General features: G+C 39.6%; 2 long non-coding RNA genes across 2 annotated transcripts; one reads left to right on the top strand and one right to left on the bottom strand.

The window, feature by feature from the left end:
- Positions 1 to 41,331: 41,331 nt before the first annotated feature.
- On the bottom strand, positions 41,332 to 44,875 carry LOC119699901. The gene is made up of 4 exons (XR_005256582.1): positions 44,810 to 44,875; positions 43,992 to 44,105; positions 42,284 to 42,334; positions 41,332 to 41,548 (listed from the first exon to the last, which is right to left on the bottom strand). It is a non-coding gene; the product is annotated as an uncharacterized LOC119699901 (long non-coding RNA).
- A 21,548-nt stretch (positions 44,876 to 66,423) lies between these two features.
- Positions 66,424 to 67,158, top strand: LOC119699902. The gene is made up of 3 exons (XR_005256583.1): positions 66,424 to 66,546; positions 66,629 to 66,694; positions 67,034 to 67,158. It is a non-coding gene; the product is annotated as an uncharacterized LOC119699902 (long non-coding RNA).
- The last annotated feature ends 4,931 nt before the right edge of the window (positions 67,159 to 72,089 follow it).

Here is a 72,089-nt window from a genome sequence, read left to right as displayed (position 1 = left end):
TCACCCACAATTTGTTCTTCACCCGGTACCACTTTATTTCTTTATCTTCTTTAGGGACTAACCTGAACTAGAAAGAACTCCTGCTCTGTGCTGTTCTTGCTATTTTCCTTCCCATACTCATTACCTCTGATCTCACTGTATTTCCTTGCTCTGGCTATGGAGTGTTGTTCTACCCTGGTGAATTAAATTTACTCCTAATTTCCCACATGTTCAGCATCACCAGCTGATAGAATCTACTGGGGCTGCATCCTTTGCGGGTGTGCTTCATTTTCCACAATACGCGTCAGGGCTCTGTTGCCTTCCCTTCCACACAAGCAAAATGGCTGAATCCTGCTGAACAAATAAAATTTGGTTGCACGGAGACTGCAACAGAAAAATTTCCATATACTATAAGAAATGACCCACCAAAGCTGGTGGGAAATGTGGAGCTGTCTAGAAATGTTAAAATGAGCATCTTAGGAGAGTAAATGGGTGAGTCTGGTTGCAGAGATACCAGACTCAGTAGGCAGCTGGAGAAGGGTGACAAAAAGGACAGCTGGATTAGCAGGTCATTGGGATCCTATCACATGTGTGTAGCTTTTTAAGTCACCCAAAGTGGGAAACAAAGTAGAGTGAGTAAATCCTGATGACTCACAGAGGTGGAAAGGGATAGACATTAATCACTGTCATCCCCTGAAGCGTGCAAAGAGGCACATCTAAAACCAGCACCAGGCTGCCAGCTGAGGAAGCAGAGGAGACATGAGCACATGACAGGTCCTCTGTGTGTCACTGCAGAGAAGCCACGACAGGAGACCAGGATATGAACACCTGGATGGATTCATGTGTGCTGGGCAGACCACTCATGTGCAGCAAGCCTTGACATTCCTGAGTGGGGGTGGGAGTATGACTGTGTCTGAAATTTGGTTTAATATTACCTTCTACTACAAGTCTTTCATGACTTGCTGTCTTGTTGCTGCAGCAGCTCAGGCTTCTTTCCTACAAGTGGGTCGACTCTGCTATCTTAGGGATGGCTGGGAGTTGAGCTTCCACTGGGACAGAGGAAAAAACAGGACAAGAGTGGTAGTCCTCTAGTATGCACTAAGACAGAGACGGTGTGTGTCTCCATATCATAGACTTGGGGGCTGAAAATAATATTTGTTGAACCACCAGCTTCAGCTTTTATAAAGAAACTGCAGCCTAGACCTAAGCCATGACATCCAAGACTCTGATGTTACCCACCCTATGCTGTCCTGCTCCTGGAAGTAGAAAAATGCTCTCTCAATGAATACTACAAACTCCATCTAGGGCATGCTGCCACACTTATAATTTTCTGGATAAAGCAGAAAGGAGAGACTACTATTCTGCATAAAGGGGGTAGAATGCTCACTGACAGATGTGTCTAACGCTGGAACACAAAGTACTTGGCATAAAATTGGAAATGCATGAAAACATTGACTGTTGCATTCCCCATTCTCATTTGAGATATTATCCATATAATCTCCTCCTCCTAAGAGTCAGATTTCAGCTGATTAGCCTTGTTTTCTAGCTAGACAAAACATTTGATGGCTATGTGATTCAGAAGCAGATTGCTTCTAAAAATAATAACATGCTCCTAAAAGTAGTTGGTGAGCTGCATAGCCTGGTTTTCAGATTCTTGACACCAAGGTATCAAAGTTGCTTCTTTCCTACAGGATTTAAAGGTGAAGATAGATTAGACCTGTTCTTCCAAAAGTGTCAGCATAATGAGCAAGGAGCCCTTAATAAGAGCACAGTGTCTAATAGCTCATAAAAACCAGTGAGCTGTTCAATTTTAGGTCGAGGATATAGAGAATTGTTTATGTTCTGCTCTGAAACCACAGACTGGAGACCCCTTTTGAGGCAGATGCTCTGACATGGGAAGATTGGCAATTTAGCTGGAGCTGCAATTCTGGAGTGGAATATTAATTTAGCTGTAGGTGGTTTGTAGGAATGCTTGTATTTTATGTCCAAGACCACTGCAATACTAAATTGCAAATTTTTTCTTGAAGAGCGTGTGTCATTGGCATTTCACAAATCTGTAAACTTACACTAAATGGGTCTCTTACAAAACGCCTGTTAAAAATTAACTCACTTTTATGGCACCTTTAGAGGTTAGTTAAAATCCCATTTAGAGACATTAGTGTGGGACAAAACTGTCATGACATGTCCAAGGTCACTTAATTGTTGAAACAGAATAGCAAGTACCAACAGGGAATGAGATGGTCTGGTTGTCTTCTGTATTCATCTCAGGCTCCCTTCCCTGCCACTGTCCCATAGCGATTGTACCGTGAGTTCAAATCTGCAAACACTTTTACCTAATTAGCAGCCTCTCAGTCAATGGCCTCATTCAGGGGTCTCAATTACCGTTGGCTTTTACCAGGTCCCCTTCCCATTTGGATTCAATAGAATATTTATGTAAGAGAGAGCCAGTGATGGGGGACTAGCAGGACTTGTGTGGGCTGAGCAGGGTTCATGTGCCTTTGTAATGGAATATTTTAAAGCATTTTCTTCTCACACAGATCTTCTCTTTCTTTTCTTTAAGTTGGTAGTCTCAGTTAATAATTCTGCTTCATTTAAAGTTATGCCAAATTAGTGATATTTTATAGGGTGTTTGCTTTGTAAATGGAGAGCTGGTAAATCAGTTTGCTAATTTCTGTTGTCACCCCAGTGTTTAATTTTGTTTTTGTCAGATGATTATCTGTTATGTACACAACACTGTAGTTTCATACTTGTCATTTGACTCTCTCAGTTACAAGACCCTTGTTGCACTCCTGTCTCAAGGCTTCTTTTACAGACCTCTGACTGCAGCAAGCTTACAATTGTTGTTTTAGAAGCCTAAAAGATATGAAATTGCAAAAGGGGAAGAAAATTTTAAATATAACTGTGCATTAAGTATTGTTACTGAGTCATTGTTTTGGTTTTATGCAGTATATATTTCTGGCTAGTGTAAAATGCACTAAGAACCAAATTTTAAAACCATCTGTACCTCCTGTTTCTAAGACATTATTTATGTTTTTGGCTTTGTACCCTGAGCTAAATACAGAATGTGTAAAGACTGTTAATTAACCCTTTGAGACGTGAGTTTCCCATCCATGTGTGCCACAGGAATATGTTTTTAATTAGGTAGTAAAACTCCCAGGATTTATACTCGTTCAAAATTTGCTCCGTTATGAAACTAAAGGGAGTACATGTTAAATAAATTAAGAGGGGAAAAAAAATCTACTCTGTGTTTAAGGAAAGCTAGATTTGTCTTGCATTCCCACCAAACCCAGGAAATGCATATTTACATTAATCCAAGATATTTTAATAAATATGATCACAGTTAGATACAATTTTTCTCACCTGAAGTGGAAACCTGTTAGTATTTATTTTGTCTTTTCTCTAACATTTTTTATAGGATCTGTTCATGTCTTGGGTATTTCCCAGCATGCCCAGTCCTCTCCCATTATGGTGGAGGTCGTAGTCAATTAAAGGAGGAGTTCTGCATAAGGTTGAGCTCAGCCCAAGCCCAGAAAAATATTTGAGCATGTAGCTAACATAAAGTGTGTGAAATCAAGTTCATTAGTTGCATAACTGAAGTTATATATATCTTGTAGCCCGAAGAAACACTCTGCTATTTAATGATAAAATCAGGCAATGCTCTTGTCATGTGCCATTGCTTGCCATAACCCAAAACCAGCTGAACACTTCATGGGGAGATAATCTTACCTGTAGTATTATTTCAATCCTAAGTTAAACTCTATAGAGAGATTGTAATATTGATACATGTAATAAAACATGCTATAAGGGAAAGGCACAGTGCTTGTGTTCTTACACTGCTGTGTTTGCTACTCAGTCATTTCAATTTTAAATCAGAAATGCCTAATCCAAGCAAAATTCTTAAGGGTCTGAAAAATATGTTTTAAATAAAAGCTTGTTTAAGTTACACAAGCACAAGAGAGGGAAAGCAGTTCAAACTGGGAAGCCTGTTTGTTTTTCTTTGTACATGTTAAAATCAAAAGCAAAATGTTTATCTTTTTTTTTCCTTTCTTTTTCTATTGAAGGATTTTAACAAAACTCTTCACACTCATATATAGTGTCTTATAGTGCCAGGTTTCAAGCTAAATGACTTCTTTTGGACAAGTGGTAAAACAACAGAAATAGTAGTTCAAGGTAAATGTCTCCAGACAAAAGAGGTTCAGCAAATACACTGAATTCAGTGAATTGGCTGGACCATTATCTTGTTTCTAGTGCTGGTATTTGCACCTATGCTAGCTGAGTATGAACTGATGGCATCCATATATTTGTTTAACCTTGTATTTCACCCAAAAGCCCCCAGGTTCAGTAGCACTGGCTAACCAAGCTCCTAGGCTAGGCCAGGAATATCTCTGGAGGGTTATTTCTCCATGAGATTTAAGATAAAGTTTCAGATACACTTATTTATAAGTGGGGATGAGGTAGCATGGCTTTCAAATGGCACCTCATCTTTTGCCACAAACAGCTACTCTGAAAGCAAAGTGGTGGGGCTAAGGGTCCAGGGAGAGGGACAGGGCACACCGTGATCATCTCTCAGTTGAGGAGCTGCTGTAAACTAACTGTAGGTGAAACACCAGCTTTGGAGGGCAAAATTGCTATACCGCTGCTTGAACACAGAAGTGCAACTGGGACAAATTAAAATCTTTAATCACAATTTTGACTATGTGCAGGAAGCACATATTTTATGTTTTTGTATAAAAAAACCCTATTGTTTCTATTTTATATTAAATAAGATCCCCACATGTTTGATAGCAAAAGTGTGTATGGTTCAATTCATGCCCACTTGAGACGTTCAGATCCCCCAGTCTGTTGTTTTTCCTGTGCGTGATCTGAGATATTTAAATGCACAGAAATTGCAATGCACTCTAGCACTGAAAGACATGTGGCTCTGCAGTGAGATTATGAATAAATACGTGAGGAGGAAAACAGGTTGGAAACAGCAAAAATGCCTGTCTTATAACAAGATAATTTCCTGTTTTGATAGCTCCATCAACCTTCCACTGTACTTCGGGGTGCTCTAATGGGAGAGTAAATCTGGTGACTCACTGTTGTTGTTTACCCTTTTGGCCACTCTTTGGCCTGATAGTCAGTCTTCAGTCCCATTAGCCTCATCTGATTTTTCTCTGATCTGTGGATAAACTGATTCAGTTTGTTGACACAGAAGAATAGTATATTCTTCTGGGCGTGGGTTTTGTTTGGTTGGGTTTTTTCCTTGGTTTGTGTTCTGCTAATTTAATGTTTTATGTCCTATCTCAGAGGACTGGATGAATATACAGTCCTTAGGGATCCTAAGTAACATGCTAACAGAGGTAAAATTTTTATAGGTCTTAATATACCTTTAAATCAGTATTTCTCCGATGTTTCATACTTCAACATCTTCTGTGTTGCAGATATTTCAATTCTGCACTTAAATATCAAAACTTTCAGCTAATGAGATCTTTTAGGAGGAACATGACTTTTAGTTGAGTAGTAATTAAGCTTTTGAAACACCTGCATTGCCCCCTCCTCTTCTAATGTCCTACCTCATCAACTGGTAATAGTTTATAAATGTGTAAATGGCTATTCAATCTGCAAAGCTGGGTGAAAATCAGGCTCCTTATCATGGTTTGCTGGGAAGAAGTCATTACAGATTTTAGAAGATGTCCTGCAGGTTGTTGTTCCTTCAAGTGGTTCTTCTCTTCCTCATGTTTCTACTAAGGCAGCAGTGATGCTGGAGCTGATGGGGAAAATGATGAGGAGGTAGGATGTACCCTATAGACTTGTATGATGGTTTATGTATTGTTAAAATAGCCAGGAATTCCTCTAAAGTGTACAGACGGGCATTATAAGCCAGGATCCTTCACACTGTAGCTACGTGTTACACTTTTTTATTAATTAAAAGTCTAAAGTGGTAAAATGGGAAAAGGAGCACAGTACAACTAGATGCTAAACATTAATTGCTCTCCCATCCCTTTGCTGTCTCTGGCATCGAAAAATTCAAGGTGGCTGCACAGCTCATGTCTCACTGTTGGTGACTTTCAGACCCTGGCAGAAAATAAGGAAAGGAAATACTGCATTTTTTTCCTTTTCCTAATTTTTTTGCTGAGAAAACAGGTATCAGCACAATCAATGCATGATTTGATTTTTTGCTGTGTCTTTTTTGGGGCACAACTGGGTCAGAATATTTTGGTTAATTTTAGAGCATAAGTGGACTGCAATGATATACTGCTATGGTTGGTTTGTCTCTGTGGGAAATATAGTGTCCTGACCTAGCCAGCTGCTTCTTCTGTCTTACCAAGTTACCTCTGTTGTACATTTCACGTGTATCGTGTTCAGAGACCTTTACTACTAATGTAAACTCTTTCCTGGTATTCGTTATTTTAATCTTCCAATTTGATAGGATCAAAGTATTCTATTATAATTCAAATGTTATTTGTAAAAATACAAGGACAAACTGATCCTATACTATGTAACAGTAAAAAATTATCTACAGAAGCTAGGTAGAAAAAAAATCTTGTGTGTAAGTGTTGTCTTTGAAAGTTGTTGATTAATCAGAAGTTTTTAGTTTAGCAGAGAAGAGTCATCTTGGATAATTAGGACTTGAGAGGTTGGGTAAACATTGGATCAGAAATTCAGTGGAATCCCTGTCCTTGGAAGCCAGATTAGTGAAACTTTGCTGGTACTTGCTGGTCTGATGTAACTCTTTAGCTGGTTCTGCTTTGACTGAGGGCTTGAAGCAGTTGAACAGAAATTTGTCCCAGTCTCAGTTTTGCCTTTTTGTGTTTTCTGAGAAGAGCTCTACATCTGCAGTCTGTGCTTTTAAGTCACAGGCTAATCTTTCTAGCTCAGAGGAGTATGGTTTATAAGCTTTGATACCCAGGTAGTGATGACTTTTGGATGACAGGTTAAATGACCTCAGCAGGTGACAGCATACTGACATTTCTGTGCTCAAGTATGGAGCTGGTGTATTTTGGAGGCCAACAGTTGAATGCCATGAACATGGAGAGCTGTATGTAAATCTGAATCTCTTTCATTCATGCGAGTGGTCACTTCCCCAGCCCAGTGAATTCTGTGAAAATCAGCACTCCACATGTTGCTCTCACTGCTTTCTAGTGAGATGTAGTGATCACTACTGCTTGCAGTTATTTGTAGGAGAGGTCTTCTCACTCTGAGAATTCTTTAGCTCAAAGCATTTTGTGAAAGGTATATGATTATATAACGTTTCAGTAATTCCATGAAACTTGCAGCAGATATGATTGCAAAATACTTCTTGTGGAGAAAGAACAGCTGATTATGTTGCATTTCTCATAGCATCTGAATTAGTAGAGTGTTTGGAATATTATTTGCAGAGTAAATGAATTATTATAAAGAACATGTAAATCACTACAGCTTTCACGTTTTTTATCTCTGTGTCTATACAGCAACAGAAAGATAACTCCAAAATAGTTTCCTCATCATGTGAAACTAGAATGCAAGTGCAGTGCTCACAAGCTTTTGAGCTATTTGATGTACAGAGGTGTCTAAGAACCAAGAGTGGGCTACATTTCCTATAGATCTCCAAGATAAACTATATGTGCTGTGTAGTGTTCAGTTACTACAGTAGTGCATGGAAAGTCTGTACCAGGAGACTCAACAGGTCCTGCTCGTAGCCTCAAGCACTCTTTTGCAGCTGCCCTATGCTGTTTTAATTGTTAGCATGTTTCTTGGTGTGACTGTGATCCATGCCAACTGGCAGCCTCCTAGGAAGTCCTTGGGCAATCTCCAAGGAGCAGCAAAGGTAGAGAGCAAAATCCCCCAGACAGTGAGGCATGGAACACATTTAGAATAGGGAAAGTTTAGCTATATGGAAGGTGAACTGTGTCCTGCCACTTGCTCCTTGTGCCTTGAGGCTCCTCAAGACAAAACACTTACAATTTTGTACTGTGCTTAATTCTGGACAGTTCTGAAGCATAAACTTTCCTCTCAGTTTTCCTCATCTTCTTTGAGGCAAGCTCTGTAGCAGGGATATCTGCCAGCACAGCTCTGTCAGTCTGCATACAAATAGGCAGGATCCTGGTCAGCACAGCAGTCCCAGCTGAACTGTCCCATGGAGACACAGTAGCCCTGTCAAATTGTTCTTTAATGCTATAGCTGATTTGGTTTATCAAACCCTTGAACACCTTTATGAGCCTTCCTGCACCTCCTAGCCTTCCTGCACTGGTGAGCCAAAGATTAAAGTGATACAACTGGCCTACAAGGAAAGTTGCAGGTGAGCTGTTACCCCCCATCTGTCCCTGGCAGATTCTACAAGCAAGCATTCGTTACCCCTGCAAGCTCTCATGTAGGTTATTGCATACTTCTTTCTTCCATACAAGCAACAGCATGTTGTATATTGACTCAGTTGCTGGAGTGGAACTCTGTTTCAACTTTTTTCCAATCCAAATGTGTAGACATTACTAACTGAAAATACAGTTTTCAGTCTAAAGGAAAAGCAGCTGTAGTTACACTTTTTTTTTTTTTAACTTCTTCAATGTCACGCCAAAAAGATCTACAAAGATGTTTGAGGGAGAGGAGCTGTAAAGTTTCCCATTTAATCATTAATAAGAACCATTATTTTGGTGGCTGGTATGCTGCTGAAAACTGGCAGTGCAAATTTATTTCTGCACTCTGTGGAACTAAACTCATATCTGGATTAAGAAGCCTGAAATTCCACTGACTATTATAGGACTGGAGCCCATGTGTAGAAGTAATTTTTTCTAATCATAGGAGAAATGCCCAAATCTTAACATGAATGCAGGGATATCTTATGCAGACTGAAAGTCAGTGTCTCCTCTGTTGAAGTTGATTCATCAAAGCACACTTCTTTGCCAGAGGCCATAACAAATCTTCCTCATTACCTATGACATAAAGGATTTAGCAGGATGGTTAGTGCTGATCAGATTATTGCACCATCAGACTCTGTGCACCTACTCCATGGAGTCAGACAGTAGCTGGTGGATTTTTGCTCATAAAAATGGGTGCTCAGGCTGGGATTTAAAGTTGAAAAATTAGTGGCCCTGCTGCACCAATGCCCAGGGAATAGAAAGCGTGGAAATATGTATGTGATTTCATGACCAAGGAAGTCAAGAATTCATGGTTTCTATAGGTCTGTGGGTATGGAAGAAGGTGCTAAATATGATTCATAATTTATTTATCCTTCTGTACTCCTGAAGTCTCATAATTACTTACAGTTAATTACTATATTCTCATAGGTGACTTTTACCCCTGACACAACCTTCAGACCAGACAGGTGTCTGAAACGAAGGAATTTTTGCATCCTCACATGAACTGCTTAAGTGCATCATACCTCGCAGTAGAAGTATTGCATTTGTAGCTCATCAGCATTCAATGGGGTTAGGGGAGAAACTGGGTCTCAGGGAAGAGCAGCTTCTATCATTGTCTGCAGCTGACAGCAGAAGTAAAAACGCTTCCCTGTGAGTGAGTGCATGTCCTGTTTCAAGCAGCAATCTTGCAGTGAAAGAAATTTTTTTCCTGACGTGTTATCCTACCCTCAAGTAATGCCCTGTGTTCTCTAGTCCCCAGAGAGAGATCAAACGAGGGGAAACTAGACTAACTCTTCACAAATGAAGGTTTTCCTGCCTTAGGAAAATATTCTGCTGCCCCCCTGGACAGTTTTTGGACACCATCTAGAACATGACTGAAATGAAAATGCAAGACAGTTTCTATTGCAACAAGGGTAACAGGTTTTCCTTCCCCCTTGGATGTATGTGCCCTGCCTTCCTGCCTGAGACTGGGTCTAAAGAGGCTCAGAAACCTCATGAGAGACATCAGGAAGGGATTCACCTAGTCTGAATCTGTATTGTCACCCCTCGTAGGTGCTCACAGGATGGCTGGATCCATTGTAAACATTACTAGCCTTTTTTTTTGGAAGGAAGGGAGTGAGGGCAGTAATATGACATGGAGTGGATGGAATATTTCTAGTTTGAATGTCTGGGGCTGGGTCAGGAGAGACCTAAGCCAGTCATTTAGCTGCTAGCATGTAGTAATGAAAAAAGAAAAAAAGATGGCTGCAACTGCTTGTCTTAGGATTTTTTTTTTTTTTTTTGGTCAGGAAGAGGAGGATGGACATTTATAAAAGCAAAGTATTCTGAGACAAACAAAGAGACTCTGCTAGCCCATGTCGTGATCTACACATCTCACAGTTTTATTTACCCAGATTTTGGAGTATTTGGATCTAAATTGTCTCTCTTGCTAAGCTTTTGTCTTTAGTATCTTGAATTTGTGACATGAAGGCAGAGAGACCTAGCTCTGAATGTGCAGCCTGTCTAGGTTGCTGTAAGGAGTGGTATATAATTCAGTAACAGAAGGATTGTACTAGAGTTTCTTGTGAGTTTGTTTCAGAGGAAGTATCATCATGGACAAAGATCCTGTGGGTGAGATTTCACATGTGTTAAGGCTGTCTGCCCTTTACATGTCTTTTTTCTCCTGGATGGCAGCACTGTTGCAATATCTTTGGGAGTATGGGTGAGGGAATAGATTGGAAAACTCTTTCTGTTAACTGTTGGAATTCATTCTTAAGGCAGCAAAGTGAAAAGCTAGGGGTAATTTTACTTTTAGGATGAAGTTCTCTCCTTTGAGTATGGATGAAGAATGGTACAAAACCAAAGTCAATATTAAGTTTCTGCATTTGTAGTCTGACAAATGAATATTTATACAGGCCATAGAATCAAATTGTAGATCCTTATACTTGCTAGATGTGTAGAAAATATATAAGCTGCACACACATACATGGCTTCTTTACATCTGCAGCGTGAAAAAACACAATAAATCTAAATATGAAGTATGCTTCTTGAATTTATGTAAGTAAACAGAAGCTAGAGAGACCTCAAATACACGTGTAGATGAGCTTGAACTTTACTGGATCTACTCTTTTATCACACCGCTTTTCTTTGACATAAGCCAAAAATAACATAACAGTTTCCATGAGTCTGAAAGCAGAAATTTTTGCAGAAGTTATGATTCATTCATAACCATAGCTAGATGGCAGGAAGGGCTGTCTGAGTGCCACATGTTGAACTGGGTTTCTACACTCACATGCATATGTTCATGCATTCCCCACACAACGGTGCATTTGTAGGTGCATGTGGAGAGTGCTTGCCCATGCACCTGTAACAACTGATGCAATACTTGCTTTGGCAGTGGACAGAGACAGGGCAGTGCAGTGACACTCAAGACCTGCTTTTAGTCTAAGTTTCTCATTATTAGAGTAGATCTAGTAGAACTTATCTACGATATAAAAACAGAGTTATAGGGTTCTGGAGGAACCAATTGCATAGGTTCCTTTTACTTCATTTTCAGTGAGTGACCCTAACAGAACCCTCCCCCACCACGAGGTCCTAAGGGACAAGTGCTCTGCAGGATTACTGCTAACAGCAGCACTTCTATGGAGCCAACAAACACAAAGGTTATAAGGCTGGTGTAAGTCAGAAAAAATGATGTAAAGTGCCATTGTTGTTTCCCAGACCAAGATCCCCATCTGCACTCTGCACAGTGCAGATTACTGCGGCCTAGACTACTAGGAGTGACCACAGGAAGAAGATGCAGCTTGGCTTAGAAGAGTAGCCAATATGCACAGACTTATTTTTAAACCAGCGAGGTTTTTTAATAATTTTATTTATAGGTGAAAACCCATTTCATTTAGTCATGTGCAAAATGGTTGAGATGTGTGAGGCTTGACAGAAGGGAAACCAAGCTAGAAGACTGCTAGGAGATCCTTTCTGTGCTCACTAGAGTCCCTTGCTCTTCACAGCTGGCCTGCATTTCCCATACATAATATGCCCATAAGATCTCCATTGTCAGCTACTTATGATTCAGCTGAAGGCAAGACCCTGGAGGTCACTGGAAGTCAACTCTAGTATGGAACCAGCCCATGGAGGGAACAAAAAGAGACCTATAATCTATACCTTTCCATTAATCATTATAGCATCTCGGTCATGGACAAATTCCTGCTGAACTGACCCCAAATAAATTGTTGCGTCTCTGCAGCTGAAATATCTTGACTTGGATTCACCTAAAACTGCATGTGTTGTTAAAATTTTCTATGTGGATAGTAAAAGATATAATATTTCCTCTGAGTAATAGAGTTTAAATGGAAAACTACCTCTCAAAGACTGTTATTCCCACCTGTTCTACCTAAATCTTCCTGCATGGCACATTTTAAATTGCTGAATACTATTTTAACTAATAAAAAGGATATGTAAAAATTCAAAGAAACTACTAATAGAGGTTGAAGAGATTTTTTTTTTCTTTTAGATGGCCGTACTGTTCCAACCTGCTCTATGTTTTCACTGCTTTTCCTCCCACAAGGTGTCAGCTGTTTGCTTGGGTGTATTTAAACATGATAGGCATACTAATAAAGGGACAAATTCTAATATGTTTGCTTACAAGGATTATTTTTCTCTCCAGATATCTGTGCTATGTAGGCCTGTAGGCCAAGCTATGTACCATCTGTGTACAGTATTCAGCACATATTAAGAGAAATACTCAAAAATGTAGTGAGGTTGCTTATGTAATTACCATCCACAAAGAGAGGAAAAAAATAACACTTTAAGCTATTCCTTCTGTTTTTTCCTTTTCCTTTTTTCTTTCTAGTAACTGAAATGTTACTGCAAATCCTGGATGAGTTTCCTTGTTTTCATCCTTGAAGTGTGAGGTTCCTTGATCCAATGCAAGTTTGTTTGTTTTTTTTTAGGGATTTCTTGCCATTTCAATATTTATTTTTTTAAGATCACATCTGGCTTCAAATCTCTGCTTCAACAAAGTTCAATTGTTATGGTTTGGCAAAATTCAAGCAGGTCTGTTTGGACAAAAATAGCCAGTTCTTTAATTAGGAAATAAGCTGAAGTAGGATGAGTATAAATAAGTTTGTATGTAAAAATAGAGCTATTGTTGGTCTGTGTCTGGATAGTACTCTTTTGGGCATATAAGCTCTCTGGCCAGTTTTTGGTGGCTCACAAATTTGTACAATCCCAGGCTGACAGAGTTAGAGTCCAGGTTCCCACTTCCCAGGGTAATGCTCCCACCACTGAGCTCTTGTATTAAACCTGGCTCGTGGTACCAAATGTCACTGAAAAGGCTAACCTCTGCTTGAGTCTTTGAAAGACAAGGCAAAGACTTTTGTGAAGGGACATCCCAGGCTGCTGATCTCAAATAGGGCAGGATAAGCTTGCTCTAGCAAGGAGTGATGGGCAGAAACCCTGTGAGGGGTGAAGGTCTGGGGCAATGCCTCCTGTTTTGTATTTTCTCTTGGGCAGTTTCAAGCAGCTGCATGCTGAACACATTCATGTCAGTTGTGTCTCCCGGTTCAAAGGCTGCTTTAGCTCCTCTGCTGAGGCTCCTAACTCTCATTAACTGTAGGGAAATCTGAGACACCTCCAGCCTCTGGATGCCACAGGGAGGTAGGCAGTATGCCATTTTATTTTAATTGCATCTGTCTAGAAATGACTTTAGAGCATGCGTTCTTTGATTTGTGCTCTCTGCTTCCAAGAAAATCCCACCTGTAATGAAGTATTTGAAGGGTCAATCTCATAATTTAACATTGAAGATGTTAAACTGGCACAATTTTAACTAGTGCCCCTAATTTTCTATCTCAAAATTCTTTCCTTGTGAAAGTTCTCTTTGATGGAATCTGAAGGTTTTTTACAAATGTATATTTGTATAATGAGCAACATTTTCACATAGAAAGAAGAGAGAGATAAAAATAAAGGTTGTCCTTTTTAAAACATACATGTCATATTAAGAATATGTATATCCAGGGACTGATATTAATTTCAGAGCCTTCAAAAAAGCCTCTGGATTGTATCCATTACTGTCCATGGCCCTGATTCAACTTTTATATAAGTCAATAGGCATCCTGGCTGTTTCCTCCCATAGCTATTTGGATCAGGCCCAAGGCAAACAAGAACAGTCGGAGAAAGATGCTACAAATGGTGAAACCTAAAAAGAAAAAAGGAAAAAAGGTTAGGCTGCATGTGGTGGGTGCTAGCAAAAAAGCTCTGCATGAATATAGCATAAACTAAACACTGTTTTTGTGCCTGAAATTTATTTAAAGAATATCAGTCTTCCTGAGTTTTCAAACTGAAATTGGTAGGGTGGAGTTAAGGCTAAATATCTCCTGCACTTTTCCTCCTGTGAGCAGCACTTGGGAAGTGAATTCTACCTGCCAGTGCCACAGGTACAGGGAGGCATCTGCAGGGGCCATGCTGCCAACTGGGATATCACCTTCCCTGGTCACCCCAAAACCCAGCTCCCTGACAGAGAGAAAGCAGCAGAAAAAGAAGTAAATCGATTTCCTCAGAGGTGCTTTGTGCGAGGGCCCCTCTTCTCCACGCAGAGGCTTGCGCAAAAGGGCTCAGAAAGGAGGGCAACCTCCTGATCCCCAGTGCTGGCCAAAAAATAAATGAAAAGTAGTGGGTGCAAATTAACCCTCCCTCATCCTCACTGTGGTTTATTTATAGATTGCCTTATTTGTTTGTATTGTCAAGAAGCAGTAATTCCTAGATTATTTCTTAAGTGACTAGAGAATAAAGATCAAATGCTGCCAAGTGTACACATGACAGATAAATGAGAGTATAACACCAGAATCCTCCTTTGTCATGGAAATTGTGTTGGTTTCCTGTTCAGAAAATGAAAAACAGATGTTAAAAAACATAGCTGGTTGTGTGGATACTGCTGTATTGGGACAGCTCGGGTTATAAAACAGTGGATGCTTGGGGGAAGTAAGGCGGGTTTAATTTCACTTTAAAAAAAAATTGAAAAAGAAATGGAGCTGCCATTCAGATGTTTCTAGCACATAGCAGCTTCAGCTGGTTTTGGGGTAGGAAATACTAATATAGGCCCTTTCTAGATTAGAGTGATCACAGCAATCCTGCAAATGCTGGGCTTTAACCATCTTATAATGGAAATGTTTTGTCATGAACAAAAACTTGGGTGGGTTAGAGCTTTTTTGTTTTTTACCCACCATTGGATTCCCTCTATCTGGCAGTCAATCTTGGCTATTCCATGTCAGCTTCTTGAGAAACTAAACTGTCTTGACTTTCCTTATAGTTTTATTTTGAGGTAGAAGGCAGGGAGAGGGAAGGGACTAAAGCCTGTAAAATGGGAAAGACAGATTGCTGCTTTCAGATTGCCTGTGTCATGGAAAGGTTCCTATCAAAGGAGAGAGAACCACTTTCTAATCACCTCTCCCCATCCTCTGTAGCATTTTTGTGTCTATCAAGGAGAGAGCAATAGAGCAGAGGCAGTTAAGGGATAAGGAGAGTGTTATGGGAAAAGGGAGCAAGAAAATATGTGATTATTTATAACACTGCCTACTTGGGTAGTTCCCTGAAACACACATATCGCTTCTATGGGGTATGAAATGTGTGAGATTTAGGCTAGAACTATGCCAACTATGGTAAAAAAAAAAAGGCATTATGTTTTTTGTTTATTTTTTTAGATGATTCTCCTGGTTCTTGGTTGGTATGCAGTCTTTTTAATGACCTGTTACTGCAGTGCTGCTTCCTGTTTGTACACTATGTTGACATACTGGAAGTTTGAAAGACTGCCCTGTCTTCCCTGTAATTGATATTAAATATATACACCTATATACATACACAAATAAGATTTTAACAGGAAAGAGGCAGGATGGAGACAGACTTCAGCTTTAGCCATTGGAGCAACCCTCTGGAGAGGGAGAGCAAGCTCCCCAGGAGCTTCCAGAGATGTCTCCCTCGGCAGAGATGGCAAGGGGTGCTCTGCAGTCAGCGACTGGGGCAAAGTCAATGCCTCCCTCCAGCCCCACCACTCAGCAGCAGCATCAGCGCTGCTCTGCTTTTGAAGCAACACCAGGTCTGGCTGTGCTGTTCCCGGTTGTGCTGTGTGAATTTACCGTGGCCATGGCGCTGTGACCGCTCCCAGCCCGTGTTGCACAAGGAGAGCGTGCAGCAGGGCTGGCTGCTGGGGACTCCCAGGGAATCATCGTGCACACCCGCTGGAGAGTTTAGCTGGTACTTCCTAAGCAGCTAAACCCATTAGGACTGAATGTTCCTGAGATCAAGGTGTGGGATGTGAAATACAGTAATATTTCACAATAACCAACATTTTCCAGAGTTTTCAAAAGTTGAAAATACTCATTTTTCCTTTTTTATTTGACAAATTCTCAGCTGTTGTTTTTTTGTTTCTTCAAGTGTCCTCTAGATTTGCCTTTGCATTTTTCTCCCTCTGTAGTTAGCAGTGAGTTGCAGGGCTGGGTAAATGCATGTGGGAATTTTATGTATATAAATTCTAACAATGACAATCTGGCTGCAGTCTCAGTGAGTTCTTAGAACAGAAGACAGCTCACAGCTTTGCTGAATTTGCTTCAGTTCTTGGGAAGATGAACTCAGTATATAGGTGAGAGATTTTAACATCCACTCTGACAAAAAGTTCAATGAAAACTTCTTTATTTACCTTGGAAAACTTCTATTTTTCCCTGTGTACAGACAGATCAACATGTGCTTCCTTTTGATTCTGCTTTTTCTCTTCCCCATTTGTCAAATGTCTGCAGTCCATGCAGTTGGGACAGGGAAACTCCAGATTTCTGGATGCAATTAAAAGGTCACATCCTTTTGCTGTTGTTGCTCTCCCCTGCAATCCTGAGGTTAGAAGGGGAATAGCAAGTCATGAAATGTTCAAGGCCTTATTATTTGGATGATTATACAGAAATATTTATTTGAATCATCTGATACAAAACTGTCTTGTAAAAGAAAATCTCTTTGCAGTATGTTACCTTACAAGCCACACTTGGAACAGAAGTACTGAGAGTATACTTTTGATGTATACTTGTTTTTTTCACATCCATTGCAGGAAGAAATTGGAAAAGGTGTTGTATGAAAATGTGTAGGCTATTATTACTTGTGCAATCTAGTGACTGAAGTGAATATGGACTATAAATGATTAGAGAACCCAAAACATAGAGACTTTTATATACAAAAAGGAGATTTTTTAAAAATTGCACGTAGCATTGGTAGAACTCTTTGGAGATGGTTGCTTCACAGAAGTAAACTGGAGAGGCTCAGGAGTCATTCTCACATGCTGAGGACTGTCTTTTCACATCATATTTGATTTATCTTAAGACCTTCTTCCCCTGTGCTAATGCTGGCTCAGTGCTGCAGCTCTATGTCACCAGAGCATTTGAGCTCTGAGGGCATCAGTTTGGCACATTGCATCACTCTGAAATGCAACAAGAGATAGTTGTTGTTTGTTTTTTTTTTTTCTTTTTAATGTTGCTAGTTCATTTCACACAGGCAAAATCACCAACTGCAGCCATAAACCTCTGGACACAGGAAGAGGAGATCTCCCTAGGGGCTCTCCTCAGTGGTGCTCCTTGCGGGAGTTGGAGGACTCATGAAGAGGAGCCTCCCTTCCAGGGACCTGGTGGCTCTTTGGTCAGCCCTTCACTGATTTAGCAGTGTATTGAATTCCTGATTCTTACTGGGGGAGATTATAAAACACTATATCCCCAAATATGACATTCTACCAGACACACATACAATTGCAGTACTTTTAACACCCACTAATATTTTGGGGGTTTTAAGGGCTGCTGTAGGAATTAAGAATATTTACCTATAGAAAAATTACTTACATGAGAGAAACGTCTTGCTTCTGATTTTACAAACTTACTGGGATGATTTTTCTTTTTTTTTTTAAGAGTCTGGGTTAGCTCTCATTTTCCATGGTTTCCCATGAGGTCTAAGCCGGGGTCCGGGCGGTGGGATCCCGGGCGCTGCCGCTGAACTCCTTGGCAAGAAGGTGGCGCTGGCAGCCCGGGATTGGGACTTGGCCGATCGCGGCGAGTGACTTCGCATCCGCAGGGATACCTTTAAACTGCTCCTACGGGCTGCTTCAAGTGGAAAAACAACTTCCCCGCAGCTGTTTTATGTTGTTTGGGGTTTGGTGGTTTGCTGTGGTTTTATTTTTTTTTTCTTGTTCCGTTTTTCTTTTTTCTTTATTAATGCTTGGTACTTAGAAATCCCAGTCCTCTCCAAACAGGGTCGTCTCTTCTCCCGTGAAATGCAGCTCAACCAGCTCCCTTTGTACACCACCTTCTTTGTATGCCAGCACTGGCCAGATTCGGGAAGCTCTTTGGCTAGAGTGGGCTTGACCTGTGGGAGCATTTTTTGAGTCCTCCACCCTTTTGCTGGGGTGGAGGACGCAGTGTCCTGAGCAGGGGGGCCCTATTCTGGTGTGAGCATCAAGGAGATGTAGTTTTGCTGCCTTAAATGCTCAGGGTGTAACTGGCTTTTTTGTTGTTGTTGTTTTGTTTTTGTTTATGTGTTTGACTTGTGCTTTTGTGGCCAGCTCTAGCTCACTTGTGTCTAATTCCATCAGTTAGGTATGACTTTTACAAGGTGAGGTGTCCCCTCTTCTCTAAGCTGGCTGTGAATGATGGGTGTTAATAAGAGTTGGACTCACTTTAACTGTGATCTTCAAGACATAAAAATTCATTGTCCTTTTCTCCCCCAGCACCTACATTTTGGTGTTTTACCAACTATCTTGGTGCGTAGCAACCATATGCACAGCAGGGCAAATGGTTGCTGTTACTTTCAACAAGCTTTAGGTGTGTGTGCAGGGTGCACGTGTAAAATATGTGCTTCCGTTTGCAAGGTGCTCTAGTGTGCCAAGTATTTCTCCATCTAAGACTGTGTGCATACTTTGCCATATTAGTTGACTGCAGTTTTCATGTGCCATAAAATAAAGGTTAGGATATGAGAAGATTAAGTCTCTATTATCACAGGCTATGCAAATGGCCTGTGTGTATGTAGCTGTATTTTTTTACAGGCAGATTTTTTTATTATTATTAATTTAACTATGGTGTTAAAAATTCAAGCTCTTAATTCCTATGGGCTTTTTTTAATGTAGGGAATAATTTAATAATAAAGTATTATCCTAGTCACCAATTTCTCTCTATTAATTTCCCTTCTAAGAGAAGAGGGAGGACCAGGAGAGCTGGAGAAAGAGGTGTGTATGAACTCAAGGCTGCATTTGGCAATTCATCCCAGCACTTCCTGCTAGCACAATGGTTGCCCCAGTATGCAATTTGTGCAGAATGGGTAGATGATTTTCTTCATAAGCTTTGAGTACAAAGGGTATTCCATGATGCCATCTAATTGCTTAATCCCCAAGGAGTTCTTCAGGCATTTATTTAACACTAATTGCATGTGTAAATGTTCTTAATTTACAGCGTGTGAAAGTTGCAGTGAATGCACACAACAGAGGATGTCAAAGTGACGCTTCATGGAAAGATGCAGTTAAGGCAGTGCTAAGTTACTTCTAAATAGGATTAATCATTTATTAAAGTTCAAAGCTCATCAGAGCACAGGGACAAGCATATGATGACTTGTTGCTGTTCAGAAGTGACTAGTGGAGTGGAGCTGTGCCTGTAAAAATTTCTGTGATATACCTTACTATATTGCAGTAAAGGAGGAACTTAAAACATTAAGCAGGGCGAGCGATTCAGTTCAAGGCAAAGAACTTGTCTTGGCAACAGTTGCACAAAGCCTGCTTGGGCTGTTAATTAGTGCTTGCATTGTAATAAAGCCATGGAGTCCCAGGCACTGTACAGAGATGTAGGCAGGGGGTGCGGGTGCTGGGGCTGGCCCTGCCCTAGAGCTTGCATAGCTTCAGCCCACAAGATGTGGGAACAAATCAGTCTTGCAGGGCACAGTACATCCACAGAGATCTCAGAACAGGTTGGTGGCATTCTTTGGAAAGGGACCTGCAGCCCCCAGAGTAGTGCCAGCTATTTCCCACTGGTGGAGTGAAAACTTTGATCTTCTTCAAGATCTTGAATTTTGTTGTAGATACATGCCCTTGAGCACAAGCAACAGCTGGCACCTGAGATTTTGGGAAAAGCTCGAGTCCTAGGTTCTCTCTGTGCTGTGTTCTCTTTGTGTGCTGGCACAGGAGTTGAGGAAATCATACAATGAAGAAAATTATACTTTTTGTGAGGTGATTATATACTCTACAGACATAATTGCCCACAAGTCCTCCTTTGTGGTGCACACTGCACAAGCACCCAGAGGTAACTCTGAAGAGGCAAAACCTGTTGATTTACAGTGTCTATTGAGAGGAGCACAGTTCAAGAGAGCTGGGCTCAGTCACACCACACCCAACTCAAACACAGCCCTTATTCACCCACCTTTACACTGCATGAGATGTACCATCCCTCACACTTCTCCATCTTCAGTGGATGATGATGCTTATACCCATGTCTTAGTATTTTCAGAGAGGGAATAATTCTCGCAGGGAATTAGAGTGTGATAGCTCATCTGGAAAGGCAGTTTGTTCAGAATTTGCCAGAAAAAGTGGGAAAGGTGAAGGTTTGGGTGTGAATTCTCTTGTCCGTCTGAAATCTCTTGAGATTTTGTTAGCTGCAGAAATGGTACTGCTTGAATACTACCTGTTTTGAGACTGGGGACTTCAAGATATTAATTCACTTTATTTCCTGAAAATTCGGTAAATGTATTATGCCTTTTGTGTGTCTAAATCTTACATAGTTTTGTATCTTCGAGTTCAGTCTTGATTGTCCTTAGACCCATGGGGAATAGAGGAATAGCACGTGATTCTCTTCTTCAGCCATGCAGGGCTATGAAGGCTTTATTTTCAGACACTGCAGAAAAATAATTGAAGTATCTGATTTGCCAGAATTCAGCAGTGAAGACCAGAGCTGCATAAAGGGCTAAGCATCCTGTCACATTGTGTCTCAGTGTTTCCTACGTAGTAGAATCCATAACATAAAGGTCAGTGCCTCTGGCACAGACAGAATTATATGTATCAGAATAGGATCTGTCAATACTGAGGTCCAGGGGAAAGAGTAATCTATGGATCCTGGCAGGCCATGATAAAGAGAGGCATGTGTTTCAAATTTAGTCCCACTTTTATACTTATAGCTGAGCATTAAAGTGTTTTTTCAGCCATCTTAAAGGAGGGGCATGTGAAAATGGAGACAAGAAAAGTTAATCATATCTGGATGCCAAAACCAGAAGTTAATTTGTATGCGAGTTCTGGTCCAGGATCCAAGCCAGGTCTTTTGTTAGGCTAAGTGGCTTCATCATCCCCATGAGAAACTGCTGAAGAAAGCTGGAAGAAGTTTATGCATGATGAGGAAAACTTAACATCTCTTGCATCTTTCCTGTGCCCTTGATGATTAATGGAAAGAATCCATTAATTCAAACATATGCTCTTGGTCTCTAGGGGAAAAGTGGTTGTGATTAGAAAATCACCTTCTACTCTTATAGTTTAGTTTCCTCTGTCTTTCTCAAATGAGCCCAAAAATTGGAAAGAGTATGGATGGCCCAAACAATTTAGTTTAAAACAAAACAGAACAGCCACAATTTCCCTTATGCTGAGCTGCTCTGGAAGGCTTTGGTGCTCTGTGCAGGGGTGTTTTTCCTCCTTACTCATTGCTTGCATTTTGACAGGATTGGTGTGTCCTGAGCTCGCAGGTCTCCACAGCTTCCAGAGAAGGAAACCACAGAGGGAAAAACCCACCTCTTGCATAAAGCTTTCTGGGCTGAGGAAGCCCCATAGGTGTTAAAGGTCAGACAAAGCTACAAGCCAGCACTTCCTGTAAGGCAGGACCTGAAAGCAAAGAGATCACATGGAGAATTGGTGAGGCTGGCTGCCTGTAGGAGGACACAGGGTGTCTTCTGGACAAACCTGCTGCTGTGGGAGAAAACTGATGGGCCAGTAACCTTGGATGTCTTCAGACTAGGCTAACAGAGGAGGAACAACTGTGCTTTTGCCGCCTGCCAAGTGACACCGGAACCATTTAAGTCATGTCTAATTGTGTGTTTAAACTGATTAAGTTGTACCGAAACTCTAAAGACCAAATTTTCCCCTCTATTTCAAAAGTTCATCAATTTGAGCAGAGCCAGCCTGTACTGGGCTGTCTGTCCCATTGCAGAACAGAGGTGTGTGCAGCAGCAGGACATGCTCATGTCTGTGGTCTGCCAAGGCATCAGTAAAAAGCAGGGAGGTGCAGTGGTATCCTCAGAGGGAGAGGAGCTTGCTGGGATGCTTCTGAGGGCATTGGAGGGGATCACAGGGATTGGAGAGCCAGCTCTGACTCGGAGGCAGCTGTGAGGAACAAGGAACAGACAGGTCTTGGAATAGATGGGAGGACCCAGAGGGGACTGGGCCCTGCTGCTGCTAACAGTAGCCTGGCTGTGTGTAACCAGGCACCACTGCCCTAAGGTCCCGCCTTAGGACCTGAGGTGCCGCCCTGTGTGTGGGCACAGCTGTTGAAGGAAGAGCTACACATAAACTCTTACCTCTTCTGTCCTGTCAGATCTAATTATTTGGCAGGGGTTATGCTTAAAGGGTTAACTTTCTACATGTCATTATTCTGTTTTATTCTTTTAGTTCAAAAGGTTGTAGGTCTCTTTGGGTAAACAACCTCCAAGGGAAAGCATAGTTAGAGCTAGCTTTAAAACTGGCTGGCCCAGTGTCTCACCACCTTTGTACACTTCTTAAAATTTTCTCATGCTCTCCAGTGTGTGTTTGTGTAAAAGAGAGCCTTTTGAAACCAGAAAAAATGAAATGTAAAAATGAATGCTGCAATTACAATAAAATTTGTCAGTGTAAAATAAGACACCCTTAGTAATGACAAAGTCATACCTCCTCTGGGATATTTATAATCTGAATGTTATCGAGAACTGAAATCTGCCATTTGCAATATAAGCAGACTGACTCTCATGTAATTTCAGTGCCTTATTAAGGACTATCCCTTTTGATTCCTCCATGGCATAAGGTTATGCCTGAGGTAAAATGTTTTTCAAGATAAGAATGAATATACAAAATCACGCCATTAATGGTTTCTAAAATTTCATCATTATAGTGTGTATGCTTATAATTACCCCACTAACACCCTTTAAATGTCCACAGTAAAATGTACTTCAAACTTATAAGATTCCCCAAATAAACATCTAAATGGATTGATAATAAAGAACTTTAAAAACAGGGAGTTTAGGAGAAGCCATTATTTAACATTGATTTTACTGTTGGAGGTTCTGAAGTGGACCTTGTTTTTGCAAGACAATTGCTGTGCATTTTCATGGAGGTTTGGTGAGCTGACATTTAAGCAGCTGGCTCTTAAAATACCTTTGCCCCATACAGGTGTGCATGGTAGATCGACAAGAAGGACAATTACAGGATTTCTCTTTTCCCCCACTCTTGCCACTCCTGCTTTTGCCCAAGAGGAAAAGGCATCGTGTTTCAGGTCCTAGGAAGTCACACTTGCCCTGTTTGTTCTCTGATAGAGGCCTATAAACAGAGACATTCAGTCTGTAAACAAGTCAAGCTTACAAAGTGACTGAAAGATAACAGTCCCCCATCTAGCAGTGGGAGAGGAGGGAGGGAGCAGGGGGAGGGATGATAGAGAGGCTGCAATAAAAACAGGAAGGTTTCTGTTGGTCCTCTTGAAGTTGGTGGTTAAAAACATCAAAGCGTGGTGTGTGTTTTTTTCAGCCAGACTGCTGTGTCACTTTATAATTCTTCATAAAGCAGTCATCCAGCCACTAACATACTGCAACTGTTAGAGTGAGCTGTGCTTTGATTTAGAGGAACTGGATCCTGCTCCAGGCATGTTAAGCTGAGGAATCTCTTGTAGGTTTTCTTGGCATGCTGTGTGCCATTGAAGAAACTATAACTTTTCAGAGCTGCTAATTGCAAGCTGTTGAGGAATTTTTCCTTCCATGAAAAAAAAAAATCAATACAATAAAAAACTCCTCACAAATAAATTACACCCCTCTTCTTTCTCACTCCCCAAACCCAAATAATTTTCCCAGGCTCTGAAGTGTTCAGAATTTCCTACATTGAAATTTAAAGTGGAAAACAAGATGGCAATGGAAAGGAAGAAAAAACAACTATACCATATGATTCAAAGCAAAATGTGCATATTCTCAGCTTGGTTCTAAGAAATATAAATTATTCAGCAGCTGCTTCAACAGAGAGATATTTTACAAGTTCGAAGCCAGCAAAGTACATCAGTTCTCTTAGATGCAGGGAGTCTTATGTTTTGTTCTCCAAATATAAGACATTCAGAAAATGCCATGGAGCTCTTGTCTGCCCTTGGAAAAACAGCCAAATAGAGATAGATGGGAAGAGGAGCAAAGAAGGGCAGGAACCTCTAGAGTCAAAAGAGCAGCTGTATTGTTCTGGGAGGGGAATAGTGAACTTTGCTATAAACAGTGTTAGAAGCTTCTCTGCAGTGGGCTGCACAGACAAGCCACTCTGATTTATTATTGCTCAAACAGCTGAGCAGCTTTTGGGTTCAGCTTTAGCTCCGGAAGAAGACAGCAATAACAATTCTCTATGTAGAGAGCAGTAAGACCAGAGGCAGCCTTTGGTCTGTAATAGAGCAGCTTCTCTGAGGTTGGAGGCTAGGTTTGTTAGCTTTTTAATAGCTTTCCTCCAAGGGAATAGCTGCTGCAAGGTTTTCCACTCCTATAGGGATTACTTTTGTAGGAGGTGTTGCCAAAGTTGAGAGGAGGAGTGAAGGCAAATGTACTAGATGGAGGAAACGATTGGTGCTGATGTGCTCTGTTACCAGATATGATAGGTAAAATTCCATGTCTGGATGATGATTTAAATTTCCTCCAGCTGGGAAAAGGGATTTTAGCCTTGATCTTTCACTCCTGATCAAAGCCAGCAAGCACTCTCAGCAGTGGTGAAGCTGCAGTAGAGATTTAGAATGCAGGTCAGCAGTGCAGAGCTCATTCAGGGGACATGTGTTCCATGGGCTTCCATGTACAGGCAGAATTTGAAAAGGCCACTAGTTGCACCCACAAATTGAGACACCTGAAAAATTATTTCCTCTGGCATATCTTAATGGTGCACACAGCTCAGTACTTAAATGGATAATTTGAGGTTTCTCTAAGCCTTTTCTAAAGGATATTTTCTTAGCTTTTTAATATTGATCACATCTTGCCTATAATTCTTTTTTTGAAGGGGAAATTTGCTCTTCCTTGTAGTTTTTAACAACCAAAAATATAAATAGAGGGCAACTTAAACTTACGGATCGCTTTGGGTGAACCTGTACTTCTATAAAGTGCTGAAGCTTGCTTCCAAAATGTATATTCTTTTTATATTATCAACTGTTTTAAAATAGTCTGCTCCAAATAATATCACTAAGAGTAATGACCTGTAGTAATATGAATGCGGCTTTTGTCTTTAGCACAGAATAAATCAAAAGACCTGCAAAATTTTTAAGTAAAATCACTCATGGGTGGTAGTATACTACAAGAAAAGGCTGCAATCATCCTCTGTTCAAGCTTCCGTTTATATCAGCTTAAACTGAGACTTTGCTTTTAACTGATGGAATATATTCCTAAAGTACTAAAGAGGCCCTTTAAGGTGAATATGTGTGCATCCACGCAGGCAAAGGTGTAAAAAAAATAGGTAAATGTAGGTGAAAAAACATTCCTTTTGGGAACCTCAAAAGGCTAAAGTGTTGTTTCTTAAAAAAAGTGGATGTGACAAGAGCTCATTGTGAGAGATCATGGAAACTTCTTGAGTTCAAGCCAAATTTTTGTACACATGCACATGATAATGTTTTAGCAACTTATTCAAGTAATGTAAAGGAAATTTGGAAAACAAGAAGTGGGGTTGCCTGCAATTTAGAGATTTTGGTTTGATTGGTTTTTCTTGCCTTTAGGAGTTTGCCAGCAGCATGAAAAACTTGACTGAATAATGAAACAAAGTATTTGCAAGCATCTACCAGATAGAAGCCCCAGAGTTACTTACAAGGTATTAGTGCATCATTCTGTTTGCTTTTCACGCACACTCACATGCATGATGTGTTTGGAAGACCATCCATGACGGAAAAATTCCAAAATGCTTGCATGAATAAATATGAGCAAATGTTCATCAGATGTTCATACCACAAGTGACTTGGTCATTTATTTAGCCTGTTTTTCAAAGCTTGTTGTATATTTCTAGCAGTTAAAACACAAAATAAATTTGAGAATTTGGGTTTTGTTAATAAATGCCTAGGTAATGTTTGCAAGGATGCTTTTATGGGCATTTCCCACCTTCTAAAGAGTATTAAGGAGATACATTAATGGAAACATGATAGCAAATCTATTGAATTTCATTATAGATACTTTGTGAACAAACAAGTCTGTTTTCTACTGGCAGTTCATACCTGTGTTGGACCACAAGTAGCTCTGAATATTTAAAGCTAACTTAGATATATTGGATGCCTCAGAAATCTGCCATATTATAGGTAGCTGAGATGCAAGAATCCAAATTTTTTTCCTGTATATGTGGCTGTGTTTTTTGGTTTTGCTTTGTTTTTTAAATTATTCTGAAGCAGATCAGTACCTCAGAGTTCAAGAAGAGTTTGCACAATGTTCTCAGGCATAAGGTGTGGTTCTTGGGGCTGTCCTGAGCAGGGCCAGGAGTTGGACTTTGATGATCCCTGTGGGTCCCTTCCAGCTCAGGATGTTTTATGATTCTATAACAGCCATGAAAGCTTTCTTCAGGAAGAACTATTATAAGTTTAGGTGGTGCTAAACTTATAGCTATTGTGAAAATCCACCCTTCTGTAGTTTCTATAGAACTATGAGTGCCAGCAAAGCCATTGAAATTAACAGGGGCCCTTCTAATGATTGAAATCTACTGTAATTTGGCCTGCACTGTGTTATTGACAGATCTCATTTTTCTCATGTGTTGCATACTCTTTTTCTTGAGTCTCCTCACCCCTGAATGGATGCCTTTGGGTGCAGCTGACTAGGCTGCAGTGCTGTGCGCCAAGGCACGCTTGCCACCAAGCCTGCATGGAAATCCACAGACTTTAGCTAAGGGAGCAGACTTTAGCTAAAGGAGCACCAGCACAAATTTTCATGGGTAAAACTAATCCACAGAGTATTTGGAAAATATGTGGCACCGGAGCTGTTAGATAAAAGCAAGATCCCACGTGCGATTATTCAGGAAAATATATTGTGTGTGAAGAAAAGTTTTTGATACTCCAACAAAACTTATTTCTTCCTTAGAAATCTGCATTAGCAAACACATTTTTTCTTCATTGTTGGCATATACAGAAAATATATGTGTGTGTGTGAATTCTGGTTATTATTTTTGTAATTAGCATAAAGTAAACAAGAAGAGTAATTGTTATTATTAAGAAATGGATGGGTTAGCACATGTTATTCTTGTTTGTGAGCATGATCTGTAAGAGAGCACAAAATAATGACAATGGTGTCACCTCAGAAAGGTGAGCTTGTTTCTCAGCAGGCGTAGAGGAGGACAGAAGAGGGCTCTATGGTTTGATTTAATCTCACTGAAAACCCGGAGAGCTGTGGATTTTATGTGGCCAGAGCTCGGCAGAACAGAGCTTTGTCTTGATAACTCAAAATGACTAGATCATGCCTGGTAGCTGGTCCTGGAAACCTGACCCTTGTCACAGGCTGACTACATCAATTTGCAGTAGATTGATGATGTATAGACTGTGGGTGCCCCAGGGGAGACCCAAGAAAGGCCTGAGAAACATTGTATTGTTAATCCATACCCCTCATTAGCTTCTGCCGTGCTGGATTTCAACTCACTGGCAAGGCTAGAGGAGCTGGAGGGAGAATGTGGCGTTGTCTGGCATTGTTATTGTTGGTTGCCTTTTGAATGAAAGGATGTTTTAAAATACCTTTTCTCCAAAGTTTAATGCATCAAAACTGGCAGGATTCTTTATTTTCCCCTCTATCCCTCTTGTCAAGTGTCTGGAATGCCTAGATTTTCTTTGTATATTGATTTAGCGCTCTCCCCTCAACAGCCCGAGCTTTATCTCTTCCCGATAAGAGTCTCTCTATATCCTTTCCCAAGTAGTGGCAGGCAAATTATATACGCTGAAATCAATTTACATTTCACTATCATTCCTCAGTTCTGGCGCTGTGCTGCCCATAGAGGCTGCAGCCCTGCCTTCGGGGCTCCTTTATGCACTTCAAGACGTGTTGCTTAACCATTTCTGCTCAGTGCACTGCAAGGTTTTGATTTGAAGGAGGCTATAGTTTCAAACGCGGTTTCCATCAAACAGTAACATCTTTGTCAAACTTCAACAGAATTAACCTTAACTGCCAAGGAAGTTTTGACTGCCATCATAAAAATGTTTGATTAGTGTTAATAATTTATTAAATTGGTTTGTCCTGACACTGCCAACATGTTGGAAATCCCTCAACCATTAAAACATTAACAGAGGCTGTAATACAATGCTCCTTCTGTTCTATGTTTTATTTCAAGACCACATTCTTATGAGGCTGGTTCTGTGGTGTTCCAATATGCTCTCATTAGGACTGCATTAAAAGATGAAATATGACAAATATTAAAAAGCGTGGGAATATAGAGTAAAGCATGGTGGGTGTACTTTTGTGGGCAACTCTGCTGCAATTAAATTTTCGTAAAGCAAGCCTGTTTTTGCAGTATGGGGAAATAAAATTAACAGGCAAGTATTTCACTGAAACAGACCCAATATGTTCAATTGCTTCATCCAACCTCCTAAAATATATAAGCTTAGTTAGAATTTCTACTAAAATGGGAAAGCTGATATTGGACCTGCTTCTGCTGAAATATGCTGTTCAATTATAGAAGAAACAGAGTCCTATTTGAGAAAGGTATTAACGCCTTGAGAATATATTGATCAAATTTTTATTTGATAGTTTACATCTGCATTTGAATGGCTGGTGGTAGGAGCTCTCTTGTGTTCCACCAGAAACACCTGTTTTGGCTCGCAGCCTCAGGAATTGCATGTAATGTATTCCATATGAAATGCCATTTAAACAATAACAAGAGTTTGGTTTGTTTTCCAACTGGATAGAAGATAATTGAAATGGAGGCTCAGTTTATCCTTTCCAATTTGCTGATAATTTCGGTGAAAATAAGTGAGTAATTAGTTTTTTTCCTCTGCTTGATAGCCATGTAGGAGCTCCAACATTGTCTCAAACGTGTAGACTGGTGTTGCATGTTGCATAAGTAAAACACAGAGATTTTAACAAGTTAAAAGAAAACTTTTATTTCTATATCCCAGTTATGAATATAATTACTGAGAGTAGTTACAACACCGACCTTTGTAATTTAATCCAAGGTTTTTAAACTTTTGGATTGAACTGTTCTATAATTATTCATAACAGCTGGACTGGTCCCCAGTCAACTCTTCTCTTTTTGGTACCTGGAAAAACTATGATGGGCACTTTAGTGAAAGGTGTATTTATTTTATTTTATGAGAGGAAGTAATCTAACCTAGTCATACCTGTATGCTTTAAACTCCACATGTTTTCAAATTAAGGTAAGGCTTGCTAGTTCTAGGCATTCAGCTCTGTCTGAAGATCTGAAAGATCTGAAAGATCTGAAATAACTGACCTTGAGTCAGAGGACTGATTTACAGTGAGGTCTACTGAATGCAAGCTGGCCCTTCTTTCAGTTAGTCACCACTGATTTCTCCTCTCTGTTATGTGCAGAGTAACTTTATGGAAATGATTACCATAGATCAGCTTTCTGCAGATTTTTAAACTTAAGAACATTGTTGTAAATGTTGCAAATGCTAATTTGTTTTAGGATGTAGTATGCCTTGTAAGATGTTGGCAAGAACTTTGCAGCTAGAGTACATCAAAATGTAGAAAATAATCAATTGTTTCAACACCAGAGAGTCATGATCCATCAACTTGAGAAATTCCCAAAAGATGTGTCAAATACACGACTATTTGGGGAACAGACTGAGTGCAAAACATTAAAATTGTGTCTGTGCAACCATCAGGAATAGAGTTACATTTGCTTTTTTTTTTTTTTTCTTCTGCTGTTGTTTGTCTTTGTAATTGTTTCCTAATTATTTGTTGTGTTAATAAAGAGAATTGTTGAATGTTCTGAAACCTCAACAGTTCTACATTTATTAATTACATCACAAAGATAAGAAGAGCAAGTGTGATATGAGGCTTCAAATGGCTCCAGTTCTTGACTAGACTGGGATAAACTAAGACAAGAACTTCTAATAAGTGCCAAGAAATTTCCATCCTATTAAGACCATCCTCAGTTTCTCCTGAGTATGTTTGCTATATGTAAATGATCTATGAGTTTTCCCAAATTGTAAACCAAAGGTTGTATTTTTTCTGCACAGAAAAGTGGCACCTGATGTCCATGGTTAATGCATTTTATTTGTGGTTAATACATTTCCATACTTTTTTTCCCCAAAGTAAGGAGGGTTGGAAAATTTTGAATTAAGTCCATAAACTAATTATTTTCCATTCTAATGTTGTTTCTTTTGTAATAGAACTCCTGACTCAGTGCTTTTGTAAATGGCCTGAAGTTACATGACCCTGATTGTGGTCTAATGAGGGCTGGAGGGTGCCTCTTAGAAGACGCTGGAAAATTAAAGGGACCTTTTTCCTCTAGCTTTTCAAACTAATTATTCTTTGATTTTACATGAGATCAATCCTTATATATATGTTGAAATCCTTTTCATTCAATGGCACTCTTTTCCTGTCCCCAGCTTTGATGTGATGCCCATATTTACAAAAAGGCTATGTAAGGGGAACAGTAGCTGATAGATCCCACCATGGTCCGAACAGTTAAACAGTGAGTTCAAATACAGTAGTGTGAATGAACTGCAATTCAACAGAGGAAGAGGATCTCTGTTCTGTTCAAAACAAAGCCATGCCTTTCATGTCCAGTTACTTGTATCCATCTTTTGCCCATATTTCCATTATTTAAAGACAGTACAGTTAGTGAGCAAGGGGCCCACAAACACCTCTGACCCACTTGTCTGCTTATGTGCTGTGACTCTGGCTTTGATTTGTGTGCCTTTGGTGACTTTGCTCATCCTTCTGTTGCACTGATTCCTTGGAAGCTCTCTAAAATAAGATATAAGCAAAAGATGTAGTTTGCTTTCTTCACTGCCTTTCATCGAGAGCTGCAATATAATGTTAATGCTTCTGGCCAGTCACAATGCTAACAAAAGGGACTATTGGCCAAATAGCTGGTTCAAAGCACTGCGTTAGAACACCACTTCCTTATGGTTAACTTTGCCCAGCATTGTCCTGGAAAATTAGAGAGGCTAATGCTCAAGTTCCTCAGCTAAGATATGTAATCTCCAGATCGCTGCAACAGAACAAATCCTATCAGTAATCCTGTAGGTTGCTCTGACACGGTTGCTTTCCTCTAGAGGAGGGATTCTTCAGTTATTAGATTAATAAATGTGCTCTGCATAGTTATTGAAAATATTTGTCTGACACTGGAGTCTAAGAATATGTTGGATGAAAAAAACCCAAAAAACTAAAAACCCCAACAAACAGAACCTTAGAAATGCAAACAGAAGATGAAATTTCACTAACCCAAAGCTAGCAAAATGTTTAACTCTTAGCCTGCCTCATTGTTAAACATTAAAAAACAGTAGGCAGAACAGTACAATGCACAAACTGCAACCCTGCAAAAGACAAAGCAAAATCATGTGAAGGAGATGATAGAATAGGATGCATATGGCTCAGGACTGCTCATGAGGTCTTAGATAAGTGACAACATAGAATTAAAAATATCAGCAAGGCCAGCCTAAATAATAAATTAGTAATGAAAATCAATCTTAGAAAAGATTTATTTCAATGATAGTTTTAAAAATCAGAATAGCAAACAACAGGACAGTCAATGATACCTGAAAATAAGAAACCTACCTGGAGAATTAATATATAGTAATGAGACAACATTAAGTTGTCTCAAACAACATCTTATTGTTTGTGACAAATAAAAGTTGGGCTTAGTATGTCATGCTCCTAGTTTTGTTTTCTAGGGCAGTAAGGTTATTTATTCCAACTTATTTTAAGTCTGGTTTTATATGTCTTCTTACATCTCTAGGTTTATGTCTTTCTAGATGTGAATTTAGCTGCATGATCAGTACAAATTCACCTGGTAAGATGGTTGTGAATTAGTATCAATGTCTGTTAAGTCACAGGTCCCTTGCCACATAGGAATTTAACATTTCTAAATGCAAATATTGGATGTTTTATTGCTCACAAAGCCTTCAAGTAGTTTGGGTCCGTCTTTTGTGATTTTGTGCTTTTTTTTTTTTTACTTGCCCTCATTGATAAGTTTTACATCAAGAACTAGGAAGAAAAAGTAGAAATGTAGCTGCTGAGTACTTTCTTACCCATATCCATGCAAGTTCTCCAGAGAGTAGTGTCTTTCTTTTAAACTGTGATTAAACTTTTCCTTGCCAGTGGAGTCAGAAAGAGCCAAGGCAGACAGAATCCACAAAGAGCCAAGGCAGACAGAATCCACAATTTTACCCTGTTTCTTTGTAAAATTTGTGTCTGATAGCTGGTGTGGTGCAGTTGCATGAATATATCTTGCAGAGTTGAGGAATGAAAGCTGTTCCACAAATAGTCAATATTTAGCTATGATTATTTAAGTTGCGCTGGAATTGCATGGGCATCTTTAACAGGAAGGAATGAACTTTGTCCTTGCTAGTAAAGATGTTATCTTTTTTAGAAGTTCCCTTGGAGCTGTGGTACATCTATGCACCTGTCCTTTCATATGCAGTTGCATTTTACCTGTTAGAAAGCTTTGTAGCATCAGCAAACGATTTTGTTGCTTCTTTTGGCTTGTTTCTTGTTGTTTTGGTTTTTTAAATATTTTTTTTAAATTACTTTACAGCCTTTTCTTCTTCCCCTTTACTCCAACTCACAACTGTGAATCACTTCCTGATGCCGCTGCTAAAGGAAGTTTCTTCAGCGATATAACATCAGGTGATTTATGCATTTCTTTCTGGTATAATAAATACAGGGAGCCATTCAGCATAATTATTGAACTAGCCAAATATTTATTTTTGATATATTGTAGGTTGTATTGCTCTATGGCACATTAGACAACGTCTATATTGTGATAGCAGCTAGAACCTGGCGGCTACTTTCATCCCAACCCTAGTCAGACTTTTATCACAAACCTCTCCAGGGAGGTGAGGCTTAACACTCCCATGGGAAATGACAGAACATTTTTTATTATTGCTCTGGCAGGAGTCTAATGGAAGGTAGATTTTTACTGGTACAGGTGTTGACAGCATTGCATCCTGCATCCTTTCTGGAGCAGCTGATTGTGCTAGAAAGTACTTCTTACTGCATTGACTGTGTTACAGGCACCAGGGTGTCTGCTTTGTCTCACTCTTGTATTATGGAATTGTGTTACTTAGAGGAAAATAATTCTTAGCAAGCAGTGAGGTTGCAGCCACATCCTCTCTCCCAGTGGAGTACAAGCTTAAGGACAGAGCAGGTCTGTGAGCTGGGCAGAGCAGCCCATGGAGGAAGGTTTCTGCAGCTTCTTCTGCTGTTCCTGTCTGCAGGGCTCTGGTGGGTGCCACTGAATTGTGAAGACTCATTGGTGAAAACTTGAAAGCAAAGTTGTTCTCCCATACAGACCTTGTGTTTTAAGTGGGAAGGCCTGCACACTGCACACTGCAAACTTTGGAGCACCACAGCTATCTTAATCTGCACTGATGATGTGTTTGAATTGATCCATCCTTATGTTTCAGAGCACTTTAGAAAAAAGATCACAGGGTGTTTTCTGTCTTGGGTTGGATGGCACAAGTAGGAAAACAGTCTTGCTACAGAATTATAGGGCAAGGGAAAGAAGCTGGGATGAAGCCTCTGTCTCCTGACCTTTGTGGCGCTTTCAGCAGTATCCCAACGTGATTTAAAAAATACAGTTGTTCACATTGGTTTTGCCTAAATTGCTTAAATGTATGTAAAGCAAGTACATAAATACTTTTTTCTTTTTTTTTACATGTTGTCACCACAGGCATGCCATTGTAGCCCAATTATTAACACTTCTAAAAAAGAAACATGATATTATTTTGCATATGTGCAAGAGAATTTTCCTGCTCTGGCAACAAGCTGAGAAGAGGGTGAGGGGCGGGAAAAGGATTACAGGGTAATCCTTTAAAATGAATGTAAATGTAATGGTAAAATGTATTTTAACAGAAGAAAGTGTGCAGAGTTTTAGTGTCACAGCAAGAAATAAACATTGTAATCATAAACAAATGTAACATTGAGAACAGAAGACAGTGATTTTATTGTATTGACATAGGATGCTTGGGCAACAGTGAAGGACTTGTTCTCTTCTCTTAGTCAGGACACACTGGCATGAGGGCCCTCTCTGTGGCCATTGCTTCCAGATAGCGTGTGTGAGAGCTTGGATTATAAAATATCTAGCAATGTCACAGGCAAGGAGAAGGCTTGCTTTGAGGGGAAATTGGAACCTCCTCACAATAGGGCCTGAGAGTAAATGTTCTCAAGAACTCTGGGAACCAAAACAGCACTGAGGCCTGTCCTGCCTTTCACGTAAATTGAAGTGCTTACATTTATACTCTGCAGAGCATTACCTGCATGTGGCATTTTGGTTTAGAACTCAAAGCCAGCTCTGCAGATTTATGCAAACTGGTGAGACAAACTAATGATGTGTCTTCATGTGACACCATGTCCTGTCCTCATGCGTCAGGTGTCAGCTTTCTGTGCCACCAGCTTAGATTCCATCAGATTCCTCACACAGATCCTAGGGGATTGTGTTTCTAAATCTGTATCTCAGTGGGAAATGCTGTTTCTTGTAAAAGAGGCTATCCTGGAGGGAGGCTTTTGTTGTGGACTTATGGACACAATCTGGATGGCACAACAGACAGACAGTGCTGTGTAAGGATGTGAGAAAAGCCTTCACCCTCCAAGAGTCATAAGTTTTTCAATTAAGCCAAATCAGTATACTTGCAAAGGAGTACTTGCTCTTTTTTCTTTCTTCCTCTTTCTGTTCACCATATGTTATATATGTTATGCATACTTTTTTTTTTTTTTGATAACTTGACTGCTGGTGAGTTTATAGTGAAATAGGACAGAGCTCCTTCCCCGTGGGTTTTTCAACCCTGCATATTTAGAAAGGCAAAGGGTGGCAAAAAGGTGATATCATTTTCCTTTTTATGGGAGAGAAGCAAGACAGAGAAAAACAAAGTATCTTGGACAAGTTTCTTCAGTGTTTTTGTGCAAAACTGGGTATTAAAGAAAAATCTCCAAGTCCTGTGCAGTGTCTATTTAATGTGTGGTTTGTATGTGCTTTGAGAGTATCTTCTAACTCTTCACTTATTTGTTTAGCTTCCAGACTCATTCTAAACAAACCCCTTGTTTTGCTGAGATCAGATTGCAGATGCTGGATACAAATGTAGCGTGAAGCTCGGATCCTGTCTGGGTTTTTTGTTTGTTTGCTTGTTTTTAGTTCTAACACTAGGAGGCTTTTAGGGATGTTAAAAACAAAAGCTAACATACACACAGAAAAATAAAACCAACTCAGAGTTGTTGTATTCTAGTGCAAGCATAAGGAGAGGATGTCTCTCTTCTGTCAGTACAAGGTAAAAAAACAAAGCCTGCACCTCCCTTTTCTTGTAAGGTGTTTGAAGCAGTGCCCATGAAGGACCAATTCCCATTTGGGAAAATACAACTTCAAGGAGTTTTTATGTGTTGATAGAATGCACAACACATACTGGGGCGTATCTGCAAAGCAATAATAACCTTCTTAATAACCTGCTGGCATATGGGGCAGAGAGAAGCATCTAAAAGTTGATGCTTTGTTGTTGATGCTGTTAAGATTGGGGCCTGTTTCTTATGAGGCATTTTTCTAATAGAGCTGAGCAGCTTTCTCAGTCAGGGAAAAACTCATCCTTGGAAGCTGCCTGGTCCAACAGGCATGTTTAGAGTAGATCCAACTTTGAAATTAGATCCAGCTACAAAGAAAACTTGGGCTGCTCAAGGCTCTGTCCAGTTGGGTTTTAAATGCCTGCAAGAATGGAGACTCCTTGTCCCCCTGCACACCTGTTCCAGTCTGTGACCACTATAATGATGAAAAAAAATTCCCAATACCTAACTGGAATTTCCTTGGTTGCAGCCTGTGTTTATTGCCTCTTTCCTGTGCACCTCCAGAAGTTTGGCTCTGTCTTCTTTAGAAGCACATGTTATATAGATGAATAAAATCATAAGATCTTATTTTGCCTTCTCAAGTCAGGACAAATCCAGTTCTCTCAGTCTCTCACCTTGTGCTCCAAATACCACCAAGTCAGCAGACTGGTCTCTTCATCCAAAGCAAAAACTAAAATTAATTTGCAGCAGATATGTTTCGGCCTTCAAAGCATCAGTGAAGGCCAGACACGTGGGGTAAGTTATTTCCATGTTTGAAGGGAAATGTGTTGGCACAGACACAAGATACCTTGTTGCTAATGTAACTTTTGGCAGGTATGTTCACTCAGACAAGTTTCTTAGATGCCAAAAGCAAAGCATAGTGTAACCTATATTTCTCACATGTGGCCTCACAAACAGCCCTGTGTTCAAACTTCCAGTCAGCCTTGTTTTTTCTCCTGCCACATGGCAATGCACATCTGAGAAGAATATTCAGCCAACTATTTGGAAAAATAAATATTTTTTGAGTACTCATGTAACTATACATGACTATAATTTCAATTTAGTTGTATAAATGCCCAGAACTATTCCCTTTATTCCAAAATATTCAGAAATATTTGAAAGAAAGAAATCTATGTATGGTTTGAATTAGTTTGCAGTATGATTCTTCATTGACTTCCTAGATAAAATTGATTTCAGCCTATAAAAACCCTTTCTGGACCATGTCTGTCACCAACTTTTATCTTTTATCTCCTTTGCTTCATTGTAACCTATCTTCACCATCAGCAAGGTTTCAAAGACATTGTGATGACAGATTGAACGTCCAAACAGAGAAAACAAAACCTAGTTGTGTAGGAAGTTTACCTTGTGGGGGTTTTTAGGTGGATTTTTTCCCCCTCACAGCATCAAATGGGTCTTTAATTGAATGAATTTAATTGTTGTAAAAAATTTCCTTCCTATATGCCCTGCTGGCTGTCTTGGTTATGATTCTCTAGTTGGTGCTTTCATGCCATGTGGTGTTGGGGAGTGCTTTCTCAGATTGCTTTCTGCAATCTGCCAACATAACACCTTCTTAGGTGTGACTGGCTGGAGGCTTTTTTTGTTCAGTGCACACATCTCTGAAGCTGTGCTGGCCAATAGACTGTCGTCATTATATCTATATAGTATCTCCATACTCACTGTGCCCTATTTGCAATTGCTATTAACCCAGCTGCTTAAAATTGCTATTGGAGAAAAGATCATGTGTTTCTCTTGCTGGTAATATTGGCGCCTGCGATTTGTTTCTCCTCAAATAGTAATATTTCAAAGCAATTTTTACCAAGATTCATCTTCTGGTTTTGGACTTATTGACTGTTCTGGAGTGCTTTATCACCTTATTGTATCCCAGTATTTCCATACTACTCAAGAGTCCTAGAGGACAGGATCAGGTCATGAATCTACTGGCAGTATGTCCTTACTTGATTGCTATCTGTACAGTTTTTGCCTTTCCTTTTCCATTGTAATGGAAATATAGTGAATGATTATTCATTAAAATAAATTATTTCCAGTACAAATACTTCAAGGATATTTCAGACATCTGTTCCTCTGTAGAAATTGTTTCAGCAGCGAATCACCAAGCAGTGTTCTTCCCTCAGTTGTGAACCTTTTGATGTTTTCATTAATATTTCTTTCATTAATATTTATATAGTTTTGTACTATGTGTCAAAATTCTTATTAAAGCTGACATACATCTATTTCTCTCCTGTTACATACTGAACCTAGTGATCAATCAAAGACAGAAATTGAGCTGACTCATCCTGTTCTTTTCCTAGCTCTTCTTATCACTGTTATATTCCCATGGTTGAAAGATGTTTGCTCTGTCATTTGCTCTAGAAGCTTTTCAGGACTTGAGTGGGTTGTGATTTCAGCAATTACTCTGTGATTCCTTCTTCCTCTTTTCTTCTTTTTCTTGTCCTCTGTATACTCTCAAAGGTTTAAACACCACTTTGATTAGTTCCTGAATTGATCAAGACCAGATTTCATGCAACCTTTTTTTCATTTGGATATATCTTGTCTGAATAATTCATATATCTTCTCTCTCCTGGTCAGCATTCATTTCTTTTGGCATCTCCAGTAATAAAAAAATTAATTATTTTAGTAAAAATAATTCCTCTAGCTATTTTGCAGGTCTAAAATGCAGACTATCAAAGGTAGTTGTTGTTGCTCTAAAAATGATGGTGTTTATCCTATTTTTAGAAGAACTGTTGCAATGAGTTGCCTGATATTTCAAAACTGGTAAAGGAATAGTGCCTGGAAGTTTTTGATTCTTTCTTATGATATTCAGCACTCAGAGTCTGCAGCATGGGTCAGGACTCAGCTGTGCTAAAATTTGGGCAAGAAAGATGATCCTGTCCCAGAAGAAGTCATGGGGAAAAATATATGATAATATATGATAAGAGGCAGGCAATGCTGATAGACAAACAGGAACACTGCAGGAAAACCTGGAAGACATCAATAGCTTGTAAGAGATGCACACAAAAAAAAAAGAACTCGACCCTAAATTTTCCTCTCAGCAATTCCTAAAAGAACATTCTGTTAGTGTGCAAAATCAATGTGTCCTTGCTGATGCTGACTCTTTTTAATAGGAACATGAGCAAATTGATGATCTTGAAACAGCAGTTACTGAGTTTGACCAATTGAAATTTCTCTTCAAGCACTATTAAAACAAAATTACCATCTCAGACTGTCCTTGGCCTCACTGCACACAATTTGCAAGCATGGTATCCTATCAGCCTTTCAAAGAGAATGAGAAATATAGTATTCCTTCTCCTATTTTCTGAAAGGACTCAGAAGGAAATGTAACGTTGGTAGAACATCTCAAGTGTCTGTATAAAATTCAGTATTCAAAGTCACAAACAGACCTAAAAGCAAGCTCAGATTGCTAACATCTCTACATTTCTGCAGTAGTTTTGTGTTTTCATCATGCACATTTTGATTCATATTCAGGATTCACCTATCTAAAAGGAATGTACTGAGCTTATACATGCACAGTGGATACATACGAATCTTACTAGTCATGCTCTATTTTATGTCATGTGTGTTTGAAGCACTCTGACATGATTTGGGAGTGTGTAACATAGATGGAGAACCCAAACACTTTATTGTTATCTTGATGGGGTAACTACAAAATTTGTCTTCCTTGTAATAGCACTTGAAACTGGCAAGTAAAAAAAACTTTTGTAGAGTTGGGGAGGTTTTGTTGTTTGTTTGTTTGATTGCTTGGTTAGTTTGGGTTTGGTTTGGGTTTTTTTCCCCATTTGTGGTATACTGAAGTAAATCTAGGAATATATGAGATGGGTTTGAGGAAACACCCTCCATCTCACCTTTCATAATTCTGTAGAGTTGGTGAGGACATGGGAAGTATCTATTCAAATTGAGGAGAAAGAGGTAAGATGGTGAGGGCTCCTAGTGGAAAGACTGGTTGAGTTATTGCCAGGAAGACAGGCTGAGATATCTGAACACACAGTTACTTATTATTTTAGGGGTGTGTGTGTGTATAGGCTAGTGTTGTCAGATAGCATGGATGTGTATGTAGCTCATTACATGGTGATATAATCTTTCCAGCGTACGAAAATCTGGAAGGGAGTTCACAGAGAAGATAACAGTGTAGCTGCCTACATGTTGATTGGTTTTCGAAGTAAAATCTTGGATTACATGTTTCAAATCAGTGTTCATTTAATAAAGAAAGCCTCCATTACACAAATAAGTAGAAAATGTGCAGAAACTAGAAAAGAAATGAGTTATGTTGTGCATTTATGTTAGTGGATGATTTGATGCTGTGGGTTTATGTAGTATGCTTTTACCTTATAGTTTTGTGAATTTTTATATTATCCATGGGTCAGTTGAATTTCAAACTGATTTTGACATTTTCACACTGTGAAAGCAGGCAAAATTTGAGAAAAGTACTTGTGTATCTTGTGCACTTCTTTTTAGACATCAACTGTGCTCATCCTCTGACAGCAGATGATTTCTAGAGTGGCAACCAAGCCTGCAAATAAAATGTGAAGACTATCCCTTGTGTGCGTTTGAAGCGCAGGTTTGGAAAATTGTGAAACCCAGTGTTTAGTAACAATGTCTCTGTGCTTGATTGAGACAGATTATTTGAGTTGTAACAGTTCCCAGCCTGGGAGTCCCTCACTTAAACAAACCTGCAGATTGGTCCCTTCAGCCCTGCAGTTCTCTTCTGTGCGTGAAGGCTGTGGCTGCCACACAGGTACATGACCTACTTTACCCACTGGGCCATCACATTAGAAATGCACACATGGGGCAGTGATGCCATACCCTAAATGATCAAAGAAATAATCCAAGTCCCAAATCCCTACTTTCATTCAAGCATGCACATAATCCTTAACATACCAAGTAGTGTTTTAAACAACTATTGAAAGTGGTGTTGGGCTCTGAAACTGATTATATATCTAAAAATCGCTTTGGTTAATTAAATAATTTCATTTCTATTCATATTCCGTTGGCTCTTTCTCTCCTTTCATTAATTTTAACCCACAAAAAAGCTGACTAAAATCACCCTCAGTGTAAGTGCATGCTCACAGTCTTTGTTCTAATCCCCACGGAGTGTTTGATATTATTTTCAACTCAAACCTAATTAACAGTGTATGTTCTTTATTGAAATCTGAACATTTCTGTATACTACGTATCAATGCAGACTTTTCTTATGCGCTGTCATTTTCAGAACATTGTTCTGGTCCAAGTCTTTGTCCTTAATTGTCTTTGTCCTTAATGTCCTTAATGTGGAGGCACCACATAACAGTAGAGATTCTTCTGACAGAAAACAAACCTTATTTTTTCTCCTTTTTTTTCTCCTGTATTTGTCCCAGTTTTAACACTGCGTGTGGGTACTGGTTTAAAAGCTATGTGTGATAGGGAATTGAAGAAGATTCAAAAAGAGAAGTGTCCTTTTCAAAACTACTAGTGATGCCCTTAGTAAAGGGCACAGGAGTTGAATATAAAGACTTTTCAAGATCAGGTGTGAGTTCCAGTGGCGCAGCAGTATTGGGATGGTTACTGCTGCCAGTAGCCCTGTTTCTGTCACTAGAGCAATGTTTCCAGTTCAACACAAGGCATAAACATGTTTAAGTCCTTTTTGCATGTCAGGTGGAAAAAGACTGTGTTGTAGAAGCCCTGCTTTGTACAAGATGGCTCTGTTACCTACATGATGAAAATTACACATTTGCTAAAGTATCTTAGTGAAACAATAACCAAAACTACAATGAAGAAAAGAAAATTCAAATGAAAACATCCAAGCAGAAGTAGATACATGTATAAGCATAAAATATATTTGGAATAGCTGTAATGCAGCATCTCAGTTAGAATTCTGCTTGGCCTGCTCGGCCTGCTGGTGACAGAGGTGAATGCCTGTCTTGGAGAGAAGGGCTGCCTACTTCACTGGGGCTCAGGGCAGTAATCCCAACATTGGCACCAACTTGGCACCTGCGTGCCAAGATCTTGATATGGCCAGAATACAGTATCTCTAACTAGATTTAAAACTCAAGTACCACTTACCATTATCAACTCTCCTCAATGGCCATCTTCTACCATTTTAAGGTTCTTCAAATCTGCATAGTTGAAGTGAAGATATGAGAAGGACCACTTATAATGGATAAGGGAGGCTGCTGGATAATTTAATTTTAAATGCAGTTATATGGTAAGAGCTAGCTTTTTTCCCCTTCCATCTTAGAGACGTCATTGGGATTCAGTGCTTTTAGCAATTCATTTATTTAGTTATTTAGATGGAATTGCAATTGGAAGGCTTATTTCCAATGAATCATTCTTTGTGGCTAATATTTAGCAGGGGGACACTGTTTTGTGTTTTATTCTCAATCACTGATACTGAATAGATTTTTCTGGAGTAATAAAAGACGTTCTGATAAAATGAGTATGATAAAATTTCACGGATCCCGCATGAAATTTCATTCTCCGTATGACATTCCTTCAGACAGAATGATTTTTAGAAACTACTTGTGGATGGATATTGATTATGGAACAGAATAATTTAGGATAGCTGAATACAACTGTTAAGCCTACATAATATCTTAGACTATATCTAATGGTAAGCAAATCACATGTTGAGATTAAGAGGACACAAGGATTACATGATTTTTATGTGGAAGCAAATAGTACATCTCTGGACAAGCATAGTAAACCCAACCCAGAATTCAGCAAGAGTTTCTGCCCTCAATCATCTAGGGGTGGAGATGATTTTGGAACTACCTTGCTTAATTCATACAGTGATAACTTAATTTTCAAAAGTAACTATCCTTGTTGGAATGCTTCAACATTTGGATACTCACTTGAATGCAGTTGTCAAAATCTGAGATGTGCTATTTTCTGTTGGTTTGTGTCTGCCAGGTAAAAATAAAAGTAACTTAGACCACTCTCTCATGTGAGTATAAAGTCTACAGAGGGAAAAATAGGGTAGCAAAATACAAGTAACCAGATTCTATTTGAGATGTTCCTGAAGCCCTATGGAAAACTGCTCCAGGGGCACCTGGGTTCTCCATTGATCTAGTGACCTCAGGCAACTTGCATCACCTTTCCGTTCTTCATGAGCCAGAGATAATGCTCAAGGCCTCCTTTTGTCACATGCTGTCAGATCTGTTGATGAAAGGTGCTTCGCAGAAATAATAACCCTATTCACAGAGAATTTAATGTCTTATTTTCAAACTTATTTTCCATGTTAGTGCAAATGGATTCAGGAGTTTTGGAACTGGGAAGCCCAATATGTACTCTAGGCTACTCCAGCTCTTCAAGGCAAGCTTGTCCTGAAAAACAGGGGTTTTTTAAGTGTCTCTCCTAAAAGGAATCTGAATATCTGATATGTTGTCTGCTTATTCTGTTTCATACTCTTGTCCTCGGTTGGTTGCCCCTTTTTTTCTTTCTTCTCCTTCCCTTCAAGTCTTGCAGAAACTCAGTCTTTGAACTATTCATTCCAGTCAAATCAGGCTGACATGACCTAAAGGATCAGAAGTTGTTATGGGGGTGGGCTGGGTGGGCAGTAAGTGTTGTGTAGCATGATTGTGTAGGTCTCTTATCCTTAGGAAACCAGGGTAAAAATCATGCCTGCCTTCATTCCCTCTGCTTTGAAAACCATAGAATGGACTTGCCAAAAGAATATCTCCAAACTTGAAGCTATCTTTATCCTTAGCAAATGGGATGGAATTCTAGCCAAAAAGTGAAAGAATAAGATTTACAACACAGATGGGACTGCTTTGGGCATGAATAGAACAGGTGAGGCACAAATTAAAATCCTCATCACTGGATAATCTGATTCAGGAAAGCTGCTACAGCTTTCTACAGAGGAAATAGGAAAAGTTATGTATAGGACTCCCGGTTCTGTGCAGCATGGAGCTATCCAGAGAAGACAAAAGAATATCTGGTTAGCTTTAGAAAGGGCAGCAGGAAGGAGAGCTATAGTCTGACTTACTTGTTCACAGTGATGAAATCAAGCCTTAGCACCAAGAAAGAGGTAAGGTAGATATTTTATGGGAGAGAGGGAACCTTTCTAAGGAAAAGGTTGAATGGGTTGGGTGGGACCCCTACAACCTCTATTTCAAAAACTGGTTTTTAGAACAAGATTGTGCAAGTGTCTGTCAGGAATTACATAAGAATACCTGATAACTGCAAGGCCTCCTGAGCTCCATTTAAACCACCTTTCTATGATTGTTCCATAAAGTACAGGTTGTCTTGTGAAACACAGATATGCAGTGACGTAAACAAGACCTTTGTGCACTGAGCTGTTAAGGTTTGTCTAGCTGGAGACTGACAGAGCTGAAAGTTTGTCTTATTCAAAGCAAAGTTGCTAATAGAGATACTGTCCTAAATGAGTCATTCAGCCCTCAGAGGAGGGACAGCCAAAGCCTTTGAAAATAGCCCCAACTTGCCAATAGCATTGGGATTCAGAAGCACTTTCAGCAGCATCATGCGCACAACTCATAGCATGGTAGCATAATAAACACTACATAGCACTGCTGCCTTGCTAAAGGCTATGAACACTTTTACCTCATCTGGGCAGCTCCCAGGCAGAAAGAAGCTTCTCATGCTTCTCCTCAGTCATGGATACTAGAAGATGATGGCATATGAGGTGAAGAGGCAGCATCCATGTCATGTCCACAGCTAGAGAAATATTAGTATTAGAGAAAAACATTATCCATCAGGGGAACAAGTTGCTGTTTGTTGTGAGCTTGGACGACAGAATTCAACAAGTGCTATTGCATCAAAGGTCCCAAACTCTCACTCATGCATGCACTCTTATTTAATCTTCCCTGTAGTCAGGTGCTTGTTTAGCCCCATAATAATTTCCTGAGATACTGACAGAAATCACCACCAGCCCAGAAGTCAGTTGTAATATCTTTGAGCACTGCCCAGTGACACTGGATCTAGCAGCTGAATTTGTGCATAGTGCTGAAATTTGGCTATACAGCAATTCATTGCTGCTTGGTTATTTTGTCTCCCCATTAATGCTGATATATATGCTTTTCCATTCATTTTCATGGACAGTTGTGGATAAATATCCAAGCTTTAAGTTCTACACAAATATATTTGCTTGGAAAGAAAGACTTTAACTCAGCAATATTACATTTTCAAAAAATAAAATCCATCAAAAGCTTTTTATCAGAAAACTGTAAAATACAAGAAAAGGTTGATAACATTTTATTACATCTTCTCTAATGCTTTCTAGTTTAACTAAATTTACTGAGAAAAGCCTCTAGTTTTCCAGTCAGCACAAGTACCAGGCTTACAAAAACACTTTTGCTCTACAGAAAAACAGCATGAAGAGTTGCTTATGGAGAAATTCTAACTTGTCACATTAAACTTACTGAACCGGGAGAGAACAGAAACCCCGACAAATCCACGAATGGTGATGCTTGCAGCCTGCCTTGAACTCACCAAGTATGACGAGCAGTGACACTGCTGTCTTAATGTATTGCTGACAGAGCTGCTGTACTCATTAACCTTTGATGAAACAAGATGTCACTTTGTTCACATCAAATGCTCCTTGATGCCAGTGCTCAGAGACTGTTTTTGTTGCTGATGCAGACATCAGCTATTGTTGAAAACATTCTCTTTCCCTTCCAGCATTTCACTGCCCATGAGGATTTATAGGTGCTGATCATTATCAATCTGCAAATGGAGTCTGAAGCCAGGAGTGCGTGTTTAAATTCTGCAGCTTTTAATTTTATTTTTTTTATTAAAAATCTTTAAATATAATTCACCTATATTTAAACTCCTGAAAACATTGTTCTTGATGTGCTACAGGATGCTGCCAGGAACTCAAGGACACATTTGAGTGATCCCTTCATCGTTTTCTTTGAGGCTACTGGAACTGCTAAAGAATTATTTACAGCATTAGAGCTACATACTAGAAACACATTGTAGTGGGAGAAGCCATTGAGTTGTGTAATATTCTGGTCAGCATTATGACTAAACAGTGGCGTAGCGTGGAATAAAACAGATTTTTCCTAGTTTCTGATCTGTTCTCCAACCTTTTATCAGCATTGCTTCTATTAATAGCATTAGGAGCCAATCTTGCTGTTCTATGTACAGTAAATATCATGTTGTCTAGCAAGAAAATCCTGACTGACTGGAAATAATTCTCTGATCGGGGAATAATTTTTGTTTAGTCCTTACTTTGCATGATAAGCACATTTATATTGCTATGAGATAAATGAAAGCAGAGCAAGAAAGAAAGGAAAAATTTTTATTTCCTTGCTGAATACTGAAATTTTCTGTACAGAAAGCCTGAGATCAGGGGTGTAGTTGCTTTTGTGTCTGTTATTTTAGTGGACAGAGCAATACTTTCAGATGACCTCTAATGACATTCTTTCCACTTTATAGTCCTCAGTATCTTTTTCCTTGCATTAGGAGAGTTTGTAGTTTTTGCATTTGATTTGTTTGATTTATTTTTTTTTTCACAGTTAAGTCTGCAGTCTTCACATCTGTCATGCAAATGTAACATCTTGGGAAGCATTTGAAGATAAGAGTAGGGATTCTTCTAATTTGCAGTTGTGTAAAATAAGAGCATCTGATCATAGCTCAGTGCTGGAATTCTAGCTAAAGGTCATGCCGTGCCTCAGGGGGTGATGAGCCGTCAAAGCTTTGTGGGATAATGTAGCTCTAGAAGCGTTTTTAAAGAAAAAGATTTGAAGGAAGCTAGGTAAACCAGCAAATTGTTTAGGGCATAGGAGACTTCAGACTCTTGCAGTAAGAGGAGGCAGTAGAAGTGAACGTTAAAGCCAGAAAGTGTAAGTGGATGAGATGCAGGCAGAAGTATTTTCATGGGAAATGTAGGAAATATTAATAGTTTGCTTAACACTGAAGTGCATCTGTCCCATATTGAGTGATGAAAGCCCGGGAGATTAACCATCCACACCAGTCCAGCTTTACAAGATGAACATGTGATATTCACAGAATAGCAAACTTACATGAAATGTGACCGTGCCACTAAACAGCAACACAAAGGAAAGTGCATCTGAGAACGCTCATGGAATACGATCAAGCATAGCTGATACAGAGTCCTTGAAAGGTGCTGGTAAATACACTCATTTAAAGACTTTCACCTGTTGCTTTAAATCATTCAAACCCCATGGCATGTCTGCCAGCACCGTGACCCCTGGTGCAGAGTGAGGAACATCAAAGGCAGAGTGGAGCAGATCAGGTCTCAGGTAGGCGTTGCACCCTTGTTATGGATAAAAGAAGTGACAGTAAGTTATAAAACAGGTGGAACTGGGATGCTGCAAGCCTCGTGTGAGTAACCCAACAAATAATTCTGCTCATGCAGAAACACAAAGGAGTTTTAAAATATTTTTTTTTATCTCAAAGACGTGTGAAAATACATGGACTATACACTGATTCATTATTAAAAGCCCTTCTCGACTTCATTGATTTTTTAAAGTTTTTTTCAGTCCAAGAAAGATTTACACTCTCTGAAACTGCCTGTAAAGCCAAAGGAAAATAAAATTATTAGTAAATTTTTATCAGTCAGGTAAATCTTTTGGAGATACATCACCATGCCATGTAACATCTCTGCTGCCAGGCTGCTTATGGTCAGTTATTTACTACCAGGCACGATTTTCTGCTGCAATGGCTGTTTTCCCTGGAAATACGCACAATGCTGCTTCCCATCTTTAAATGTTCTTAATTTGCCTTTAGGAACAACATGTACAGACTGGTTTTAAAACAGTAGAAATTGCTCCTTGGAAATGAACTGTAGTTAAAATGGAATACAAGCTCATTTGCAATCAGAACCAACAAGTCTGAAAACATGCTCTGGGTATCTAATATCAGGCCAATTTCAGTAATGTTCACTTGACTATGTCCTGTATAATCTGTAGTTATTGTACCAGAAAAAGTCTGTTATGAATGTTTATTGCTTCTAATCACTGAATCCTAACATCAGAACACTTTCTGAACAAGAATAAAAACGCTTTCACAAGTTCCCTTCAGAGAGAAAAATTTTTAGGGTATTTGTCTGAACTAAGGGGAACTTTAAGAGTTAAACACAGTCATTATAATGCTGATGATATGAGTTTCAGGATTTCTGTATGGTCCTAGACATTACTGACTTTGGAGAGCATTATTTGTCATCCTAATACAGGGCCCAAAGAAGTCTGCTTTCACAACAGTAACTGTGATTGCAAAACCAGAACCATACCCAAGCCGCCACTGTAATGAGTATCTGCTCTCTGTGCTAATACACACTTACATCCTGTCTGCCATACTGACAAAACCCCTACTGCAGTCTTTAAACTTTTCATACAGGAGCGTTTTCAGAGTTAAAATTCTTTTTAGCAGAGACTTGGTGTTTGGGATGGATTTTTAGTTTTTCTGTAATGATTGTCTTTTAAAGTTGGTAATCATTTTAAATTTTTTTAAGTTTACTTTGGTTATTGTTTACTTTTCTGGTGGTAAAGGAGTGAGGGGAGGAGGGGGAAGTTTTGTCGTCTCCTCTGAGTGGCCAGAGATGTCTGTGACCTTCTTTGAGAAGTGATTTCAATGAGTTAGAAATGCTTTCTGTAGTGTTTCTATGTACTTTCTCCCAGGTTTTGAGATCCAGTATGTATCACAGGAGTTCAGGTTTCATAGTGCCCTTGAGCAGAGTGTGTTTCTAAGATAAACACCAGCCTGATGGTTGCACTGAAATGCAACACTGCATAGCCCCACTGACATGAGGAAGCTGGATGAATGCCAGTGGAATGTGGGCCTGGTGGAGATGTGGTGGTCTTTGCTGGGAGAAAGGGCATTTTCTGGAAGCTGGAAATGTGTGATGTTCACATCCAGTTCTAGAGACAGTAAATTATGGTAATCAACAGTGATTTGGCTCACCATGGCCAGATGCTCATCTGACAGGAAGGGACAATATTTTCTGTAAAGCTGGAAATAAAAACTGCCATATTTCCAAAATGCCTCTGCTATCCCTCCATCCAGACCAAGACTTCACTCCTTTGGAAGATCTTACTCAGTGACAGAGGAGAAAACATCTTATTTCATGCTTTAGAACATTTACTGTTTTTAATCAGCTCAGTTTTGGTCTTTCCCATGGTAATGAGTCAAGACCTCTTCCTCACTGACTGGATTTCCTTACCAAATTCAGTTAATCGAGCCTGACTCAGTATAAAGTAATGGTGCATAGGAATTATCAGTGTTATCTTTGTCAGTGGACGCTGTGGGAGCAATTCCAGTAAACCTCCGGTTTATGTGTGTGAAGGTTGAAAGGTCTCCTGTCCTAACAAAGAGAAACATGATCTTGAAATAAACATAATGTTCAATATGATAGTTAGCTTTTACTGGTTTTTTTTCACCAGAGGAGAAATTTGGTGCCTAAAATATGGACACAAGTTTAAGCCCATTCTCAGATCCCAGGGCACTGAGTTGGGCTGCTTTCCATACTTCAGACAGAGCTATTGGAAGCTGCGAGTTTTGCCTGCTGCCAAAAGTGAATTTGAAATGCTCTCTTATAATTTTTCATCATCTCTTTTCACATCACTGGTGATTATCACTGATATTGGCTTGGAAAAGGAGACACTCTTCTGTATAATCATGCAACCACCACAGTGTGCAAACCTCGCCTGGGCAACCTTTCTTCTTGCCATGCTCTGCACATTTTTGCAATGACTGCCCTTGTAGCACAGACAAGTTTCAGGGCTTAATGGTTGGTGCCCACAGACCCAAACTCTTGGCAGGAATAGCGAGGTTAATTACTTTCCATTAAGGTGATGTCCTGGCTCACAGAAACTTTTCCTGGTGACTTCAGCACAGCTTGGATTTCACCCTTCAAATACCAGTGACTGTGCAACAAAAGAATGTGTCCTGCCAATTTGTGAACCTTTGATTTCAGTTGCTGCTGCCCTACTTAGCGCTCTGTGCCGGCTTAGCGGTGTCTGGCAGCCATGGGCTGATCCTCCCCACCTCCTGGGCTTGGCTTCCCCCAGCCTGTAACTAATAAGTGATGTATTATTTTATTTACCCACTAGTCTAATCTCTAACTGTACCGGACCCTGTTACCGGACACTTCTGTCTGTTGTAGGAACTTCAGATTTTATTTTGGAAACTTGGCGAGTGGCAGCCTAACCACAAAGACTAGGAATAGGAATAGCAGCATATGTGCAGTTTAGAGAACAGTTGGACAAAATTGCAACAAATCCCAGAAATTCTGCATGTCTCACATATGCAAGGGAGGTTTTTTTTTTAAGGCTTTCATTGGTCTTGTCTCAAGGACACCGTGTCAGCTATTTTAAGCAGCCAGTCTATAGCCAGTTTATTTTATTTGTTTTGAGGGTGAAGGAAAAAAAAAAAAAAACTTCTTTCTTTTTTTTGTAAGATTGTTAATTGTCTGTGAAGTTTTCTAAAGGATACATTTTTTTCTTCTTTCATCAATTACCAAAGGTTCTTGACCTCATGGTAAAAAATTTTGGTTAAGGTTACAAAGAACATATAAGACAATACAAGTAAACATTCTCATTGACTTTAAGGAGGTTGATTACCAGCAGTAATCATGTGCAGAATAGTTTTCTGCACAAGCTCTCAGTTAAATTTAAACCTCGGCAAAATATCCACTGGAATCAGCTGGAAAGTTTTCCAGAGTAGGGAGTGAATATGAAACTGAGGACAGTCTTGAGGACCAGGCCCATGTTAAATAGTTCTACTCCCTAAATACAAACAGCTGAAACCTTCTGGATAAGCCAAGACAAATACCTTTCTTCTGTACCTTTTTCTTTGCCAGCCAAATCTAATTTTTAGCAATTGATGTGATAAATGCTGCTGAAGTGACATGGAAGTGGAATGTATCTGAAAATGAAATGTCACTTCTGTCTATAGTTGGTACAGCCTGTTTCTCAATTTAACTTTTATTTAATATGTATCTAGTCCCAAATGCTGCTCAGCTTGTTTAGTTTTTTTAAATTTATGTAGTATGTAGAGACAATCAAGGCACTATGTTCTTTCCATAAGTTTTATTCCTTTCATAGCACAAGGCTGGAATGGAAATAATATGAGAGGGAAAGTGTGCTTCACCAATGCCAGGAAAAGAAAAGTATACAAAGTTAAAGCTTTTGATTTCAAGAACACAAAGTTTAAAGTTCAAAAATCAAATAACTTCCTCCAATTTTTGGATACTTGGGACCAATTTTCAAATGCAGATTTTTCCTTTAAAAAACCCACAAGCCCAACAAACAAAAAACCACCCAAAGCCCCCCAGGAACAAAACAAACCTGAAACAAAACAAATAGTCTTCGCAAATATCCTTTTAATGCTCTCTCTTATTACCTTACTGTGATAGACCTCTTCTTCACTGTCTTTTTACTCCAACTGACAAGTAATCTTAGCCTGCTAATCCTGACCCTTAAACTCTGCTACATTATAATTAACGTTCAATGTCTCATGACTCTGATTTTTATGTATTAAATGCATGCCTTGTTATCCACTCAGTGCTGCATAAGACACCACTTTCACAAAGAATGGAATCCAGTGCTTGGGAGGGAGCTTTATTCATCCATAAGACAAATAAACCCTATTTCCAGGACTTAAGTGACATTAGAGGTTTGTTGATATTGAGAAATTTAATCTGCCAAATGCTTAGAAAAATACTTTCCAGCTAAATTCACAGACTTCCATTAAATTTCCACTGATTTAGATTGTAAGGGTTTTCTTCTAAGTTAACTTAATGGATTGAAAAAAAAAAATATTGCCTAAACCATTGTAATTTTTTTGGGAGCGGGATACTAGTCAGCTGGCAGAGAGTCCTTGCAAGATCCATTTGTAAGGTGATGATTTTCCACAGAAAAATGATGAGCTTGTTTATGAAACAGAAAACTTTGAATCAGTAAAACTCTCATCCAGAGAGAAGCTGAATGACTCACGGGATGAAAGAACTTACTTACACTTGGAATCAAACTCATCAGGTTTAATACTGGAATACTGAAAGATTCAAAATTAAAACTTCTTTGACAAGCAGAGCAGGAAGGGCAGGAGCTTACATTTCTTAAAGCATGTGCTTCAAAAACAAACTTTTCTTTCCAAATAAGTCAGTTTATTGTTATTTTTCCAGGTTTTGATGAAAACAAACAAGATTCAGATATTAAATATCTTGTTTCCATGAGAAATAACAAGTTATCTTTAGAACAGCAGATGTTATTTCTTCAGATGAGAAAGGTGCACTTTAATTCACTTTTGCTAAACAGACTTTTGGCTTTATTGGCAGGTTGTCAGGAAAATAAAGTGAAAATGACACTGTGTTGCCAAAGTGCAAAAGACTTGGATTTAAAAACATGTCCACCAGAAATCCATTTCAAGCCATCAGTCTGGGAGTTTTTCCATGGCTTCAGTTAAAGTGAAAAGGAGAAAACAGGTCCTAGAATTCATAAAAGCTCTGTTCACTTACTGGGTAAGTCATAGGAAAAGCTGACTATATCCACTTTTTGCAAAATATTGATATATCTTGTCAAATGCACCCCTTCTAAAGGGCTTGAAAAGAAAGAGAGGCCTCTTGGAAGGCTGTAATCCAGCAGTGAATGCTGAAAATCAGGGCTTTCCTTTGTAGAGTCAATGAAAAACCTAAGGGTTGGCTGGGGAGAAGGACAATCAAGTTTATCACTTAATTTCAAGAAGGTCTGACGGCAGCCCAGAAGTGAGGGGACACATCTGTGGGCCCACAGGAGCAGCTGATAACCATCAAAGGACAGCAGAGTCTCTTGCTACTAACATGGGCAGAGCCTCCATCTCTTTGAAAACAGAGTTGTTGCTTTTGGGGGAAAAGCAAGAAGTGCACTGGTTGTTTGCTACAGGCAGGAAAGAGAATCAAGGAATAACGTGAGCCCTGGGCAGGGTGGGAGCTGGTGAAATGCAGCCTCACCCCCCGTGCACACAGGCAGAGCACTGAGTGCTGCTGGGTACAGCTAGGAGGGCCACCAGAGCCAGGGCAGGATGGGCTGGCAGCAGGGTCATTAACTCCTGCCTTTCCTGTCTGCGTAGGAAAATCCAGGGCTTGACTTGATGGGAAGTTACAAATCTTAAAGGAGTGGGTTGAATGGTTGGAGGACAAAGGGGATGGGGAATTCTCCTTTCTGCTGTTCCCCAGTGGCCACATTCCCTGTCTCATCTCACTCTTGTGGAGTGCCCACTTGTGAGGGTTCTACTCCTATGGAAAGGAGAGAGTTGCCCAGAACCTAAATATTTCAGATATTTGAGCAGATCTCTCTTGTGTCAAGCCAGTAAATCATCCTGAGAAAGGGAAGTGAAGTTTGTCTCCTGCTTTTTTATACCTCTGTGGCTGAGACCCCTTACAATAAATGCTTCAGACAGTTGTGTCTTTTCAAAAAGAAGGTAAATGCCCATGAGCTAGATACTTTGATTTAAACTGAGCTCTGTCTAAAAGACCCACAGCACTTGTAAGCATGATTGATACTTAAATATGCTGTCCCTTAGCCAGCAGACAATGCATGTAACAGCCACTTATTTTGCAGCAAAAAAACAAAGATCTGTGTTGTTGATTTGTTTGGATTTTCATTTTTCTGATTTAAAAGAATATAGCATGTATGGTGGAGATGTAGACAAATTGTCTTAGAAATTTTGGGAATAAACTCCAGCTCTGCTAAACTCTTGGTTTTAGAAGTGACACGAACAAAAGAGAATGTAAATGAAAAAGTTTGTGACTGTAAATTAAAACCTCTATCTCTGAATTTAAAAATAAAATGGGAGCCACTAAACAGCAAATGTGCTGTAGTGATAAAGAGAAGGGATTTTTTCCTATTTCTATCACAAGAAATCACAAGAAGGCTGGTATTACTTTATATCTTTTGCCATTGCAAGCTTTTGCCAAAATGCTGGAGGTGTAATATAATCCCCCATAATTACATGTTTTGAGAAAGAGCATTCCTTAGCTGTTTATATGGATTAAAACTTAGAATGCTAGAAGGCATTCCAGTCATAATGGTAAACTAATTAGCAATTAATACTGTGCTATGGTTTAAGAGTCAAATTTTTTTTTTATACTTTGCTGCTAAAATACAAATATATAAGTAAGCTATGAATGATTTAATGGAGCTTTATCTCATTAATGTGATAAATTCTTTATTCCTTTACACAGAAGGAAAGAGTCAAAGAATAGCAATTAAAGGAAAGTAGTGTTGGGAGCAGCACTAATTTCACAAAAAGTCATTACTTATTCATAAACTTGCATTTATCTGTGGCAATAATTGACAAAAGGGCAGAATCAGATCTTTAATCTTCACATTTATAGATAGACCAAAAGTTTGTTTTACCTCTCTGCTAAGGTGTTGGAATCCTGGAATGGCTAGACAGATCATAAAACAATACTTCACAGATTTGTCCTTATACAGATCTATTCTGGCACCTTTTTTTCCAATGATAGGGTAATGGTTTAGTTTACATCAGCTGCCAAGTATGAGTACTTCTCTGAACTATATCCAAACTGAATAGGTCTAAACTAAGATATAAGTCTATTTTTTCCATTTACTTCAGTAGGCTTTGGATCAGATCCCTACTGAATCTTCAAAGTTCAATTAAAAATCTTGTGTAATCATAACTTCTTGTATGCCTTGAGCTGATTCCAGCCCTACAGCTGGTCTGTGTAGAGATTTCTGATAGTGTAGAACACTAAGTGTGCCTGGCAAGGTTCTTTGAATTTGGTAATGTGTCCAGGCTGTTGATTTCTCAGAACCTGGAGAATGGAATCCAATGCTGTGTTTTCACAGGGTGATTTTTTTGGAGTTTAATTTCTTTTCTTTAACAGAGTTACCATTCTTTGTTGATATATTCAAAGGACAGCAAAACTCAGGTTTATGGGTACGTATGATAACTCTGACTCACAGTACTGATATTCACTGAGCATTCAGTCTGATTTAATAGTGAAGATGATCCAACAGGCAGGGGGAAGGCAAGAGCTTCAAAATAAAGCTTTTAGAAACATTTTTTCTCTATGCTCTGTTTGCAGATATGACATGAAAGACTGGCAAAAACAGATGAAAGAGTGGTTTCTTTCCAAACCCTGGCTGTCAGCTTAAGTTACAAGTGCCTTTTTGTAAAATATTGTTGGTTAAAGTACTTAGGTGTTTAAATAGAAAATTTGCATAGAAAGTATCTTTTTCATAAGTGCCCTTCTGCTTAACAAAATGGTTCTTATCAGAGAACAAGTCTGTCCTTGCAAGGTTGGCTTGATGTTTTTTTAACACATTGGCTGGAATTTCTGCATGCCAGCCAACCCTCCACAGATCCTCAAAAAGGGCGTCCCTCTCTAAGTGGGTCACAGAAAACCTGCTGAAAACACCCAAAGGAAGAATTTGGGGTCTGGAGACTTTTGGAGGATACTGAAGGAGTGAGATGGGAGAGTGCACTGGTGTTTTCAAAGGTCTGTAGTAAATGAATTTTGGTTTTCCAAGAAAAACACACAGACCTGTGTTATTCCCAGCTAATGTCATTCAAGATATTCCTAGTGAAAAGCAAAACTGCTCACATTTAAATGTTTTCCACATTTCATTATAAATTTGAAAATGGTCTAAGTTATGAGGAAAGGACTGATGCCCATATATTTTTTTAGTTGGAGATTTTCCAGTTTAGAGTGTCCTCACCAAAACATGAAAAATACACATCTCTGAAGTCAAACTAATTTTTTCCCTATCCCCACTTAGCAGAAAGGAAAACATGGAGAACATTAAACCACAGAACAGTAAAGGATTAGCCAATAAATGTGTAAGTTTCACACTGTGCAGCATCCAGCCCCTGAAAACTGAGGTCTCTGTGGGGTTTGCACCAGTCCAAAGTGGAACATCAAATATAGGACTAGAGGACTGGAGTGAGCTGATTCTCCTGGTGGTTACTGTCATAGGAGATAAAGCTCTCCCATAAATGGGAAAAGGAAAGAAAAGGCAGCTCCAAACCTTTATTTATCATCAGTGTGTCTTGGTGGTACTTGTAATCTCCTGTGGCTACTATGACTAATAAATGGTGCTGTGCTTCAGTCTGCCCCTTTCTCCTCCCTTGCTAAGGAAGTGGCATCAGCCTCTGGCTCTGTAGGGCTTCAGCCTCCTCCCTGCTTGCCTCTACCACACTGCAAATCCCAGAGCCATGGGGACTGCAGGACCTCTTATGGCTTGTGGGGAGCAGCTGCTGGTGAAAAAAGTGGTCCAGCTGCTGGGTTAATTCACTGGTGGCTGTGATGGCACTACTGTGGTTGCAGAAGTGCTGTGAAAAGCTGCAGAGGGCTCCCAGCACTGTTCCACAAGCTGAGGAGGCTCCTGCATATGGGCTTCTCCCTGATTCCTGCTTAGTGACCAGCTTTTGGGGTAGGGGCTGGATGGAATTCAGAGGAAATACCATCAGAGCTCGATTGCCCCAGTGGTCCATGCATTGGCTTGGAAGTCATGGAAATGTGGCTCATTTGTTCTTCAGCCTCTTGGCTCCTGTGTGTGAGCTTGAATGTATTTTCATGTGGGGCTTTATCTGTCTTACTTACTCATGTTTTAAAAGTTGAGACCTCAGAGGTATTTTGGCATTGTTAGACAATTGTAAGTGTTTAAGGATGCTGGAATTCCCTGAGGCAAGGATCTGGCTCGTATCTTGCTGAAGGCTGTCTTCCCAGCAGTGTAGAGCTGTGTGGATTAACTAAGCCTGTTCCTGGGGAGCTGCATGTGTGTGTGTCAGTGGATTGAGCCTGTGCAGGCTATTGCTGATCACAGCTGGTTAGACCAAACTGAGAGCCAGAACCATACCTCTGCCTCTCCCAGGGTGTCTGCTTGGGTATCTGTTGCAGGTCTGCCCCATGCTACACACCCTTCAAGGAGAACATCTTATCCTTGAGTGTTCTTGAGTATAAGGTCACCCCCTCTAGCGTAGGGGTAGTTCTGTTATACAAACAATGAAAATGTTTTAGTGTGAAACACTTGCAGCAAGACACTAGAAGTTCTACATGGGACTGTAACTAGTAAAAGCATATTTTCCATTCAAGTTCTTAAACTTAATTAAGAACCCTCCAAAATTTAATTGAATCAAATACACATTCACTCTGCTTGTCAGTCTAAGGCAGTGCAACATGGCTCTGATTTCTAACCTGGATTTAAAGTTTTGTCCTCTATTAGGTTATCTAATTTGCTTCATTTAAACATTACAGGAAAATGAAAAGCAGGTGTTTCCTTCATTGAGTACCTATTGTTATTGTTTCTTTTCTGTTTTTAGTTATAGTCACAGTATTTTTGAATAATAAACCAGGACCTCCTCTTTGTTCTCAGGAAAGTGGAACGTACAATATAGGACTAGAGGACTGGAGTGAAGCTGATTCTCCTGGCGGTTACTGTCATAGGAGATAAAGCTCTCCCATAAATGGGAAAGGGAAAGGAAAGGCAGCTCCAAACCTTTATTTATCATCAGTGTGTCTTGGTGGTACTTGTAATCTTCTGTGGCTATTATGACTAGTAAAACAAAAAAGTTCCTGGAAGAAAGGAGCAGAAGCAGAGCTCTGGCCTGAGAGCACAACAACAGCATCCCAGATAAACACGGACTCTGCTCACCAAATTATGGCGCTCTCCTAGTACAGAACTGTGCAAAATGAAAGAAGAGCCATAGCATCACTTGGCTGAATGGTGATTTGTTTCTCAGTTCAGCCAGGGTGGCCGACACTTACTTTGTGTTACATTTAATTGCTGTGTTGGTCTTTTGTGAGGGTCACTGGTTGATCACAGGCTGCAAAGAACAAAAACTTACAAATTTGAAACAATCAAAAACCAGCCAATGTAAATTGTTTCAAAAGCATTCCATTCAAAATGACCATGTTTGTATAGTAATATAGTTATCATAATCAAAACTGTAGATACCTTATGGTTAAAGAAGGAAGTGGGGGAATTCTGTGCATGCATTTGAAACACAAGAGCTCAGAGCTTGTCTTGCAGAGCCTCAACAAAGGACTAAAGAGTCCCAAAACAGGGATCAGCATGAAGCATCCTGTTACCAACTGAAGAAGAAGATTCTGGAATAGCGTTTCTTGATTGTTTCAGAAGAAGATTGAGAATTCATGCTATAGGAAGTGTTTTCTGAGAATTCCTGCAGGCTGAGGAGTTCTAAGTCATGCCAAAGATTTGCTTATTATGACTTTTTACATTGATTTTCCACTAGCAATGGGCAAATTTAATAGAGGCCAGCGGTTTTATGCATTTTAGTAAAGGATGTTTATTAAAACCTTACCCAAAGTACTGTGAGATAGAAATCTTCTGAGATTAGGTATTTGGAAAACTCTTGCTTAAGCTGCAGGAAATTGGGTGTGATCATTTCATTATGAACCAATTTGATTGCTGGCTATCTCTTTGTAATTCAAGCGAAAACCAGCCAGAAGATTTACCAAACGCTGCTCTGAATGTTGATCTCAGCCCATGATATAATTCCCTCCACTGATTTCAACTGAAGGACAGCAGTATGAGGACCGTCTCTTCCTTGTGAGGAGACTTACTGGGCTGTACACCTAACACCATTTCAGAGGTCTTTAGGGACAGGGAGCAGCACTTGTAGCTGATGAAATTCTACTTCCCTTGCTAACACTCAGTCATGGTATTGAAATGGTGGTTTTCTCAGCCTGCTGTGGTTTGAAACACTAGCTTTAATTTCACAGCAGTTGACCTTGATCGTGCAAGACAATAAGCAGCAACACCGGGGAAAAGTCCCAGAATACAATTCTCTTTAAAAGAAGCAAAACAAATCTGATCCACTGGTAATCTTAGAAGGTATTTAATCTAGCAGTGAGATGACGGCTTTAACAGGAGTGTTTAGAAACTTCTACTCATATGCCAGTCCTAATGATTTTCAAGTACAAATAAGCACTCAAATCATTTAATTCCCAAGTAAGTTCCCCCCACCTCCTTCTTGAAAAGCCTTAACTTTTAAGAAATGGCCTTTACCTGTAGATAAATACTGCATGTGGTTGGGCTATGAGGCTCACATTCTTCCAGGCTGGATTCATATGTGCACACATTTTTTAGCACAGCACATGCATGAATAAGCAGCAGGAAGGTTATGTAAACACCACGTTCCTATTCCACTCCTTTTTAAAGCACATTCCATGCTCATGAAAGCTGATGGGCTGGGGAGCAAGAAAGGCATTACAGTTCTGTGGCCTTATATTCTGCTTTATAATGGCAATGCAAACATTTTTTCCCCACCTGGTCTCATTAGTACGGGTGAATGAAAGGGGGAACTTTTCTGTGGCTGATTGTCTCATTCTTGTGCTGTGCCATTATTAGCATACAGTGCAGCATGTGGGCAATATTATTTGGGGGAAGGGGAAATGGGCTGGCTTGCTTGTTCCCTCTATTTGTGCGTGCACAAACAACTGACATTGAGGGTCTCATTTAGCAAACCTTCCTCTGTGAATGCTCCAGCCTACCCATGCTGGTGAGGCTGCTCAGAACGTGCTTAACTGTATTCAGATGTTAAAATTCAAAAGGATTTGAACATCTGCTTCTCATTAAGTACATGCTTAAGAGCTTTGCTGAATCAGGGCCTTAGCCATTAGGAAATAAACAGAGACCACCAACTTATTTTACATATACTCTTGAAGAGTGCTTGGATAGATAGTAATGACTCTCAGTCAGTACTACCCAAAGTTGGCTTTGAACTGCTGACCCAGAGGTGAAAGGCTTGTATCCTATTACCAATCCCTGGGGCAAACCAGACTTACTTGTTTTCAAATATTAATGAATTAAGTCAAGTCAAAAATGTAGCCCCATTGATTGCCTTTTCCCTCGTATTTTTCCTGTGTCAGCATCAGCAAGTGATGCTGCTGTAGAAAATCTTCAGGAATCTCTGCTGCCCACACTTCTCTGCTTTAAATCACTTACATTGTAAGCAGAGTCTTAACAACTGAAACATTTGGTCGGTTTTTAAAAATATTTAGAAATGGACCTTTCCACAAATGTTGATAGGAACGGTTCATCAAGGAAAACATACTTATGTGTAGAGTCTAATGAATTATTTAGCTATCTATTCTTCTTATGATATGCAGACATAACTCTCACTGACACTAATAGGAGGTTCATATGCATGCCAAGAGCAGGGAAAACCCTTGGAGAGTGTTTAGACAATATTCCTTGAAGGACTGGGGGAGAGGGGACGCAGCAGGAAGGAAAATCATCAATGCAAACATGAATTTGTCATTTTTCTGCAGAGGATATGTGTATTTATGTTTTTAAAAGGCAGCGGGGGCCCTTAACTAACAAATATTTAAAATTCTCTTTCTCATCCTTAAAGGCAGAATTTAGATGAAGGCCACACACAGACCTCCAGTTGAAAGTAGAGGCACAGTAATAATGAAGGAAAGCAAATGCTCCTGGCAAGTGCTGTGTTGAAAGCTCTGGGTTTAGCCTTGCATATTGGACTTTTGAGAACATTTTTTCCTAAAAAAGGAGGTTTATTGAACCCCAATTGCTATATGAAATCGAGGGTGGGGAGGGGTTTCTTCATCACTGGATACAGAATGTACATTTGATCCAATGATTCAGGTGTTGAGGGGTTCTGGTCAGATATTGCAAAGGCCCATTTCCAGTAGGATTTTCTCAGCTACTGAGTGGTGTATGCACAGTGCTGTCCAACACACATAGGACCTGTGTGACCCAGAACAGGTCCACAGACCACGGACATCGGGGCCTAGACCATGGCATGCCTACAAATGTAGAAAACATTCAGGTGCTGTGGCAAGAGATGCAGATAATTTCATTTTTGTTTTCAGTCTTTTTAAGCCATCCCAACTTATCAGAGAGCCATCCCTCCCGTGGTGCTGTATCAGATAAAATTAGTTCCAATTTTGGGCAAATGGCTGTCAAAAATCACACTAATATCAAAATTGCATAGTCCACTCCCTGCCTCTGCTGCTTCTCCTTTGTAAAGCTATCCTGTCCTAAGTGGCTCCTTCAGTTGTTTTTGATGTGGGTCCAAAAATCCTCAACTTGGTCTCACCTCTGTGCTTCATTCCTAAAACTGGCTATTTGACAGCAGGGAAGAACAGATCTCTTAATAAGCCTTTCTGGGACTTCTGGTATTTTGATTTTACTTGCTTTTCCCCAAGTATATGTTCTGCCCATGGCTGAGCCAGAGCTGAGGAGGGAGGGGAATGAAAGGTCTTATTCTAGGTGAGATTTTTGAGGTCTGTGTTTGTTGCTGTTACTGCATTTTGAAACTGAGGTCCTCTGCCCCACTGTATATTTCTGGTGTTTGGAATTTCCGAGCCCCTTCCTGTAAGCTGTGCTGCAGGCAGGTTAAGGCAGTTTATGGGAGAAGCTGTGATGCCATTAGTAAATGCTTCTGGCAAACTGCAGCAAGTAATCTGCAACCCTGAGAAAGTTGTTATGGCTTTTTTCTCTGCTGCGCACCTGGCAGGAGGACAACGTGCCAGAAATCATCACCCTGAGCTGCTCCTGGGTTTCCTGGCTCTTGCAAGGAGTCTGGCCCTTGCTAACCTTCAGGGTTCAGTGTAACATGGTGCACTGCACAACCTCCAGACAGACAAAGCTACTTTAAGTGGGTAGTATTTCTTTACTGTAAACACTTCCCATCAGTTCTGGAAAACCACAAAATAGCGATAATGCAAAGTTACTGGAAAGAAAAACTCATTAGAAATTGTGTCCTGATAACAAAAGGATAAGTCACAGCAAACCAGTGACAATTCTCAGGAGAAATAAAGTGTAAAAAGAGCAAGCAGCATTTCTAGTGAAATATAAATTAAATTGCTAAAACATTTTAATTAATCATAGATTGGATCAGCAATTCACAAAAGCTATACTGAAAATTTATTATCTTATCTTGACAGCATATCATTTGTGGTGGGAAGAATTAGCAAACCCAGAGCAGAGGGTAAGGGCTTACCTCTAGGCATGCAAATATTTCTAGGAATTCAAGTATTTTAGCCTGTAGAGACTGCAGTTTACTTTAGCTGAGCTCATTTTCCAAAAGAGGATAAATTCCTCTAGCATCTATTTTATCATATTTTATATACTAATTGTTTTATTTTCTGCTTTCTCCATGTTGCTTTTCTTTCCAGGCTGACATAAAAGAATGAAAACAAATGTTATTGCTTAGAAATAGTCTTTATTAAAAAGACTTGAAAACCTTTTTATGAAATGTTAATTTAGATGTGCTTGATTACTAGATCAAATTCTGGCTTGTGACAGATTTACTTTAACTGATGTGTCTTTTCATTACCGTTCAGAGAAAAAGGAGCAAGCCCGTGCAAGGGGGAAAAATCACAAATCAATGGTAGTAAAACTGGATTTGGATAATTTAATAAAAAAAAATATTTCTATGGGTAAGGTGATATTTCTGTGGAAGTACAAATAAGGACTTATTTGTACTTCAACAGAAAGCATTAGGGTTTGGTAAAAAACAGCCAGAAATTCTCCTTTTCTTCATTCCCCCAAATAAATTTGTTTTCATTTTTGTCAAACAGAGAAAACTCTCCTCCCTAAGCTGAACATAATTTTATGTGGACCTTTGTATGAGAAGGTGTTTATTCACATGCATTGTCCACTACTAGTTTCAGTAGAGAAAACTGTTGACAACAATTTAGTTTATGGTACTTCAATAAAAAGTACCATACTATTTATGGTGCTTTAGTAAAAAACATTGCAGAATAACTAAACCAGAGACTCAAAGCATTTCAGCTTGCTGTGCAGTTATGCCCTGCTCTTCCTGGGACTGATGGTTCCAAAATAGAGGCAACTACAGAAGGAGGAGATACTGAGGTTTCAAAAGGTCTTGGGAAGGATTTTAACTGGACTAGGTTGTGTAGTGGCTCCAAAAATCCTTCTTCAGACAGAGACACAATAGTGCCAGCCCATTAGCCCAGTCATTTTCACTTGGTGAATAAAAGACATACATTTAGCTGTCAGAGAAGGTAAGGGAGGTCATTTGTATCAAAATGGGTTGTTTTTCCAGGGCTTAGGGTCAACTTTAACCTAGGGCAGCACCTACTTACATGCATAAATATAGGGGTCCTTTAAGTGAAAAAAACATTATAGTACAAAAAACAGGGAAGAGGGACAGGCTAATTGATTTCAGTCAGTCCTGATCATAGATACCTGTTCATCTTTGCAAGTTTTCCTGTCAGAGAGCTGCCTGAGTGGTGTGGGATGCTCTGCTGTCAGACCTTGTGCTGCTCCCAATATCCCATGGCCTCCTCTACGAGGCAGCATGCCAGGAGCTTGCTGGGGACAGAAGGGAACTGGGGGGGTCACCCAAGGCACCCGCAAAGTTCTGCAAACCTGTGAGGGCACAGGCATCCTACTCTGCTGTGCCAGGCTGCTGCTGGGGCAGGAGACCCACAGCCCCTTTTGGCTGGAGAACTGACCCACTGCCCTCCAAGGGTTTTCTGCAGAAAGAATCCAAATATACATCACCAAATTTGGTCTGAGATGGTTTTTTTCTTTTTTTTTTTTCTTTTTTTTTTTTTTTTCCAGGGTGAGGGATTTACTCAGACCTGTTTTCTGGCTGGGGTTTTCAATGGTTTGGTCTATGTTTCCTTAACAAAGATATATGCTGGGATTAAAGGATCTTGAGTTAACCTCCCGGGCTTATTTAAAATGCACTCTTTGTAAAATACACATCAAAAGTGTCATGAACTCTCTTTCACTCTGGGTGGTATGGAGGGTGGAGAAATGCTATAAACACAGTAATACAGGGTAAATTGTAATCTAAGAGGCAACCTTTTTTCCTATAGAAGGCAGCTGAACCAAAAATGCACTCTCTAGCTGCAGAACTGTGCTAAGGAGGATAATGTCCTATTATTATCATTGCTTTATTGTTAAGCTGCTTCAAATCAGTATTTTGTACCCTTCTGGGAAAACAGGTTGTGCATAAACATACTTTCCATGCAGCTGAGGTCTGCTGAGCACTGCTGTTTGCCTCAGAGGGAGGAAGTTGCAGGTGGCTCGCAGGTTGGCAAGTGCACTGTGTTTAACACTGCTCAGCTTCTGCAGAGTGGCCTTTGGGGCCAGGGACTCACTAACATCTATTTACCTTATGGCAGTTCCCAAGACACTCCCTTGCATACCAGCCACTGGTTGTGCTTTCCCACTCTTGTCAAATAACAGATTTGGAACAAATTGTGTAGAATTACAAGAGGCACAAATGCAATGCATAATTTTCTACCTAGCTACCAGAAGAGTATGATAATTATGGTTTTATTTTAAATCATATAGTGGAGGTGGCTACATTTCTTATAGTTCTAGTGTTGCTATGGCTGTGACCATAATAGCACTTTAGATTTCTGGTTCAGAAATGTGGTTTAATCTTTTTTTCCCCCCAGAGACAATTATAGCCCAAGTAGCAGAAGGCAAGTAAACACCTTACTTTACACATTGGCACTTTCATTACAACAGGCCAGAGAGCAACACTGCACATCCTGAAAATATATTTGTACAGTACAATCAAAGTCTATGTGATGTGGAGAAGGTTTCAATCCAAGGGGTAGGGAATTGGGCCCATAACAAAAGCAGAACTTGTATTTCAATATCCTTTGGTAGCCCATGCCCCAAAAAGTACTTCTTGCCATGAATCCAAACAGCAGTGTTTGCATATTGACTGCTCAGCAGTATTTTAGGGGAAGAATGGGTACAATATGGTACCTGCAGCTGTGAGAGGCCAGGATATGAGCTGTCACTTGGCCCAGCTAGCCCTTATGGCAAAGATGTCAAACTGCGCTGCCTCTCGCCCTTTACACATGTCACTCTCCCGACTGTTGCTGTTTATTTGCTGCAATTCCGGTCAGAGCTTTGGGACCATCATCCCACCTGCTCCTTTTCTCAGTGCATCAGATGTGCTCTTGCATCTGTGCCCATATAATTTGTTCCTGTCTGTTAAGTGCCACTCTTCGGTCACGGGCACAGCTCACTGGCCAAGAAGTTGCTGGTGAGAGCAGAAGCTGTGTGGAATTGAACTCTTCTGTTTTAGAGCTTTGTAATAATATTTTGCTTCACAGCACTTTTTGCAGCCTGTTGTTAACATGGGCCTGGCACTGGGATGTCTCTGGATTGTCAGAATAGAATGTTTTTATTCCCCACCAAATGGGTGACAAAACCATTCCAATTGCAGCGAAAGAAATAAAATGAGGAATGAAAATTACCTTCCCTTTGAAGGACTGAAGGGAAATGATCACATAGGTAGAGGGAGCCCCAACCCAAAGTATTGTAAATGCCCCCCACCACCATGCATACACACGTTGAGCTCCAAAGTTAACATTGAACAATGAACAGTGTAAGGGGCTGTTACTAACAATGTTATTCGAAGGCTTAAGCAGCAAACTTACACATGGGGATTGTCAAGACTCATTTTCTCCCATAAGGTCACCACCCCTGTTGTGAAATTATGTTTTAAATTTAGAGACTGATGATTCTTGGCAGCTTTCTGGATGACCATGTTGTTACTCTGAGCTATGTGGGGTTTTTTATAAATTATTTGCATCCGTCTCATCTTTCTGAGGCCTGAGTCTTTCCTCTGTCTCAGAAACAGGTTTTCTCTATACTGTATAGCTCTGTCTTGGCAGGGATGTGACACAACCCCTTGTAACTCTTTGTACCTCTATAAGGTTACAATGCAATAAGTAAATGCACTTTGTCCTCTGTGGGTGATGAACACCTGCATTCGAAGGGCATGGAATTCTTTCAATATATTCTTGAATAGACTTGTGAATAGAAGTATCTCCTGCATCTCAAGACATGTGAAAACAATAGTCCCACAGAGTCAAAGGCCCTGTATTATGAAATTTAAACGTGTTTTGCTTACATGGGTCTTAGGATAAATCCTTTCTTTCTTTCAGCTGTGAAATCCCTCTTTCAATCCTTCAAATAACCCATCTGAAAGAAATCATTCCAGCAGAGCCATTACAAATAATTCTGTTATACAAACCTGTAGTTTCAGATTTTCATTAAACTGACAAATGGTTCCTCAGAGTAATTTTCTAAATTACAAAATATATCTTGGCTGTTTTAAAAGGCCTGTTATCACACAGTATCCCGTAACATAGGACTATATTAGTGGTGTGAAATTTAGTCCTCAGCCAGGATTTTTTATATTTGTTGCTAATGTCCAATATTAGTTTTAAGTTACTTAGGATCCAAGGGAGTTGATTGGTATACAAGATTTTGTGGGGGGGAAGCTTCCATCTTTATGAGGGCACTGTGAAAACATTAATGTTTGGGGAAAAAAAAAAAAAAGTGGCACAAATTGCTAGGTATTATTAATGACATTTAGAAATAGGTTTTGTGCCAGTATGTACTGGCAGTCCTAAGCACATCTTTACCATCCAGTGAAGTTCCTGATTTGCCTGGGCTAGCACTAAGCTAAACTCACCATGAGTCTTAGAGGAACCTCCCAAAAGCAGCAGAGGGGCTGTTATATGGGCAGGCATGGGGATTTAGCTGAGTGGTCTCCTAAAGAAATCAATAATCAGATCATTTCAAAAGAACCATTCAACAAAAGCTTGGATAAAATGACAGATTACTTACAACATTGGTTGAAAGCATTTATGTTGATAATTAAGAATAATAGACAAAGAGTATTAAGTAAAGGAGAGCAAACATCTAGCCAGTCATTAAAAGAATGGAATTTTTCTAATCCTCTTACAAAGATGCTGTTTTGGGTTAAAGTCCCTTTCTGCATAAAGCAGCCACACCACATTTTTTAAGTCAATGAAGAGCTGAGAGCTGTAGCCCAGACCCTCAAAACTACTTTAAACAGACAACTCCCACTGAGAGACAAGCATTTAAATTAATCTGCGGACTGGCTCCATGGGATGAATAAAGAGAGTGTTTTTCACTCTGTATTGCATGGCAAATAATTATGTAGCCAAATGAATTTGATACCAGAAATTTATTGATGTTTATTTGTTGGAAGTTTCCACATTCTGTATCACACATGTTTTATCTCAGGGTTAAGAAATTCTAAGAAGTGCTTTTTATTAGGTTAAACTGAGAGATTTTAAATCATACAGAGCCACATTTATGGATAACATCTGGTCTTTACATTTACGTCCTTTTTTTATTCAGTGACGATTGTTTGTTCCTGGGAAAAGAGGGTATGTAGTTGTTTCTATCTACCTCAAAAGTGACTCTGAATCTGCAAATTAGACTAAAATTTAATTTATTTTTTTTCCTTAGGTACCTGAGAATCCTACTCAAACCAAGTATCCCACTCATGATCTACTTCTGATATTCCAATCATAAGTAAGTGCCCTTGATTGCAGTTGTCTTCTTTTGAGTCCTTTTGACCCCTTGTAGAATGTGTGAGGCAGTAGGTTCCAGTAGAAGTTCTTCAATACTAATCTCAAATCTTATTCAATTAGGCCTTCTTGGGAAGACATTGTTTAATGGGTTGGAAGGACCTCAAATTCTCCTTCTAGTCTATCAAGCCCAATGACAGCTCCCTAAGACTCATAATTAACCTTCCCCTTGGCAATTCCTTCTATACTTGTTTTCATGTCACCTCAGTGGAAGTCTTTGTCCTTAATGTCTTTATCACCCTGCTTATTGCCCAAACCTTAAAGAATTCTCTTCTTCTACCAGGCCTATCAGCCTGACTGTACCAGCTGCTGTGGTGAAGCGACTGAGAGGATGGCACTCGGCACTCTCCCTCATTTCTCAGTATCCCCTGCCCTCGCTGCTGCAAAGGTACCACGTGTGAACAGCAAGGTCCAAGTGCTCCTGTCAGTAAGCTGTGCACAACAGAAGTGTCTGGGAGGTGGCACGATCTGCTCCTCTGAGAAATGCAAGGGTCATAAGCTGCTCAAGAGAACCCTGGCCAGCAATGCTTTTTCCTTCTGGTGTGCAGGCAGTGGAGCAAACTTATATTAGAGAAAGGGCTCAGAACTTTGGAGAAAACAAGACTAATGTTCTGTTGTCTAACAGTGGTCTCATTATACCAGTGCTTTGGTACAGCCTTAGCCCTTGGTGTTCAAGGTGATGTGGATGGCTTGAAACCATCTATAGTACAAGAACAATTTACTTTTTCTTAGACAAATCAAAGAACAGAGGAGCAGGTATAGTAAGAAAATTATACTTAAGTCATGTGGGATTTTTCTCTTCAGTAACATATAGGGTTCCTACACAAACTGATGGTGAACCTTGCTGGATCCCGTTATCTAGAGAAATGGAATTGAGCAAGACCATGGAAACTAAGGCAAGGCTAAATTTACTGCAGATATTACAAGTAGAATCGTAAAAATACTTCCACCTCCTCATTTAATTCAGTGTTTCTGTAGTAAAAAAGATGATGGGTCAATTTATGTTTTTTTTTCTCAATAATTTTTTTCCTTCTTAAAGGTAATACCCTGTGGGGTAAACAAGAATCTGTCCTCTTAGTGTAAGGAATGGAGAGAAAGGAGTAAGTTGATTCTTTCTGATTTTACAGAACTCATTTACTTAGGACCTTTGTGAATTAAATCCTGTCCTGTAGCATATTACATCTGTAGGAAAAGAAAAGAGATAAGGAGCTTTTGGTCTGAATAAAGCTAGTTTGTGGCCCTTAACAGCACTGTAGTGGGCTATGGCTTTAAATGCAAAACTTCTCTGACAAATGGATCATATTATACCCTATAACTACGTAATTCTTTTTCAGTAACTGGCTGCCTTTTAACCCTGAGTTAACTTATTAATGCCCCACAACCTTAGCCTATTTCCTGAATTAGGTTTTGTATTAAAATAGGAGTTATCCCTAGTGATTTTATTTTTATCTTTTCCTCCTGTCCTTTATTCAGATACCAGCTGATGCTGGTAATGACTCAGGAGGTAATTTAGGACTAGGTTATTGGTGTTAAGTTTGTCACTTCACCTCCATCTCTGGCCTCTGTAGACGATATGTCATCAATTTCATAACATAACAGGATGGCAGATTTCAGGTTGTGAATAATATTATGATTCAAGGTCTCTTGAACCCTCTGTAATTACTTCAATTAACAGATGACTTGGTGCTTAATTAGCAAGTCATTTGGAATCAGGTCATACAGTAAGTAATATTTAATATAACTCTTCTTAGACAGCCCCCTAGAAAGAAATTTTTCTGCCTTTAAAAAATTCCAATCCATGTTGTCTAAAATCAGGTATTGATTGGCAGTTAGCTCTGAGGAGGCTGCAGGAATAATTGTTGTGCACAAAATGCCACAGTCTTTGGAAAAAAATATTTTCTCATGGAGTGATAACTTTGATGTCATAATTATGACCATCTAACTAGCAGAGGACAGCAGGGAGAGGCCAGGCTCCAGCTGTGTCTGCAAGCTGGTGCTGGTACATACCTGCCAGCTGCATGGGAATGAAGTTTTACAAACACTCCATCACTGTTTCACAGACATTTGTCTGAGGTCTTTCAGGTTCCTAAGTGACACATCTCCTGCCACTGTCCAAAAAAGAGGCAAGTATTAACAAAGTCAATGACCAAACTGATTGCCTAGGGCCCTTAAAAACATTGCTGAATCCAGCAGTATTTAGCAAAAGCTCAGCATCCTTGGGCATCTTCATTTTCTTGTCTCATGAGTTTAACACTCAGAGCTGTGAAGTTCAGTTTTATTTTTTTCTCTTTTGAGATGTATAATTAATAATAAGGCATAATTGGACAGTGATTAATCATAAAATGCTTGTAGTTCTCACATTAAAATAGTTCTGTTCACAGTGGAGGCGAAAAAAAGCAGTCACTCTCTGAACTGCCTACAATAAGCCTCGGAGCGTTTGGTTGATCCTCTGGAAATGCTGCTCTGTGAATGCATCTGGAGTCTCAGGGGATTACTGGAGTGGTTTGAGAGTCCTCAGAAATGTCCCCTAGTTCAAGCATAGTTTATACTACACTGGCCTTTAAACAGGATGCTGTCTAGTTACACATAGAGTCGGGTGTTCTGGAAACCCCCGAGCAGACCCACTGCTGTCACCTGGCCCTGGCAGGAAGCAGGCAAAAGTCTTCACATTTGTAATTTGGACCTCTTAACTCAGCCAGTGATTAGAAAACTAAATTTTGCCAAATGTTGGAATTAAAATCACAAAGTGATAAAAGCCAAGTTTCTCTAAAATAAGTTGACCTGCCAGAAAGATATGACTTGGAAAACTAGACTGCAAGCACATGCTGTTCATTGGTTCTACTCCGTGGCTTTTGGGTCCTTTTTTTTTTAATTTTTGTTTTCCAATTCTTTCTTTTTCAAGTGCAAACAACGCAGACTGTTTATATTAGGCATATATATTACATCTTAAAGTCTCCTGTCTAAAAGGTGAATGTGGTATGGTGGAAATATTTTTGTACAAATTTCATGTTTGCCAGTAAGCATAAAAAAAGAATCGATTTCTTCTCATTTTGAGGTAATAAGTCCAATGTGTGTAGGACATACTTGTTGTCCATCTAAACTCAGCAGGTATGTTTGGTTGTCATGTATTAGAGATGCTGCTTTGGGACTAGACCCTCATGTATGTATAGTTTATTCAAATTCAAGTTGGACTTTTAAAATAGTTTTGAGTAACTCCTGATGCACTTAGATACTCCTGCATATGAGAAGATGTGGTTTAAATTTAAAAAAGGCTTGAGTAACCTTACCTGTTTTGTCAGTTTCTATTATTGTGTCTTGATTTGGTCCCTGATTTCAGAGAGACATTTCTAGGCCAGCACCCAGAGTACTAATGTTGTTCAAGCAGTCAAGGCTATGGTTGAAACACCTAAAGAATTACTTTGCTAGAGCTGCCATGATTCCAAGGCTACCAGCAGCAGCCCTAATGTACAGATATTTGTACTTAGGGAGAAAAAGAAGGAATTCAGATTTGGGGTGTCTTTGCACTCAGTCAGGTGCAAAAGAGAATTGAAAGAAAAAACTGTTAATTTGTCCAAACCCCTCTTCCCACAGAAACTCATACACACAGTGCCCAGGGTGTGTCAGGTGGGTCTCTGCTCAGCATCCCCACTGTGCTCACTCAGGGGTTGTTTGTCTCATTTTTCAGTTTGCTTCACTTTATATCATTGCTTGCTGAGAGGCCACCATTATAGGCCTGACCTGAATACTGGAGTTATGAAGAAGAAAAAAGTCACTCTGATGGAGAATAGATAGTGACAAAGACTTTATTCTCCTGTCCACACCGTCAGCTGAGAGGGCCCTGCTATCAGCAGTAACTGAGCCTTGAATCGCACGTTTTCAGTGCTGCAGGCGGGAGATGGGCTTGGGTTACAAAGCTGAGTCTCACATCAATTAAAGTCTGTGTGCACAGCAGCTGCATTCAGAAAGGTGGAAGAGATTTAATCTTCACCTTTCACCTTGGGTCAAAATACAAGGTTACCAAGACAAACTTATTAAAAATGGATTGTTTCTGCAATTTTAATGTTAAAAGTTTGCAGTTATTACAAAAGCGTTTTAGTATTTGCCCCTTTTGTTTAAGAAACTTGCAGTTAAATAGCAAGGAAGTAATAAAACTCTTGAAAGAAACAAATAAATGTTTATGTCAGACTTCCAAAGTCTGCAGCAGTTTTAGTCTTTCTTTTTGATAAAAATCAGAGAATTATTCTCCACTACATCTTTTTTTGTGAGTACATGGATTATTCTGATCAAGTACAAACAGTCCCCCAGGACTGAACACTGAAGGTGTTCTTAGCTTGAATACAGTGGAAGTGAAATTTTATTTTAGTACAAATAATTATTTAAGAAACAAATCCTATCTGAAGCCCTGACTTCTTAGCTGCATCTCAGAAATCATATGTCTGATTTCAACTCACCACTGAAGTCTTTGGCGTCTTTCATTGTTTTTGAGAGCAGGCTGAATGAAGCCCGAAGGGAAATGTGTTGCTGATCTGTGTTCCCAGGATGCACTAAAGATAAACAAGATATGATTAATCACATTGCTATCTCACTGCCTCTTAGATTTGTGATTTGTTTGTGAATTGAATTTGAGGACAAACATCTCCGTGTGCAAATAAGCAAATCCCTACAGTCTTTGTGTTTCTCTGTGCATCTAAGTGATTTCCCCAGAGAGATAAATACAGACATTTTTCTATAGTTTGATACAGCCTGTTTTCCAAAGTTTTATTGAGAAATATGTAACTCCAAGAATATATATGAATGCTAAAGATGGGGTCAAAACCTGTATTTCATATGGGTAGTGGTTTGTCACTGCTAAAATCAATGGAATCTTTGTCATTGACTTGGAAGTGTATGAATGAACAGCCTGTGAACAAGGGAAACTTACTGTCATTATTTTACAGAAATTCTGTCCTTCCAGTTTTGCGCCATTAACCTCAGGTTGAGTAAAGCTGCCATAACCAAATAGAGAAAGCAAAGTCTGCTGGTAGCAAACCTTACTCTTTAAGGAGAGTATTTGGAATGAGAACTCAGCCTGGAAAGTTGAATTTTGGAGAGGAATTCTCACCTAATGCAGGAGTTGAATATGCAATTTGGTGTGTCTGTTCTGGGTTCTGTGTCACTCACACAGTAATTGTGTCCCTTTGAAAAAAGCGTTACTGAGTGCACACTAGTCCTCTGTACAAAGTGTGCATTTCATGGCTTGTGTGCATTGCTTGAGTTACAGGACTTTTTAATATATTCCAGATATGTTAAGCAACAACTGAAGAAATATGTGAAGCATGCTCTAGTCTTTGTTCAAAACA

The sequence above is a fragment of the Motacilla alba genome, chromosome 3 (assembly GCF_015832195.1).
Source record: "Motacilla alba alba isolate MOTALB_02 chromosome 3, Motacilla_alba_V1.0_pri, whole genome shotgun sequence".
NCBI classification, from domain to species: Eukaryota; Metazoa; Chordata; class Aves; order Passeriformes; family Motacillidae; genus Motacilla; species Motacilla alba.
The sequence above is the reverse complement of the archived record's forward strand: the minus strand, read 5'-3'. Positions and strand labels throughout refer to the sequence as shown.